This window comes from Anguilla rostrata, chromosome 2 (assembly GCF_018555375.3).
Source record: "Anguilla rostrata isolate EN2019 chromosome 2, ASM1855537v3, whole genome shotgun sequence".
Taxonomy (NCBI): domain Eukaryota; kingdom Metazoa; phylum Chordata; class Actinopteri; order Anguilliformes; family Anguillidae; genus Anguilla; species Anguilla rostrata.
This window is the reverse complement of record NC_057934.1, coordinates 49101511-49155095: the sequence shown is the minus strand read 5'-3', so window position 1 is coordinate 49155095 and position 53585 is coordinate 49101511. Positions and strand designations below refer to the sequence as shown.

The window sequence follows — 53585 nt, the reverse complement described above, 5'->3', positions numbered from 1 at the left end:
CAGTTGAAGACAATATATTTATAAGGTAAGCGCTAATTATGAAACGATTATGTGTATTTATTTGGTCATAATAGCACGATTTCCAATTCAAGCAAAGCAGTGAAAAAGTAAATAATTACCCAATCTGTGCCCAATAAACAGCTGATGTTGTTCAATTAGGAAATTGATAGGTTCTAACTACTGAAACATTCTATTAATAAGAAGATCATTCACAAATCACTCATAAATCTTCAATATAACCCTTGATCAATCTTATTTCTGACTCACTGCAGAACTCCACTTGAAAATATTTTCCACTATGTACCTGCATCTGATCTTGGCCTTCTGGAATGGGACACTAAACCCAACCGACTGTGGCTGATATTCTGGTGAATGGATCTGGCGCCTTCATATGATGGGCCGATAATGGCACTGTGATTGCATTCCTGCAAAAATGACCACATGGGCCTCTCACAAGCTTCAGCATTTATGATTATCTGTACAGAAATGTGAGCCCAGGTGGAAAAATAAATAAATAAATATATATATATATATATATATAAAGACTTGCCTGTGTGTGAGTGTGTGTGTTTCATCAGTATTTAACATGATCTATATCATATTTCCTCCACACAAATTTGAATTGATTTTCATTACAGCAGATGTCTGGTTTATTGAAGAGCAATTACGGGCAGGAGAAGTGTATTACAGTATGGCAGATCAAATGGCAGATCAAAAGGAACAGAATGAATCCTGTGGCCGTGCTGCAGAGACGGATGATATTGATTGATAGGGGTGATGTATAGCACATGGTAAAAAATCTACCCTTTGACTCTTCTCTCATTTATCAGACAGATAATAATAAAATACATGTTTTATTATCAGTGAACTCTTCTGTAAAAAAAAGTGAATACAAATTTGTACTGATGGAAGTCTAAATATTTCTGGGGAATAAACAAATCTATGGGGGGAAACCACAGATGGAAACACACTGAAACAAAGCAAACCAAACAAAAAAAAAAAGATTTGCATCTGCAGCCTGAGAGCTGTGCGAATCATAGAATTTTATTGATATCACATTGCTTATTTAACTTTCTAATATTTACTTAATTTTGAAATGTATAGGCGATGTCTTCAATTGTTAGTAATTTGGCTGGTGGGACTGGGTTGTGGGCCTGAGTAGAAAGGCCAGCAGAGGGCAGTAAAGGACTTGAAGTTTCCATTTCACTTTATCATGCATTTGTATTCAGTTTCCAATGTGATACCTATTCTTAGTCAAGAAATGTGACAGACAACAATTAGGGAAGTGGAAGTAATTTGTCTGAAGACAGTGAATGATTGCATATAAATTGAACTTTTTCAGCAAACTGTGGTTCACTTTGAAACTTTGAGTTGAGAGGTAAATCTACCCCGATGCCATTTAATGAAGCTGTCGTCATCCAGTAATGTGCAAAATCATACACAGGAACAATCACCAGGACCAGCTCAGTTTTCTTCATAAATAAATGATTTTCTGAAATAGAAAATGAATTCAGACATGCCAATTATAGAGGGTTGTGCTGTCAATTTCTCGTGTATGCTATCTAATTCAGGTAACTCAGACTTTGTTCAGATTTTCTGTGAGTTAAGGCTTATGAAAAAGTCTAAGTAAACTTCATATTTTGGATATGTAGCTATTCAGAAGAGTTAGTCAAATAGGCTGTTGCCTAATAGTGGAATCAGCTATAATATATACTGTATGTAATAGGCACATCTGTAACCCTCCTCTCACAATAAATAAATAAATAACATACTTATGTTAAGTGTCATTATATTTATAAGTTATGATCATGCTCCAGTAATTTGTGCCCTTGACACAGTAATCTGTCAAAAAAATGTTTTGTTTTGCTTTTCCTCTTGACCCAAGCTGTAAATCAGTTATTATCGCAAATACTTTTGCTGCCTAACTGAAATGCTCAGCGCTGAAATTATGGGATGCTGTACAGACTATAGTTTTTTGCTGGGTATGAAAACCCTCTCATGCAGTGGAGTAACAGGCCTCTCCTCACGAGCAGGTGTGCCATGCCTCAGTGCGCACAAAATCCGGTTAGCTGGTCTAAAAGGGACAGGAGGAGGAGCTCTATCAGGGAGCTGTGATTGATGGGCTGTTCCCTGCCCCGGAGAGACTGTGAGAGCTCTGAAGGACAGTCTAACACAGAGAGAGGTGAAGAGGCATTCAGGAGAGAGTGCTGCGCCACTCCAGCGTCAAACTTCGGGCAACGGCCAGGCAACCAGGTTGGATGCTTGTAAATATGCATTTTGATTGAGGAGCTTCATTAAAATTCTTTGTTTCGCCAGCCTCTGGTCTAGGGAGCATCTCAGTTGGGGGCTTTAGGAAACAGTAGCAGAAACATTTTAATATTTGGAGAGGTGAAATTCAATGCTGTCTGACACTATTAGCACAAGGCCTAAATATGGCTGGAGCTTTCTACTTGTACAAAGCATGGTTATTGCACGTACTACTGGACATCATTCTGAATAAAGGTATATGCTGAGTGATTACAAATTACAGTTAGAGTAAAAACACAATTTGTGTTCTACTCAATAGACAGAATCAATGTGATAACAAATCTTGAAAAATACAATAATATGAAAAACATTCTAATTAAAGACATTTAGCTCTTAGATTCAATCACATAGATATTCACTAAAGCGCAAAGTTCAGTTTTTACTCTAACTGTAATTTGTACATATAGGAAGTACTAGCCATATTTTTAGTCTTGCTGTAAGGCCAAGTTTACAGTATACACGTACTTTGTGTCTCCTGTTGACACGATTAGTTTCAATTCATCTCACACACCACCATGGTGTACTGCATGTAAAATAAATTAAAGGTTAGAATCAATGGGGCAATCACAGAACCTCTGAATTTCCCTAAACATTTTGGAGTCTATTTTCTGTATGAGGTCATCTTGTTTATTTTTGTGCAGCCGTGACAAGTGATGTGAAGAAGACCGAGAATTTTCAATCTCTGCAGTACATCCCTGTGGAAATCAGCAACAAGAGACAGACTGTGCTGGAAACAGGAACTTTAATTACACTCTCATTCACCATCTACCTTTTTTATGGACGCTGCAGTCCAAAGATATTTTTATGTATGAAACTTGTGAAAGTTTGATTGAAGCCATGAAGACAAATGACATTTAACCTGAATACCCGAACATGAGCCAGACATGGTGAAATATGATTATGGATCTCAAAACTTTGTGAAGTTGGGAAATTAAGGAGGATACATCAGCCAGCAAACAGGGTTTGAGGTTTATGCAAATGGAAAAAACAAAGACAACCATAAGCCACAGAAAAATATCATGTTTTATTCATTTAAGATTGTCATACCAAATTACCAGTTATGGTCAAAGGATCTAAACCCAATTTATTTTGATGCCTCTCACTGACACAATAATAAAATAACATGCAAAAGAGCCACGAACCTCAGACCTCTGTCAATATGATGACATTGTTGCTCAGAACTACTTGGAAGAAACAATAGATTCTTCTTTGCTGTACTCCCTTGCCACTACAACATCATGTGTTTGCAGTTATCAATAATTAGTGAATCAGTAACAGATTATTCCAGTGATTTTTAAGAGCTAGAAGGATACCAGATAAATTCTTACAGGACCAGCTTTGTCATAGGGTATGCATTGGAAACAAGCTACTTCTGACCCTTTCTCTCCACTTCTGTTCATGCACATCTGTCAAAAATATGAACATCTTCAGTAAATAGGATTTTGCAGTCTTTAACCACATGTATCACTATTATATACTATTATTATATTTGTGGACTGCTTTATTTGTGTATTCATTTTCATTTGGTCATTCATACTTTGAATTGTTGCATATTATTTATTGTCCAGACAATATCAGTATTCATATATTTCTGTTAGCCAACAATCCTGAAAATCCAAACTTGAACAACTGGTGGATGAGGTATTATTACACAAGGTTAAAGTTCTATTAATATGCAGTGTCCTAATGCATCCCAAAAAGACACAGCAGCTTCCATACCTAATAATGTTTAAAGACTCACAGATGGCAGTTATTCAGCTGGTATTCAATAACATCCTTCCATCAGCATAATGTCATGCTTGACTTGTGCCTATTAACATTTCTAACCTGTGCTGCCAGTTGTCATGCCAACATTTAGTTCTGAAGGATCTCATTTTGGGAACTGAATCAGTCATTATCCAGTGCAGTGGTTCTCTATGATCAACTTCTGCATATTTTACTCATATCTCTGGAATTTTGGAAGGGGAGGGGGTGCCAAAGATATGGCTACATCTTGTGCAATGTGATTATGCAGATAAAGAGGACAATTTAATGGTTTTACATGAAAAAGAAAAAATGCATACATTAATACTTACAGACCCAGTCGCTGGCATAAACATTCTGTCTGTCTGTCTGCTTGTCTGTATATCCAGTTGGCCAGCATGTTTCCCTGTAGACACATGCAACACCAGAATTAGAGTTTCATCCTGCTGAAGGATGGAAGCAATCACATATTTGTTTTTAGACTGCTATAAGAGAGTTCATTCAGTCAGCTGTTAAGTAGAGGGAGTAATTTATGTTGGAGCACTTTGGGGCCACCACATCATTCCTGTTTAGGGCCACCAAAATATTAGGGCCAGCTCTGAATACTGTTGTTATCCTTCCACAGAAAATCCTACAGCCTGCAATGAACATTTACTTTCTATCCAAATTTAATCTACTTTTCGTGCTTGTAGATATCTCTTTCTCCTTTTGTTTACTGCATTTTGGTTTTATCACGTGCATGAAAAAAAATGTTAAAAATAACATACCTTTCTAGTTTTAACTTTCTGAGGAAAATTATCCATCGTCCGATCTGAAAACTCTGATGTACCGTTCTCCCTCCCCCTGGATGCATTGGGAAAAGAGCATACATTAAGGTAGATCAGTAAATGAGCCCCTTTGAACACCATAGCAAATGACATCTTGGTCATAATTCATCCTTTATTGGTCAGATGACATGTTAAAAATGACATCAGTGAAATTCTACAATATTCACCAGAAGTCTTGATACTACACTACATTTTCAACTTCCCTCTTGATGGAAAACGTTATCATTTCCTCTTCAGCTCTACTATTAAGTCACCATTACTAGAATGAGAAGACAACTTGTCCCATGTAATCTCATTTTAACAATGAATATTTTGATGTTAAATCTATCTAACCATAACTGGATCCTGACACCTAGGGTCTCTGTCCTTGGCAAATGGAGTATACTGCAATATATTAAAAAATTTGGTGGCAGTGTAGTATAATAGGTAAGGAGTTGGTCTTATAGCCTGAAGGTCACAGGTTTGATTCCCAGGTAGGACACTGCTGTTGTGCCCTTGAGCAAGGTACTTAACCTGCAATGCTTCAGTATATATCCAGCTGTATAAATGGATGCAATGTAAATTAGTTAGTTAGTAACCCCTTACGCCCCTCACTAAGTAAGTCTTTCAAATAAATTTAATCCCAAGTGTATTTTGTATGCAATTTCTGATATGGGTGAGCAAAGGTAATTAGTGAACTATAAATAACAGATCTTTAGAGGATAATAATAGTTCCGTACAACCATGTTTGTTTGAAATGTTTCTGTCCGTATGGGCTGACATGATAATGTGACTGCAGGGAATTTCCGACCTGCTATTTTAACTTGTGAAATCAGATAAAGCCAGCAAGCTGCATTTTGTCTTTATTCATGGGCTTTTCCTTTGGGGTTTTAGATACATGTAAATTCAGGTTTTTATTGACATTTACCCACATAAATTAAAACTGCCTAGTTTTAACAGAGCGCAGTACCTGTAAACAAATGCGGTTAAACTGCATTAAATTCAACAAAATTATTATTTAAAAGCCCTGGGTGAGAGAGAGAGAGAGAGAGAGAGAGAGAGAGAGTAAAAACTGCAAAAGTAAGGTATGCATGTGTGTAAAAGCACACAACTTCAGGTCAGCCTTCATAAGATTTTTTTAACTGTAGAGTTACACTAAGTTTCATCTTCTCGTCTGCATTAGATTACATTTGAGGCTGCACCTCGTCTCAGTTGTCTGAGCACAATTATAAAAAAGAAAAAAAAAGAAAACATGTCATGGTGTTAAATGACCTCCAAATTAATAAATAAGGAAAAAGTCTGGGTTTTCTCACACCAGTTTTGAAGCTGAGCAAGCACATATTCAGTGACAGTAGGAAATTGGAAACTTACCTGTAATCAATTAAACGATTGAATTGCCCAAATAATGGGGCAGGAATGATAATTACATGAAAAAGGAACCACTAAGCTTGAGATGAGTTTGGCTGAATGACCTGGAAAAGCACCTCTTCAATATTCATGGAACAGCTATTTCAATTTGTAGAATTGGACCATTACAAATGAATGATTTTAATTAAAGTAACATGGGCATTGGAATGGCCTAAATATTTGTCTCCATGCAATGAAATTGCAGCAGAACATAAATTACATGGAGCACGTACAATGTCACCTTTGTAATCTAGAAATTGCATGACTCAGCTTGTAATGACAAGTCATTTCTGTCCCAAAGGTACCGTTGGACCGAAGATCCGTATTACCGGCAGGCTTCAAGTTGTCTTAAAAAATCCATGTTTATTGTGCCAGTGGTAATTTGTATTCATTCTTGTGAAACAGATATGCCCTGTATTGAGTTCTGTTTGCATAAAATTAGTAACCTTCATGCTGAAATTTATGTAGATAACACTATTTAAATATACATAACCCTGTGCTGCCGTCTGCCTGTTAGTGCAGTTGAGTTCCCTTTCACACAATGTGGGTGCCCTCTGAATTGTATGTCATTTTTTAGGGTAATGGCAACGGTTCATTCGGTGCAAAACCATCATTTACAGATTTACTCCAGAGACAGAAGGTCAGCAGTTGAAACAAAGGGCCATATTTACTAAGCCTGCCACAAATTACCGTCAGTGCTGCAAAATTCTGTGTCACCGCATGTTTTCAATTTAGCTGGGTATTTACTAAGAGCGGTTATGTAAATGTTCACAGCCACACCATGTTCATTTAAATGCACTGCCAGTATTTAAGATGCATCTTACGCATGGCAGGAAAGCAACCATCTCTGGTGAAGTCAGGTTTTGGACAGGTGTCAGGATCCATTGATGCCATGGATAGCCACCTCTAAATGTTAACAGGTCTCATTAGTAAAAACCTTCAGAACACAGTTTTAATATTTCAAGTTGTTTAATTCCGTACCAAATACACAACCATCTCCATTCAGCGTCTCTCAGATTCTCTATGGTTTCTGAGTGTTTTCTAGCGAAAAACTGGATGCTAGGTGACCAAAAAACAGGATGTCCCTGTCTGTATAAATGTTACAGCTGTTACAGTTACACCACCTCTGAGTGGCTATAACAAACTATGTGAGCTATCTAAAGAGAAAATGAGAGGGCAGGTACCCAGTGAGTTCATGGAGAGGGCTTCAGATCTGGAGATTAGGGACATTTATGTATAAAAAGTGATGTAATTTCTACATGGTAAAAACAAAATTGTAGAGAAAAAAAAACATATTTATTTGTACAACACATTATGGAACTCACTGTATATATATATAGTTTATCCCAAAGATTATCTGGCTGGCTAAATTATGCCCTGCTCCTACTTTTGCCACAATGTTGAAGATGACATATCTATGTGTGTTTGTGAATCTGAGCGCCTGTTTAATTTAACTTTGAAGTTAAATGGCGTTATTGGATTGTACAGATTTTCCTTTCCAGCTGCAACACAACACAACACCTTGATTGATTGAGAAACACAAGAAAAACACCATTAGGTAGCTTTGAGTTATTGCTCACAGATGGTGTTTTCGGTTTCCTGCTTGGTGTTCTACACACGCTACATTTCGCTGTCCTGCATTAACCCACTATAGTAGGATGTGTTATCATTCATTTAATCTAATTAATCGAATGTTTCTAGAACATATTTAGATACAGCACTTGCACTTACGAATCAACTGCACATTTTATGCATAGAGGATGCATTTTTGTTTGAAGAGGAAGACATGCAATGAGCAGACTAATGTCCTGAATAGTCCAGTTTGTCAAGCAATTTAGTTGCGGTCCAGTACTCTTCCCCATTTCCTCACATGATATTGTTGCACTATATTTCTTTACTCCAGTTAGCCCATCCTGACTTTATTCTAAAAAATAAAAAAAATTGAAATGATCAACATAAGCGGACAAGCAATGAAAAACTAAAAAAACAAACGGAAAAAAATGCTAAAACTATCCAAATACAGCTTTTAGATCTGAAATCATTCAGTGTGACAAAAATGCAAGAACAGAGGAAATCAGGATCAAATACTTTTTCACGGCACTGTAATGAACCATTTAAAGGGAGAGATAATAGAGTGGTGAGGTCCCTTATATTTGTGCGTGATCCATATGATTGGGAACAGCAAATGTTCGTTCTGTGTGTGTATGTGTATGTGTGTGCTTATGTGTGCATGTGTGTGTGTGAGCATGTGCGTGTGTGTGTCACTGGCTTGTACTCAGTTACAGTATAAATAGAGTTGGGCCCTAAAGAAGGCAAACAAAGTGCAAAATAAGTACTGTACCCCAAAGTTTGACAAAAATAACAAGTGCTCAAGTACTGACGTATAGACCACTTCAATTACATTGACACTTTCGTCTACAGGTATTGTGAAGGAGTCAGGCGGCGGTTGGAGCAACAAAAGAGTGGCAGGAGACAGAAACTTCTGTTCACCCAGGTTTATTTACAGGAGACGTGCTTCAAACCCAGAACCGGTGCAAAATATGTACAGGTGACAACAAGACAAAATATATATACAACAAATACCACAAACAAAACAAAAATGAGTAAACAAAACACAGTAGGCTATGCCTAGTAGGCCCTACTTGTTGAAATAAGCTGCCTGTCTAGCATAACCATTCAGCACACACAGAAAATAAAAATTCCAGGCCAGGAGGACTTTTCCTATGGCTTAAATAGCCCAAGCCCCTCCCCCGGCAGTCCTATTACAAAAAAAAAAAAAGTTTCTTCCCTTTATCATTATGTCTTATTTTACATTTACATTTCAAGAACCAACAATAAATAATTACTATGCATAAACAAATGAATGTGAATAATGAATTGTCCATTACGGAAAACAAAAGCAAATGCATACATCCTCCCCCCTTGGGATTTCACACATGACGTGTCCCAAACACCCCCATGAAAAAGAACTATGGTATGGCCCGGGGGGGCCAAGATGGCGGCAGTTTAGGAGGGAGTGTTTTTTACGCTCCGTCAGGTAGCTTAAGAGGTTATGTGAATTAACAACGCAATTTGACCTTATGATCGTAGCCTATTAATAATTGGATATTTGTGAGGGTGAAATATTATCTTAACTTGAAATTACGAAAGTGGTTGAGGAAAGAAAATCTCGAGCAGTTTACATCTGAAACCACGATAAAGAACCAAATGGAGGGCGCCATGGCGAACGAAACGGTAAACATCGTTAGCAACAACCCCATGACGGCACTTGAAATAAATACAAACTTGGAAGATCCGTTGCTGAAAGATCTTAATTGGTATAAGTCAAAGTCAGAGTTAGCAACGGACGTCTCAACACATCAAATCACCGACACTCCTGTGAAACCCCCGTCCAAGAAATCAAAGCGGGAAAGCCGAGAAAACTCAGGTGAGGTGCTGGCAGCCATTCGTGCACTTTCCGAAAAGCAAGATGAGACCTACCGGAAAATTTCAGCTATTGAGAAAATGACTGAATCAACTTCTAAACAAATTGAGTTGCTAGCCATTACCGTTCAACAACTCTCCGTGGATGTTAGCCAACACAAAGACGCATTATGTCACATGGAACGTGAGATCAAAGATTTGAAAGCGGAAAATAAAATTTTGAAATCCACTGTTGCTGACTGTCAACGCTACAGTAGAAAATGGTCGCTGAAAATACATGGAGTGAGAGAAGAGGACGGAGAAAATATCAAACAAGTGGTGACCGAAATCTTTGGAAATGTAGCACCCAAACTCCGCGACTCCTTGAAAGGAGGCGTTGACATCGTTCACAGACTCGGACAGCGGCGACAAGACGGATCTCATAGAGCTATCATAGCTTTATTTGCACTGCGTTGGTTGCGAGATGCTGTGTGGAAAGAAGCGAAGGGGTCGAAGTTTCTTCACGATAACAAACTTCGTATTGCGGAGGCCCTGTCACCGGAGGACAAAGCCGCGAGGGAGAGACTTTGGCCCATGGTAAAAAAAGCGAGGGAAGAAGGAAAAAAAGCATCTTTCCGCGGTCCTTTTGCTTTCATTAACGGAAAAAAGGTGGACTTTTCTGAATCACCCTAGTGTTGCCTAATTGATGTCACTGACAGGTCAATCATTCAATTGCAATTTAACTCTCTAGATCGTTTCTTCCAGAGCGTCATGCGTTTGCCTTATTTTTTTATAAACCATCTAAGTTCTGATTTAATTCGTTTTCCTAAATGGAAAATGTAGCCTATGTTCTGTTGAAGAGGCTATACTCAATAGGTTTGGGCTGAACTGGTCCCACCCTCAAAGTGTTCTTTTTTTGGCTCATTTATGTTGTTAATCACTACCTCATTTTAGGAGATTTCAGTCAGCAAATCTCTCTAGCGTTCACGACTGTACAGTATTAGTTTTTCTTTCTCTCTTTTTGTTTTTTTTTTCCTTAAATTGTTATGGAGATTGAGTTTCATTCTTTAAGTATTATGTCCTTAAATGTCAGGGGTATTCGTGATGCAACTAAGAGGAAAGCTTTTTTTTTATTTTGTAAAAGAAGTGAAGTGGATTTAATTTTTTTTCAAGAAACACATTCTAGTGAGGCAGATGCTAATTATTGGAAAACGCAATGGGGTAACTTGACCTATTTTAATCATGGTACAAACCATTCAGCAGGAGTCTCTATTTTTTTGCATAAGTTTAAAGGGGACATTTTAGAAAAAGTAGCCTCTACTGATGGAAGGTGGATATCATTGGTGATTAAACAGGAGAACAGTATTTTTATTATTTGTAATTTATATGGCTATAATTCTCATGCTCCCAATAGAATTTTATTTAGTCAAATAGCTGATAAGCTGAAAGATCTTCAAGATAAATACCCAGGTTCATATATAATATGTTGTGGGGACTTTAATGTATCCCCTGATGATTTATTAGACCGATTTCCCCCTAGAATAGCTCAGAGCAGTCTAAACAGAAATTTGGTGCAACTATTATGTACAGATCTATCCTTGACTGATTCATGGCGTTTTTTAAACCCTGATAAACAGGAGTTCACCTGGTGTAATAGAAACTTGTCTTCAAAATCTAGAATTGATCTATGCTTAATTTCAACTTCAGCCCTACATGTTATTAATGAGGTGTCCCACTTAGCTGCTCCCCTAACTGACCATAAACAAATAATTGTGAAACTAGGTTGTGCACAGAACTCAAGTAATCTACGTGGTTACTGGAAAATTAATAACTCCCTTTTGATAGACAAGAACTTTAATAGCGAGGTTGCATACTTGATAAAAACCATTTTTAGAGATACAGTAGACGAAGAAAACAAGAATAAATGGGAATTCTTCAAATTTAAAGTTAGATGCAGTGCAATCAGAAGAAGTAAAGAACTCAAACACATAAATTCTATGAAAGAAGCAAAATTAATGGAAAAACTTAACTTTTTATTGAATAAAAAAGATATCTCTAATGAAGAACAAGTTGTATTAAAAGATATTCAACTTAAACTGGACCAAGCATATCTGGATTTGGCTAAAGGTGCTTATGTTAGATCTCGGGCTAAATGGTTAGAGAAAGGGGAAAAAAATACCAATTATTTTTTTGCCCTTGAGAAAAGAAATCGTAAAAAAAATTCCCTTACTGCTCTTAATATTGACGGTGCCTTATGTAAAGACCCAAAAAGAATTTCTACCTTTGTTTACAAATTTTATGAAGATTTGTATAGTTCTAAATTTAACTCTGTTGCTTGTGAGGCATTTCTTGGAAATATTCAAAGCAAAATCCGTACTATTGATGATCAGTTTAAACAATTATGCGAGGCTGACCTTACTATTGAGGAAATTAAAATTGCTTTATTTTCTATGAAAAAAAACAAATCCCCAGGAATTGATGGGTTATCCATTGAGTTTTACATTCAATTTTGGGAACTTATTAAAGAACCTTTATTTAAAATGTATAAACAGTGTATCAGTCAAGGAGAGATGGTTCCCACAATGAGACAGGGCATTATATCTCTCATTCCTAAGCCTGACAAGGATTCATTACTAATTGATAATTGGCGTCCCATCACACTCCTATCAACAGATTACAAAATTTTGGCTTTGGTCTATGCCAACAGATTAAGAAAAGGATTGGACTGTTTAATTGCGGAGACTCAAACTGGCTTTATGAAAAACCGTCATATTAGTAGTAATATTAGACTTATTTTAGACTTATTAGACTATAAAGAGGAGATAAATTCCAAAGCAGTTATTTTATTTTTAGACTTTTATAAGGCATTTGACACAATTGAACATAAATTTCTCTTTAATACTTTAAATCTATTTGGTTTTGGGGATAAATTTGTGGGCATTATCAATATGTTATATAAAAACATAAATAGCTCTGTCATACTTGGCTTTAACACTTCCAATAGATTTCAGATTAATAGAGGGGTACGTCAGGGATGCCCAATCTCCCCCTTTTTGTTCATTTTAATCACAGAATTATTATCAATTAATATTATTAACGAAAATACATTAGAAGGGATTTCAATTTTTGGTAGGGAAGTCAAAATTTCTCAGTTGGCAGATGATACCACCCTTTTCTTGAAAAACCAACATTATATACCTATTGCTATTAATTTAATTAAAACTTTTTCAGATGCCTCTGGTCTAAAACTAAACTTAACTAAATGTGAAATTTTATCTTTATATAATTGCAGTGAATCTGTAATGTATGACATTCCAGTTAAGGATTCTGTTAAATATCTTTGGATACATATTACCAAAGATCTTGTGACTAGACAACACTTAAATTTTTTCAGTAGAATAAAAAAAACTAAAAGCATCCTTAATTTTTGGCTTCAAAGAGATCTTTCGATTATTGGGAGAGTCCTCCTGTCCAAGGCTGAAGGCCTATCTCATTTTGTATACCCATCCTTGTCATTATTTGTTCAGGAATCTACAGTTAGTGAAATAAATAAAACATTTTTAGATTTTCTTTGGAAAAATAAATCACACAAACTTAAGAAAACGGTAATATCTAACCCCAGAGAGGAAGGGGGACTTGAATTTATAGACTTTAATGACATAGTAAACACCTTTAAAATTAATTGGTTAAGAAGGTGCCTTCTAAATCCCAGTTCTATTTGGTATTTTATCCCAATCCACATTTTTAATAAAATCGGTGGTCTCTCTTTTCTTTTAAAATGCAATTATTTACCACATAAGCTACCAATCCGCCTATCCAAATTTCACCAGCAAGCCCTCCTTGCTTGGAAACTGGCCTATGTCCACAATTTCTCCCCGCACAAATCCCTCCTATGGAATAATAGTGATATTACTTGTAAAAATAAATCACTATTTCTTCCAAAATGGCACCTTAGAAATATAAATCACACACTTAATCTTTTTGATGATTTTGGCAATGTTTTATCTTATGAAAGGTTTATGGAAACATATAACTTTCCAATCCCCTTTAAGGAATACAATTCTGTTATGCGAGCTATTCCTCCCGGGCTAATTCAGTTAATTAGAAACTACCTTTGCTGTGGTAAGATAGATAATACATTACCAATATTGATGCTGGATGGTTTAGAGCTCACAGACAAAAAATGTATCAACAAACATATTCGCCAAATCTTTCAACAAAGAAACAAAGTGGTGCCAAGAGGTAAATTCTACTGGAGAACGTGTATTGAGAATATTTGCTGGAAAAGGGCTTGGCTTCTACCATATAAATATTGCATTTCTAATAAAACCAAGGAGACTCATATTAAACTTCTACACAAAATATATCCAACTAAAGCATTTATAGCTAAATTTATAGATATTGACAGCCTTTGTACTTTTTGCAATAAAGCTGATGAAACTCCTGTCCATCTGTTTTATAGCTGTGAAATAACAAAGAAATTCTGGGAAGATTTAGCATCTTACTTATTTTCAAATTCTAATATTACATATTCCTTCATGCTAAAAGACATTGTTTGTTATTATGATAACGAAAATAATAAAACATTGGAATATGTAGTTAACTTCTTTATTCTTACTGCAAAATTTTTTATTCATAAACAGAAATTCTCTAACTCCCGTCCTGCCTTGCGTCTCTTTTTGATTGAATTGGATTCACTTCTATCGTCAATTAAAATACTAAAGGACAATAAAAGTCAAAAGTTGATAAAATATTTACAAACATTTTTTGATGAACCCCCTGTTGAAATGTAACTGAAATAACTAGTTGTTCTCGCTCCTTACCTTTGTATATCGTAATGTATATTCATTTTAATTTAATTATTTGTACCATTACTGACTAGGGAATGTCCATATTCACACAATTCTTTTTCTTACCTTACTTTTATAATTTTTTTATTTTTATTTTTTTTTATTTATTATTTTTTTTTTTTTTTTTTTTTTTTTTTTTTTTTATTTATTTATTATTATTTTATTTTATTTTTCCCCTATTATTTTATATATTGTACCATGTCTTCTGTGTTTCACTAAGATACTGTAACATTTGAATTTACATATTGCTGTACTTTCATGCTTCAACCTGTACTTTGTAATTTCTACCAATAAAAAAAAAAAAAAAAAAAAAAAAAAAAAAAAAAAAAAAAAAAAAAAAAAAAAAAACTATGGTATGGCCCGCGCTTCCTTGGAAGGCTTCCAGAAAAACCGGCTGCATGTTTGGTTGGTGTTTGCTAACTTTTAATATAATGCAAAATAAAACAATGTTTAACATGAATTTTACATTTTACCTTCAATAATTCAACTTCCCCCCCCCACAAATTTACGACAAACAACGGTACCGCTACCAATTTCATTTAACAGAAATTGCGGTCGTTTTTTTTTTTTTTAAAGTATTTTAAATTCGCGGTAAAACGAACATTGTTTCTTTTCCGTTTTTGCCATATTTTCTCGTTCTCATTCATTTACAATTCACCTTCAGAATACACACAAACAATGGTAAGTACATTTTCCCCTCCTTCCTTCACGTTACTTTATATGGTTGTTAAGTTGCGCGCAATTAAAAAGAACACGAGCAAGGGTTTAAATGCATTCGACCATGTGTGCATGCTTAAAACTGTAAATGTCCACAAGTCATGGTTTCACTCCATGACAGGTATAATCCACAAGAATTGAATTCATGTCTTTGGGACACACTCGGTGGGAAATGTGAGTGAGGAAGTGGACAAGGAAGAGAGCAGGTAGACTAGCTTTCCTTGTTCCTTCTCTGATCTAGGTGTGACGCTGTCTCCAATAAGAAATTTCTTGGCCCCCAGACTATGATGGACAACTAAGATATCATAGAATTTTAAATGTTATGCTAACATTGATGACCTCCATTCTTGAGGTCATCACGTCTGCTTATGCACAGGCCGCTCTCCTTGCTGGCTTTGATGGTGCTCCCACTGTTGTCATATGAAGGGCACAAGGGCACAAAAACCCAGTTAAATGCAATCCAGAATTCAAAAGGAATGTGCTGCCAGTGTGAGTACACAAGCCTACTTACATTGACAAGCTTGTTAAATAGTACTAAGGAACCTTCAATTGAACCATAACATGCATTAATACCCTCTAGCATGGTAGAAGTGAAAGGTCACACTATGAATAACTGAAAGGAATTCAGACCAACACAGAATTAACAGTCATCTCTTGATAAATAGACTGTCCTTCAGCCATTGAATTATTCTGCTATTTCTGTCTTTTTATTGAATTACAATCAGCTCAATGAAAAACTGCGATTGATGTGTTTTCATTTGTCCAATGGGAGTGCATAATTAATATTGAGTTTAATTAACTAGCCACACTTTATTTTCTTCGGCACAGAGCTGTCCCCTCCTTTGTTCCAGTAAAACATCTGGTAAATTAAAGTGCTCTTCACAGTCAGTGTAGCAGTGAATGAGACACACAACAGCTCGGTGATTTTCAGCATTCATTAAAACACTCCTTAAAAACAAGGAAATGGAAGAGTATTTTCCCCTTAAAAATACAACCCCCACTCGTGCAGTTTAAAAGAAATGAACAAGGAGAACAAATAATGTCCTCTTTAAATTATTACTTTCAGATTCTTCCATTTACAGGGCAGTCTTGTCACTGTCTTCATCAATTTCTGTAAGCAGGATTATAACTTTCTCTTGGTGCACTATTGTGAAATGACTCTGTGTTCCACAATGATCTTGCCTAGGAGCCCCCTGGAAGGAACTCAATGTCCAGTGGGATCATTTTGTCAGCCACAGTGGGATTTGTGGCCATGAAACCACTGATTAGTTGGATGCTGCGTGATCCAAAAACATGGTCCCTAAAAACAGTCCCAAGAGAAAGATTATCAAGTAGAAAGATAGAGACTAAGACGGCCTTCGGATGACCCCCGTCCAAACAACATTACCAGCACCCACCCCCACACACACACCACACACACACACACACACACACACCACACACCCACCCCCACACACACACACACACACACACACACACACACACACACACACCACACACCCACCCCCACACACACACCACACAAATACACATCTACTTTAAATTGCAGTAATTGATTTATTTTGCTGATTTTCCAAGAAAGCACTTCATATCTCCATGGGCACATTGCTATAAGAAACATCCCTGTACTTCTTAGAAAATATTCTTTCACAACAGATAGCAAAGCAAATGCCTTTGAACAGTGAATGTTTTTTCAACACATAAGCTGAATGTAGTAAGTTAATCATTTGTTGCATGCAGTTTAAATTGGAATCCGAATACCTTCTGAGGCACAGAATACCTGCTACTGCTCCTGGTGCCAAAAATCAGGGAAAGAATTGAACAATACACATATATTTCTTCAGAGATCAGCATAACAAAACTAAATTGGTTTCTAGTTGTTCAGTTTTATCTGTTAAAATGAAACATAATGATTTGAATATGTTAATTGAACTCCACGTTCTCCTGGGAACACCATCATGAAAAATAAAAAACCTGAATATATTAAGAACTCAGAGCTGGTTATTATGCAACACATGTGCATCTAATGGATTTTAATTATATCACATTGTCATGTCTCCAGATCACAGCCATTTCAAAGCAATACCATATATTAATAATGTTATTTTAATTGCATTATGTTGTGAGAATGAGAAAAAAGTATTTGTATTTGGAATAGATGTTACTTAATGAACTTGTATATGTAATTATTATTTCTCTCGGTTCATAATTTACAACTGTAAGATGCAAAAGAAAACCATTGAAACCCACCAGATCAATCTAGCATCAAATCTCAGCAAGGACTACTTTTCTGGGGGAAAAAAAGCAAAAAAAGAAAAAGCCAAAAAAAAAAAGAGACATTTTGAAGGGGTAGGGCACCTCGAGCACTGAAATGGTTAAAAATGAGAAAAGAAAATATACAGGAATATTAATATGTTTATAATTTATGTTGTCTTTCTCCTCATATCAAGCTTCTCTTTGTTCGTGGTTGTGGGATGAGAGGAAAGCATCTGTGTGTGTGTGTGTGTGTGTGTGTGTGTGTGTTTGGGGGATAGATTAGGTGAGAGACTGGCTACCAAGGAGAAAAATGGGTCGGGTCTGTATAAAATGGCAAGGGTCTGTATAATAATAATAATAATAATAATATATTCACCATAATCATCATCATTATTAACATGCATGTGAACACATCACTGCATTTTTACAGTCATTCTTTTGTGTGCATATAACCCCTCTTTTGCATGTGTGCATAGAATCCCTGTTTGGCATGCATCCCACACTGTATGAATGTTACTGGGTTTAAATTCCCATTAATTGACCTGTATTTTTTTCTCCCGCATACAACGAAAATAACTAGCTAGCGGAAATCTGCAATTTTATCATTTAATGAAAATCCATATTCTGAGTTTTGTTTTGTCTATAATTCCCTGTCAGCAACCGTAAGACCTTTCCACACCTGATGACTACTGTGGGAGTGCAGTGCACTGGAGAGGGGGAGATAACCAGGCTTGTCAGTAAGACTGGGGAATCACAAAAAGCAGGGCCAGGAGAAGGCATGCTGGAGGAGTAATTCTTCTCTCTTCAACACAGTAGGGAGGAGGACACCACACTGACACCCAGCTCCAATATCCTTTCCCTCACAGATTAAGACTCATATCATCAAACCTCGGCAGTGCTTTGTGATGGAATAAATAAACATGGACAATTGTCCATGTCTACATAATCATAACCAAACAGTAATCTACCATCAACTCTTGCTGTTATTCAATGATCTAAATGTTATTATGCTCTAGGAATCAATAGCTCATTTTCATTATAGAATAACACCTTGCTGAACTTGAATTTTTAGATACTCATCGAACTGCACAAGTCTATTCATTTCCCTTTATACTTATGCGGTCTGCCAAATAATTTCCAGTGTTATTAATGACAACCTGGATAAAGTAATTACCAGAGAAAATGAAAATGGCCACTACATAAAAATACTATAACCTTCACAACACAGTAAGGCTGTATTCCCATTCTGGAAGCAGAATTATAAGTGCAGAGAATTCAAAAGTACAAGAACAGGAATTTCAACAAGCTACTACTGTGTGTCAGCATGTTCCACAGCCGAAGTATAACTAAAATTTCTATTTTGAAATTGAAATATTAAAATATATCTGGGGCACAAGGAAACTTGTCTTGTTAAGACACTTTTCCGGCACATGGATGAATCCCGTGGTCCGGTATTGAAACCAAAGCATGTCAGTGCTGCCTGAGGCTAGTGGTGCCACAGGGTGATGCATAATTGGCCATAGTATCACGCAGGGAAGGAAAGATCCAATTGGCAAAATGACCATGTTTCATCGATCGGGTGTCAATCACTGGCTGTTTCCCTAAACAAGCTGCACATGGAGTGTACTGCCCTAACACAGTGACTGCACAAGCTCAACTGATGTACTGCACAAATAAGGTTGGCTGACTCTGTATAATGAAAAAACCGGACATCCCAAATTGGGAGGAAAAGGAAGAAGAAAAAAAACCCCAAAATTGATTAAACAGGCCAATCAATGAAATCACTGTGAAAATTATTGCCTCATTTAGTATTATCATCTAACATGCTGCAGAACAGCTGCTTTTATACTGAAAGAGCAAAACAAACATGGCTAAAAACCTCATATTCAATTCGCCAAAATTGCAAATTAAGCTTTTTAAATGTCAGAACAATTAATGAAAGGAACCTGAGGGCACAGATTTCACCTGCTCTGTCAGGGAATGCGACGGACAAGCTCTGACTTGATGTATCATGAGCTTTTATAGGACGCCTTGTCAGTTTCCAGCAGGGGGAAACAGAGCTCACAGAATCCTGACACAGCCTCCAAGGAGGCGGAAGGCATGCAGTCACGCTAGAATGAAAAGTGCATGTAGAGCAGAGAGCTGTCTCTAAGAGGGAGGAAAAACACATTGTGTTTTTAAATAGCCGCTCGGAGCATCTTCTAATGGAGCACTTTCTTTTTGTACTCTATGTTGAACCAGCGAAGTTTGAAATTTTAAAGGGTGAATCCAATCTGCTGCAGTTTCACAGGTGTGAAGAAAAGCACAGTGAGAGGAGCTTGTTAACTAGCGTATGGTCTAACAATGTCCTTCAAAGGAAAATTGAGATCAACGACACCAGACTGCAAAAGATTTTCAAGCAGTTCCCTTTCATTTTTTTCCAGGAAAGACTAACTTAGCTTGCTTTCTTCAAAGCCATTAGAAAATGTGTGACCAACTACGATGCAGTTCAGTGAGTGTTGCACAAGAATGACTTTACCTCTGACCAAATGTTTCTTGTTTATCAAGAGAACAACGCCTTTATGTCATTTGTGTCAGAGGCTAAACTGTTATTGGACCAATTTCCCATGTGGCAAAGTTTTAGATAAAAACAGGTGCCCTTTCAATTGTTTCTGTGAGGATCAAATTGATTCTCAGAAGAAATTCATTCCTATAGAGGCAGCGTGAGGACATGCTTTAAAATGCATTTGGGGATACTGTAATGTCAAAATGAGCGTGGTTATCTACTTATGACTGCCATACTCTACTTTCTGTGATCTCAGGGAATTACATGAATCAAGTTGAAAATCCAGGATTGTTTTTCACAGCATATCAGAACTGTCTGCGCAGTAACTCGCTGACAGATCCTCCTAACAAGACATTTTTTTGTCTAATCGCAGGTGTCAATGAATGAGCAAATGTGTGTTTTATTATTTTCAACACGTATAGCAGGGTAAGGATAATAAATGGCACTATATGTATTTTGTTCTAAATGTTGTGTTGTGTGGTAGTTATGAGATGCGATTACATTAAAACCTTAATCAAGGTATTTCATTTAACACCATAGGGCCTGTATTTATTGTTCTGTGAAATGTGCTGCTTCAAGTCATATAAAATGGCAGAAAAATGACCCATGTCCGATATTCTAGATAGCCTCATGGGGTTGGTCATGCCAAAAATGTGAATGATCAACACTCATCATGCATAGTAGATAAATAAATGCAGACAGATAGATATGCATCATGCATATTCATGCATTTAAATGGATTTTTCCACCCATGGAATGCAATTCTATTTTTTACAATGCCATTACATCAGATACAAACACAAAAAATTATTTGGCTTCTCCTCATTTTTTTTCCTCTTTTAGTATGCACTGTACTACAAAATGTTATCAGCGTTCTTGTTTATCTACCAACCTGGGGCATTAAATAACAATGATTTTCACGAATGACTGGCCATCATGTGATTTGTTTTTTATGTGAAAAGTCTTGATTGAACTAACCTAGCATGCACGTACTCAATGTAAGATATTTCCTGTGAAAATACCGTTGATAGTCTTGTTAAATTTTTCCATATGTTATGACAGGCTGGAACAAAAAAATGACTAAATGCTTGAACCAAAATTTTTTATCATATTACAGACACACAGTGTATTCTGGGTTCCAATGGCTGTACATTGACAATGTAAATTGGGTTTGGCATCATGCCATGCATGTTTATCCTATATCGACATTACTTTCACCTCTGATATGACAGGAACCTTCTATCATAATGACACCAATCCAGCTGCCATGGTACTAAAATACATTTTTGCAATGTGTGTTCTAATCCCGTCATCTTTGGACATCAGCACAGTGATGGGCTGTAGGGCTTCACACTAAGACCGTGGGAATGGGGCTGAAATCTTGTGTACTCCACATCTGTAGTTTATACCCTCCTGTGTTTCGTACGGTATGGAGTAGGAAATGGGGAAGCACAGAGAGCCCTTTTGTGACATGCTGCATCTAATTTGTGAATAGCAGTGATGTTCCTATGCTGTGAATGATGTTGCTCACATCCTTGAAGGGAAACATTTTTCTGAGCGTGGTGTCAGGCGCTCCTTTTATGATCTCAATATGAAGGATTGTGTCCTTCTCTCAAGTAATGACCCGGTTGATAAAATTATATCGAAGGATGATGAAACCAATACAGTGCAAAATCTCCAGATTGGTGAACTGTAACAAATCACAAATCACAAGATGAACATACTGAAAAATGGGGACCTGGCAGTACTGATGTCTGCAAGACCTGCCAGTGGCAAAATCCAGTCCTGGAGGGCTGCAGTGTGTGTTTTTTGGTGCGTTTTAGCACCAGTTATACTTTTAAGCTGTTGATTGGCTAAAGAGTGTGTGCACTTAAAAAAAAAAAAAAAAAAAACACACAAAATATGCAGACACTATGACCTTCCAGGACTGGAGTTTGACTCCCCCTTTACCCTTCTCGTCCTTCTTCTAGCAGATAGATACACATTTTTAAATATGCTTGTTTGAGGGAACAGATGTGTGTTACAATATATAGAATACAAAAGGAATAATCACACATCAGAAATCAGGGTTCTGCATTTAGCGCCTGACATGAGCTGGCTTATAGAAACAGGCATGTTGACACTTTTTAAGGCACTATTGTCCGATGTTGAGTTTCCTTTTTGCTGATACCTGTTGATTACAACTTTGCTTAAATGATACTTTGAATGTTTTGTGCAAAAGCCAGTTTCTCTGGTCCAGTGTTCTTCTGGTCCAGTGAATAATCTGTATGGCTTGATCATTCTATCACTTTCCCACATTATTAAGAAAAATTATTGTGGGTGTAGCACCAGAGAATTTTAGTTTGGATACTCACACGCAATATGCACCAAATAATATCTGTTTGGTCCAACTTTCAGGAAGTAGAATATGTTTCATAAGGAACATAGTGAAATAATCCCTGATAACTGCCTTATGCTTCCAGGCACCATTCACCTTACATATAAATTAATCAATGCAAAAAACATGCTGAATACAATTTCAACTCTGCTTCAGAAAAAACCATTGCGTAATTATGCTTCCAGCTTTTTAGTTATTTCATGGCCAGTTCATTAATGTGGATCCACTGGTACAGTTCAAGAGAACAGATATCAATCATAAGCATAAAAAATAAAATAATAATATTGACTATGTTGAATAATGTTTACTCTTTAAAAAGAGTAAATACAGGAGTTCTAAACAATCACTTTCCAAGTGTTTACCACTCACAGGACTCATTCAATGACCACTAATCTATATTTTATATGCATCCCAGTCTCATTTTAAACATCACAACACCAATATATGCCATTTTCGGGAGCAGTCTAATGGCACATTACTGGGCCGTTTGTGCTTTTCTAGAGGAGGGAACAACCAGGACATGGCTAATGGATCAGAATAAAAAGTAAATCAGGCATGACTAAATGCATTCCACTAGTCTTACCACAACCTTTCATGTCAAGGAAAAGTGTCAATCTGTGCATAAGATGTATGTTTGTGACAGAAATGAATATATAATACAATATAAAATTAAAATGAAAAATTAAATATAGTAACACTGAACATTTTGAACAGAACACGTTAAACTGAAAAGAGTTAAACATTGAACATGTTAAACTGCTCCTTACTAATAAAGTAATGTAAATTTTAAGCCAAGAGCAATGCTGAGGTCTCACCAAACAAGGCCATGCACTGGTAGAGTGGGGACGCCTCCTGGGCAGTATTGATTTTTATGAAGACAAACGAGACTGATTCCCCGGGCCGAGGTGGAATTAGAGTAAATGAGAAGCACTGTAGAGAGCTGAAGGAGCTGTGATAGCGAACCTCCAGTTAGACCACAGAGAATCTTATTCCATGGCTGCTGTATTGCCACAAATCCTTTAGGACCTTAAAGCCTGCTTCTCATTCTGGCCTAAGGTTACACGTGGAGGAACGTGCCTTCATTGATCCTATGGATATTTACTGAACATAATGAAACCCCTGCTAATAATTTGGAAGTGGTAAAGTTGTGGAGCTACTTTAAATTGGTCCAGTCCACTCATCATACACAGAAGGATTATTCATTACATGTTCCCTAGTTTAGGGCACTTTGTGGAAAAGCAGGTGCACTTCATCACTGTGGCCCACTTAGCCCCTCACCCCTTAGATCCGCACCAAAAAAGAAAGTACTCAATCAAAATGCAAACTGTTAAAATGAAAGGTTTATTTTTTAAATTGGCTGAAGCATTCTGACATCATTCCCACCAGAGGTCAGAAGACTCACAACAGGCAACTTTCACCATGATAATTACATTACCAAATAATTTGCTAAATCCCGTAAAATTAGGCAAGACTGAGCCTGAACCCCCCAAAAAACAGCAAGTGAGGGATTGCAGGATTTAAAAATCTGCCTGTCTTGGGGGTGCCAAAGAAAAGAGATTAGTGGATGCCAGGGGGAGGGGGAATTTATGACAGCAGATAGCAATAAAAACAATGATTCTTGACTTACCCAGGCACTAGTGTGCTGCTGAATTCAGTGTCCATTTCCCTGGCATACTCCCCCAGTACTTTGCATGGAGGCTACTGATTTCAAACAAATGTTTGCTGTCTTACTGATCATTTTGGTTTTGTAGTTTTAGGATAACGTTGGTATTTCTTACAAAGAATTTTAACGATTAGCCAGATCCAAAAAACAATGTAAATCAGTGAATAATGATGCAAGAATGGCTACTATGAATAAGAATGATGCCCTTATTGCTCTGTCATTCTGAAGGCTTCATGTTGCAATGCAAATGTAATTCTCTCTAAACTTTGCCAAACAAATATTAGGTTATTGTTGCTCTTGATTTGTAGTTAAAACTATTATTTCTCTGCAGATACCCAATCGTTAATTTTATGCAGAGGAAACAGGTGCTGATCAAGTCCGCCACATTGTGATAGTCTACCAAGGTGATACATTTTTCCCCAAGGGTTGCAGGTGCATCCTCTTTGCTTTACAAACATGAAGTGGGCAAATTGTTTGCAATATGCTTTGTGCCCACTAAGCGGCCCAATGCATTAATATTTCAATTCATGGCTACTGCACTGCCCCAAGCATAGCACTGAACATCAAATCAGGACGTTCACATGCATGATCGAGCCACAGCACCATCAGCTTTGCTCACCTGACCGCTCTGTATTCCTGACCCACCTTTAACAATAGGATTGAATAGAGTGTTTTGAGCCTACACTTCAATACAGTCTGAAGCTCAAACATGCAAAGGGAGATTAGTCCATAAGACAGGAGCTCTGTAGGGAAAGGTTCTGACTCTCATTATAATTTTAGTTATTCCTGAAATAACTAAAGAGCAGAACAGAGCAATCCTTGTGAAAAGCTCCCCAATCCTGTTTCTGTAGATCTACCTTCAACCCTGATTTCGAGACCTGATTCTACTAATTAGCACGTTAAAAAGATCTCTAGCTGTTAAATGAGACCTGCTTTGTTATGGTTGGAGTTAAAACCTCAGGAAGGTAGATCGCCAGGATCTGCTTTGGCAGCCTTGATTTAAAGCCTTATAAATTGGGGGAACCTTGTAGCCAGACAGCCAACAAAGAGATGTGAGCACCAGACTGATATTTTCATATTTATTCATTCTTACAAATATCCTAGCAGCACATTCTAGGCCAATCGGATGCTTCTCAAGGTTGAATTAGTGTAGCCAGATAGTAAAGTATGACAGAAATCTAGCTGAGAGATGAAAGCATGAATACTTTTTTTGGCATTATGAATGGACTATCTCTCATTCAATTTAGCTGTATTCTGTAACTTTTCCAGTAGCCATTGCATCAAGAATAAGTAAGCAGTAATCATTTCAATATATGAAAATACATGTAAAAAAAGGTAATAAAACTTTTAATTTCCAGCCATGAGATAAGGAACCTGTCCATGTTGGGCCATGATATTATATTTGCCTTTTCTATGTACTGTTAGAGGCTATGAACTATGGTATCATATCTATATATACATTGTATTATGTATTATATCAATTATATCCTGTTATGTGCTAGCAGTCATTGTCCTAGACTGAGATGAATGCAAAAAGTGGAGGAGAATGTCAGCATGAAATGGAAAAATCTAAATGCCTACCTGTACATTTAAAAGTGCTAATGGCTAATTCAGAGTACTTAACATGGGAATCAATTCCAATAAGGATTACGTATCTGCATTTTATTTCATTTTTAATTGATTGGCCCTAATCTGATAGCATTACATTGGTGTTATGTCTTAACTGCATTGTATAATTCTCTGTTATGTATGACATACAAGCAGTGGACAATTTCAGTGCTATCTGGTACATTGTTAAATCATAGTGATTTCATTAGCTTTGTTTAACAAGCGGGACAAACAACCCCCAATTGAACCACTCATTTTCTCTACTGCCTTTTATGACTCTACCAAAAGTCAGTTCAGTGCTCTACAAAGAACCATACAATCAATAAGAAATTTAAGCAGTGTTTTGCTTAAGAAAAAATCAAAGCAATAGGACTCTCAGAGTGCCATCTATTAAAAGTAATTTTGGAGAAAATGTCCAAGTATATTAATATATCTATTTCTACTGTTACTGCATGACTTACCTCTACCGACATTTTAACTGTGGTCAAACTGTGGTTTTGCAGAAAGTTTGCTTTTGGACTGCTTTATAAAATGAACATACTATTTTTAGTGGTGTGGCAGAGCCAAATATCTTGGCTGACTTACCAATAAAGTATTTTCTCCCACCCATTAAATAAGACATTTCAGTGGCCAATGCTTAACGGACACATTTCTGTCACAGTTCCACGAGTCATTTGCTGTAGGAACTCATTACATTTGTTTTATGTTGTTTATTATGAAAGATGCATGCATCCATTTTATCTTTGAAATTGCTAAATATCAATATCATGAAAGCCACTTTGTAGTTTCCTTATTATGACTAATATTGAAATTAATCTGTGCTACAAATGCATGTTTTCCACACCCCTATTTCAATAGCAAAGCCAAGCAGTGTGTGTTTATTTAGACAGGTAAGATTGCTTTACTGTTCCCTGTCCTGCCTGCCTCTGCTCAGTCAAGGCATAATTAGCTTCCCTTAGAGAGAGATAATAGAGTAGATGGAATGGAGGAGTCTGAGGTAATTAACAGACAGTCAGGAATATGACAGGGGAATCTCCTAACACTCCTCTTTCACCCTGAACAGTAGGACACATTATCAATGGTTGTTATCTACTGCTATGCAGGCCACCTGCCTGCCACTGATGAGACTGAGACACACGGGGACATTCTGTACCTTGATTTCAAATAATGACAAGGGAGATGACGTATGTATGCATGCAGAACGAACTAACTGACTGACTAATTAAACCCAGGCTGCTGTAGCTTGTCTTTGGCAATTCAGGGATCTCTGAGTAAAAGTATTTGGTACCTGACACACCTGAAACCTTAAAAAAAAAAAAAACATGTCCCTTAACAACATATTAATTATCCCTAATGTATTTGAATAATAATATAGCAAATAGGTGGGCTGTAAAAATTCGTTAAAATGAAAGCAATTCAAGTTAAATCCCTCATTGATGCATACACCAGCCTCATCTCTTGCAGTTGAATCGGCAACATCTAAATTACAATTCCAGTTCCCTATACTTAATATGAAATTGAAAGCCACTAAACAGTGACATTACACATTGAGTGAAAACAATCACAGTAATCACAAATAAAGTATGTATTTGCTTCCATCACCGTGCACACTGTATAGACCAGTAATTCTGAATTGTATTAGGAGTGGGATTTAACCATTGGTCTAAGAATTTGGGCACAAGGTTATAGTATTGGCTCTTTTTTTCCTACAGAGCTACTCAGTCTTCTGACATGATGAAAATGCAATATTGATCACATTTAATAGCATAATCTATACTAATTTCACAGATTTACCAGTAAAACTATTATGTATCAAGGAGCCCATGATCTGATGGTCTTGTGAGTGATGCAGGCCATGATATAGTTCACAATGTGGCTTCAAATTATATTTTGTAACTATGACCATAATGCAGAACATTGAGCAGATGGTAAGGAGCACAGGCACACCTACCAGGTAGATTTATGTCAGTTTAAACTCCACCAGTTTTTTTTCAATTTTTTTTTTTGGCCCTTGAATTGCAGCTATTTTTCTGTTTAGATGCCTGGGTGTTAACATTCAATGTGGCTGATCTTTTAATCCAAACAGCCTTAACCAGAGTACAGGCAATTCAGTTCAGGCGCTCCACACAGTTTTTTCCCCATTCACTTTATAGACCTCATCTCTTAAGCTTTTCTTAAATCTCCAGGGCTGCTGTCATATTATCAATAATAACATAAAAGGATTAGAATGTGTGGAATCTCAAATATGAAAAAAAAAAAAACTATCCTAGGCCAGGACTGAAATCTGTGTAATGCCTTCCTGCCGAAGCATGGGGAAAGTTATTCATTATTGATGATGAGTCATTTATAGTTCCTCTTGATGATTTGACACATTTTGCAAACAGAACTTTTGTAACAACATGGTACAAGCCAATTTTTTCCCTCATGATCATAATATTTTGTTAAATTATTCCGTGTTTAAATGCTGTACATTTCCAATGGAATAGTTGTAATTGAAGGTAATCATAATTCACTTTCATGTCCACATAGGTAAAAGTCAAGCAATAAATTAAACAAAAGGAACATAATACTGCTACTAACTTCATCAATATGAAATGCAAGTAATAGCTCAGACTTTAATTACTTGGAGAAACAACAACACAGTGAATTCTATCATTGTACATGGAAATCTGATTACACGATAAATGAAAAAGAGTCATTTGAATTTCGTGAATGATTGCAACTTAGGAAAATTGTCTGATATTTTCACATTTTACCATTATTTTAGTTTTAATTCATGTGCTTACCAAACTGTCACCAATCAGAAAATGCTGTTTTAAAAAAAATGAATAAATATTAACGGTTTACAAGTGAAATGACGCTAGCCTTGAATACCTGCAGGAAAAAAAATAGATCTGTACTTTTATTCAGGGGGAAAGCATTTGGCTACACCCATATTTTTTTCAATTACACCACAAGGATTCAGGACAGAGAGCAGGAGACACATTGCATAAGCATATTGTCTCTCGAGCAGCCGCCATGGGGATTAATACAATAAAATGGAGAAAGGAAAGAGATTAAGGGGGTTTCTTTTTAAATCTCAACTTTCTCTGTGTTACATTGACCCAGTGGAAAGCCTATACCATGCATTCATTATTGAATAAATAAAAAACCTCAGAGGGGCTAGTATGTCATTGTGTTCCACTGCAGAGACCATTACAAATGTTGCTTTACTTAAAAGGGAAGACAGAATCAATTCCCTCAACTGGAGCACTCACAGTCCCACTTCTGTCAAAATGGAGATCACAGAGGAGATCTTGCATGAGAACAGGCATACAAATTTGGTAATGGTGCGATTGTTTTCATCTTGTGTAATATCTTATTTTGTGGAGGTATGACATAGTTTGACTGTTTAACCTAATGTGTCAGTTTAATTAATCACTCATTAACCAAACTGAAATAATGTATATTGTGTAATGGCTGTGTTGCATTCTGTAATGATAACCACCATGACACGCTGCTTCTTACATACCAATAAGTCATGTAATGCTATCCTCCTGTGCATTTTCATGTAAGACTGCCATCAACCTCAACCAATTTGTGCTTTGTTTTTTATTGAAAGTGGTAAACCACAAAGATTTGAAATCCAGGAAAAAAGCTTCAAGATTTGTTACCATACACTAACACCTCTGCATGAACTGTAGTAAATGTCAGCATACAATAAATAAACCAAAGTATAACCAGAAAAGAACACCTGAAGGTTGCATTTTATCAGAGGGCAATGGACACAATGTAAATCAACTCTTACCTGTGATGGTGATAAAGCTCTGGAGTTTATGACATTCTGTCCATGGCTGTAAGAGGGACTATACTAAAGACAACAGAAACGTCCCTTTTCTCTTCTGCTGACCATAGCTATCCAGCTTTACATCACATAACTGTAATAAAGAACTTCTAAATTCTTATTTATAAGCTGCAGTACAATCACCATATAAAAAGGTACCTTTATCTTTTGAGCTTTGGTGACTATTCATGGCACTTTATGAATAACTTTCCAGAATTCAAAAAATGCAGTCAGTTGATACATTGCACATCAAACACTGAACAGCTACAGCCCATTTACTGATCTCAAACTTCCATTGAGGCATTTTGAGAATTCTACTTTAGAAAACAACCGTATCAAAGAACCCATAGATTCCAGGACATGATGTGTTGTCAGATAATACTTAGTTTATGAGATTATTGCAGAGCACAAAAGCAGGTGCCTAGCAAGAGAAGGGGTTGGCCCTATTGAACCCAACAGTACCCATTCGACACTTTGGATTTTCTCACAGTCCCTGCATTCCACATGGTAGTTGAGAGCAAGTGACTGAGAAGTGGAGCCCAAAGCTGTGACTACTACAGTGCTGCACATCTGCAGCAGTGTACACACAGCAGCCGATGCTAATACTAACGTTTAACCACTATAGTATCCTGCAAAGATGTTGACTTCGCCAGAAAATACCCAGGCTGGAACAATAAAAAAAAGCTCATTTGGGGTCTGCCTCACCTGGTTGGCAGGGGCAGGGAGAATTCTATTCCCTGTGCTACTTATCAGGCTTGTCAGGGAGACTACCTTCCCCAGAGCTGTCTCGGGGACTGTCATTCCACTGCAACACAACGCTATCTCCAGCTTGATGAAAACCAAACCATGCGTGCCATGAACAGTCTTAATAGCCCATCGCATAAATAAACATTTCACCAGTGGAGCAACTCTGAATTTAGAGAACAGAAAAAAATACCAACAAAACAAATCAAAAGACATTTCCTGAGTAATAGTCAATATTTTAATTGATAGTGTGATAAAGAAAGAAAGAGGTGATGTGACAGTAAAATGCTAGAAGTCTGAAAAGATGTGATTCATTTAGATCTCTGAGTCATGAAACAATGAGCACCAATGAGCAAGTCAAATATATTTCTGCTGTATGATATTTGCCACATATTTAATTTTGCAATAATTACAGGGCCACATCCAAAATACATTTGCCAATATATCAAACAAAATCAATGGTTTGAAAATAAACAAGGAATTAAATCTGTCTACTAATGGAGGAGGTTTGGTCATCCTGTTGAACAAGTATTTCAACTAGAGGTGGACAGGGAACTAACAGGAAACCATGGATGCTCAGAAGGAAATTTTACAACGTGTCAGGGGTCAAGCTACTGATACAGAGAACAACAGATGGCAGGAAATGAGTAAACTGGCATAAGAGTGGTATCATTTTTTAATGTTTCCCAAGTGTTCACAAAAGAAGACCAGGTCAAAACCTAATATATGGCTGGACCTAACACACCAATGGTGTAACTTCATAACTCGGCCGACCAATGGTGTAACTTCATCACTCAGTCACTCAGACACATACATTCACGTTTGTAGGGCTGGCCCCGCTGTTGCATTTTCGCTTAGCTGATGCATCGACACAAACTGCAGTCTGGTTCAGGTGTTCTCTAAGGATTTATGATTGCAGAATGCAAAATGCACAAATTCCACATGCTATTATCCACATAAGCTCTGTGAAAATATGCCCTGAGCGAGTAAAGGGGTGTACATCTATCCATAGTTGCACCATGTAAAGGCCACATGGTATAAAATGAGACCTATTTCTGTATTTCTTTGTGAAAGGTACTTAAGACTAGGACTGTCAATTGTCCGTTTTGAATATTCTCTCCTTAAATATGTTCAACCATTAAACCACTGAAGAAAATAGTTGAATACATTCAACAATATTGCATTATATTTGCATATAATTAACTGCCAACACCATCCACCTCCATGCATATGTTTACCAGGATTGTTATAGCGATGGCCTCCTGGTGCTCAGCAGTTAATGTGCATATGGATGAGGGGGATAAACAAGTGGTCATGCTTGGCTGTTTAGATAACAGGGTCTTATCTTTGCAAACGCTACTGGATACACAGTTAGCAAACTGGCCCCAAGATTGCTAGTTGTCCTATTATATTGAATTTAGGAAATTCTCTAAACTACTGTGTCCTTCTGTTGAATCTTCCCTTGAGCTAGACAGTAACAACACTTCTCAAACAGTATTTGATATTCGGGACAGAATCTCCTCATTGACAGTTAAGTTTTAGGCCATGATGCAACTTCAGTGCATTTGAATACAAAATAACTATTGGAAGAAATTTATTGCAGTAATGAGACTACACAAGAGGAGCAGAGCATGTTCAGGAAGCCACAATGTTTGAAACCACACAAATTAAAGTATGTCACTGTTAAATGCAAATTTTTGCACTTTTGAATGCTAATCTTTCTATTTTTATTTTATAAAAGAACTTTTTTGACATCAAATTATGTTAAAATTTGTAATGACAGCCCTTTTCATCACTAATAAAGACAAATAGAAAAAAATAATAATGGAATAATTAAATAATGGATCCATGGAATTCCCATTGAAAAAATTTGGTCATAAACACAAGCAAAATTAATATGACCTACTCTGTTTATTTGCAAATGAATTTGTTGATGTTACAAACTTCTTATCAGACATTTTAGTAATAACGTGTCTGCTACAAACAATGCACATTTGCTTATAGCTAACTTCAATAAAATGAGTGACTCTGTGTCTCACATCAGAACTTGTCTATCCCCATTAAAATTGATGACAGGCAAATATTCGAGTCATCCTCCACATTATGTTAAGCCTATATTTTGACTTCTTCAGCTACAGTAAGTACGTGGACATAGATAGCTAGGCAGGTGGAATTAGCCAATGTGAGGTCACTAATCCAGCTAGCTAATGCTAGCTTGGTAAGACTCAGCTAGTATTCACACTTGCTTGATTGGGTAATTAATGCTAGCTGGCATTAGCTAAACCATTTTTTAGCTTTCCTGTGATTGCTATTTTAGTTGTGTGAAGATGGTTAAGACCGAATGTGGATTGTAAAATTGGCAACAATTGAATGTAACTTATATTTTAAACCTGAAATCAGAAACTGTCTATTAATAGAAAGTATTAGTATAGAAAACCATATATGCAAATGATTAAAAGGGAAAAAACTCAGTGATCAACAATCATAGTCAAATAGTGAAGAAAACAAATGTTGATTACACAACATTTATCTCTTGTCAATCACATACCTCAATGTCTGCTGTAAACATGAGAAGCAGCAAGCTGTTTAATACAACATAGGGATGATTTCTGAAAATAATGAATACCAAGGCCTGACGAATATGCTGTTAGCGCTGTTTGTACAGGTTGAATGGCAGCACCTGACAATACACCAGTTGTTATTATTGAGGAACATGATTATGGTGTAATTTAGAATCTAATGTAGAATATAAAGCCATCATACTATATAACAGACATTATTTTAACTGGTGACCTACAGCAGTGATTCTCTAGGCCCTAGACACAGTTGACAAACAAGTGTGAGTTTTAGTGAAGGTCAGAAAAGGCATGTTTAAATCACATAATATTTTAATAGTGTAAATGAAATTCTTATGGGTCCCATGCCTGCACGGAGCATATAATATTATACAATGTTATATGTACATACCTTTTGTGCAACAGTATGTAGTGTATGCCCTTAGTGTAATAGGTAAATTTATTAGCATAGATACTATTACAGATACAGTAGATATAAATTATTGTATTTACTTAATTTACTTAATGTGGTTAATTACCAAAATAGCCTACTAAACTTTACATATGATTGGTAATTTATTAATTGTAAACTGTATTGTCATTGAATGTTGTATATCATGAAACACTAAGCTTTTCAAATGTTCTCTTAATAGTCCCTAGCACCAGAGAAATTTGGTGTCTCTAAGTTGTGAATAAAAAATGTGGCATCATCCACACGTATACAAAAAATCCATTGCCAGAATAAAGGAGTTATGAGCAAACCAAGTTAACATATTGGCAAACACGCGAGTTATGCAACATTTTAAATTGCTGTACCTCTAAATATTGATAGAATGGATGGCTCACATGAGACCTTTGTCATCCTCATTCAGACATGTAAAAAAAGACAACAAGGTAAATGAGTTTCACAGTCAGCCAGATGGGACACAGTTCAGAAGCCACTTGTCAAGGGAATATATAAGCTTGTTCAATGTATATAGATCCAGGGCCGTAGATGTTGTCTCTGATGTCTTTGGTTCATTACAGCCAGTGGGTATTCCATGGAGTGAAGGGTTATAAAGATAACAACATTGTTTCTCCTTATGTCAGCATATACATGCAGCATCTATGAGCTTTATTTGAACTGGGTGAGCTCATCTGCAAAATTTTGACACTGCTAATAACCAGTTGCTCTGTACATATATGTACATTGAGCTCCATGATGTTTGGGACAAACACTTGGCTCTGTACTCCACAATTTTAGATTTGTAATCAAACAATCCCTTTGTGGTTAATACTTGCTCAGCTTTTATTAAAGGTTTTTATTTGTTTATACATTTTGGTTTCACCATGTAGAATTTTAAAAACTTTTTATACATATAATCTCTATCTCAGGGCACCATAATTTTTGAGACAGATTTCAGACTTTAGAGTTTTCAGTATCTAGTCTTGATCTAGTCTAGTATAGGCTTTAGATTGCCTTTGGAGTCTGTTATTGGTGTTTGTCAACACGAGGGCCACTGTTGACCACTGAAAGTCGAGGAAGCCATTATGAGGTTGAAAAATAATAATAATAAAATAAAAAACCCTCACCCAATAAGGTTTTATATGCTATGGAAAGACATAACGTAAAATGTTGTGTAAATGAAAGTAGTCATGTTTAGTACTTTGTTGCATGCAATGACTGCTTGAGGTCTGGGACCTATAGACACCCCCAGGTGCTGAATATTCTCTGTCAGGCCTGTACTGCAGCCATCTTCTGCTCCTGCTTGTTTCAGGGGCTAGTTGCTTTCAATTTTCACTTCAGCACATGAAACACATGTTTAATTGGATTCAGATGAGATGGATGCCTTAGCCAGTCAAAACTTTTGCAGTATTTGGCTTTTAAAAACTCCTTTGTTACTTTAGCAGCATGTTGGGGATCATTGTCTTGCTGGAGGATGAAGCACTATCCATTGAGTTTGGAGGCATTTCCTTGAACTTAGGCAGATAATATGCTTCTGCATACTTCAGAATTCATTCTGCTGCTATCAGCAGTTGCATCATCAATGAAGAAAAGCGAGCCAGTGCCTGTGGCAGCCATACAAGCCCAAACCAGAACACCCCCACCACTATGTTTTAGAGATGAAGGGGGTGTTCTGGATCTTGGGTAGCTCCTTCAGGCCTCCACACTTTGCTTTTGCAAGATGAATCTTTGTCTCATCTGTCCACAACAAATTTTTTCAGAACTCTGCAGGCTCTTTTAGGTACTTCTTAACGAACTATAGCTTGGCCATCCTGTTTTTGCCTCTGTTGTTTTTGTATGCAAAGCGTGCAGACAGTAGTCACTGGCACATCCATGCTTTACCTCCTGAAGAGCGTTTCTGATCTATCAGACACATGTCTGCAGGTTTTTCTTCATTATAGTATGGTGAGAATGCTCAGGTCATCAACTGCAGAGGTTTTCCTTGGCCTACCAGACACTTTTGTAATTACTGAGCTCACCAGTGCTCTCTTTCTTCTTAATCAGGTTCCAAATAATTGATTCCGATAAACCTAAGGTTTGTGACCTATGTCTCTGAGTGTTTTTTCTTTCTTCTTATTTCTCAGCCTCATAATGGCTTCCTTGACTTTCATTGGTGCAACTCATGATGCTGGTGCTCATGACAACAAATAGAAATAACAGACTCCAAAGACAATCAAAAGTCTAGAATCAAGATTAAGTACTGAAAGCTCTTATCTGCACGGAGTAAACAATTAAACACACCTGACTTACCAAGAAAACACGTGCAGCCATTTGTCTCAAATATTATGGTGCCCTGAAATGGGGGGACTATGTATAGAAGTGCTATCATTTCTATATGATAAAACCAAAATGTGCAAAAATACCCATTAATAAAAGCTGGAAATCTCAAATTGGGGAATACGGAGCTAAATCAAGAAAAAATATGTCTTTGTCCCAAGAGGCATTCACCTCCTGGTCTCTTTTATCCCTTCATGTTGTTTCCCCAAAGTGGCAACAGCTGCAGGTCTTTATTGGGATCTGGTATGACGTGTACTTCCACTGTGATGTGCTGGAGAATTCCCTCAGCAGTGCTCTTCAGGGTGCTCTAGCTGGAGGGAAGTGGGTGTCGCTGTGCTGGGTCTTGATGTGGCGATCTGGTGACTGAGAATAATAAGAATTTAAAAGGTTGGGAGGGTCACAGTACAGACATGTCCCTTCCCATGGCACATCTCCCCCACCTCTCCCTCTTTAGTGAGCCCTCACCAGGGAAAAATCGGTTTACTCACTTGAGCAAAATTTAGAAGCCCCAGTACGGTGTACCAGGCCATTCTGGAATTTTTCCAATTTTTAAGTCAAGCTAATGTTGAAGAGACAGGTTCCGTTGCAGCTGCCTAAATTTACTATTTTTCTATGACATGTTGATACAGTAGATGAAACTGTCACTGTAGTGATATCTGTATTGGTAAATCTTTGTTTTTATCATACATTTTGTGGATCCGGTCAGAGTAAGTACAATGGCACCAGCAGAATGGACAGTTTTTGGCACCAAATACTACCCTTGGATTTGTTGCCATCTGAGGTCTACAGATGTGCATCAGATTATTTTGTGAATGTAGACCATACCTAGTCTGGTTGAAACTAAATAAATAAATGAATACACAGTATCCTTTTAAAGTAACAATTCAACCAGTTTGGAAATTCCTTCCCAAAATGATTTAGTGTCTCTTTCGTGAAATTCAGTGTTTGGTGCCTGTCTCATGAACCCAAATCAAATTCCTCTAGTTGATTAGACATTTGTAGTTTATCTGTACCAGCACTGCATGGAATGCACTCCTCCATTACAATGACTGCTTGGCACAGCTGCCGGATCACAGAGTACAAAGAAGTAGTGGCTGATAGCACATGCTTTGCATAAAAATATCACATTCATTGCTGGGTCGGTCTGTGCTGCCTTGAATTGATAGATTGCACAGGTAAGAAACGTATATGACAGGGCAGACCACATTTGGAGACAACTGAAGGCACAATACAAATAATGTTAACTAAACAAAACAAATAAAGGTTCTGCAAGGATATTAGTCAAAATCAGGATCCAGCTACAGGTGAGCAGTCTGTATTTAATCTTGTGTTCAGTTTGGGTGAAATTGACCTATTTAGAATACTTTTAGAAAAATAGTCTATTTTTAAAGTCTGTCCATTTACATTTTAATTGCTTCCATTTCTGTACATATACATATATACACACAGTAAGCGAGTAAATGAGTAAATATCTGATATGATTCTGCAGTATACTTGAATAAAGATAATTATGTAATCAGTACAAAATCGGGAATTACAGTATATGTACCAATTTCTTAATGAAAGCTTTTGACCTCTAACCTCAGTAATCCAATAATCTTTTTGTCCTTTTTCCCCACAGAAATTGTTAGCTTGACTGACACTTGATGGTATTAAACTTTTGCCTCATCAATGTTATTGTGAATTGGTTTTCAATACCCTGTCACACTTGTCTGTTTTCATTATTCAGTGAGTTTCTCTTGGGACACCCTTCCCGTTTGATGACTTCTATGCTTAAGTTCACCATATGATTTCATCCACCCACTGATTATTGCTGGGGGACATGTTGGTTCCTTTGCATTCTGCCATTCTCAGCTTCATGCTCTTCTCTTCATGAATATTTGAATTTACATGCCATCCACACAGTATCATATGTTTTGTTTGATTGCTATCCTTTTGTCACCCCTATTTGGGGTCATAAAGGCAGTTTCACAGGCTATGTTTAATAATATATGTCATACATTGTGTATGGCAATATTTACAGTAGATGCTCCATTGCCCTCTCCCCAAACATACACACAAACACACGCACGCACGCACACACACTGTCAGAACATTGTAGCACCTCAGATAGATATTTAAAATGATTAAAACAGTTATGTTGAATAGATGCTGTATGGGGTCAATCAGTACTAACTGATGAGTCTTAAATATTTCCAGAAATACTCGATTCAGCATGTACACTTTAAATAAATTGCAGTCTCACTTGTAATACACAATGCTCTAAATCATTCTCCTATAACATACTCTACTGTACGTGTACTAGAGCAGTTAGAAACACAGCATACCGCAGAGACCAGGAGTAATGATCACCATTTTATGTGAGAGAAGAAAAATCTCTCTATGCGGCTGTGCCTGAATAAACAATTTAAAGGGAAACCATATTGAAAACGGGTCCATTCCCAAGAAGGCAAGTTTGAATTCATCTGCAAAAGATGTTTAACTGGAGCTGAAGTGAGATAATGTGACCCAATGACTTAACATGTAAAGGCCAAACAGGTTTTTGAAAGGTTGTAAAAATATTGTCAAACACAGTTGTGGGTTTAAATGTGAGTTCAATCATGATTTATAAATATGCAAATAGTTCTAGCAAAAATAAAATCCTTCACACAAGTAATACATTTTTAATAGTCTCTAAATCAATATTTTATTTATCGTGTCAGCTGTTTTAAATTCTAGACTTTCCAGAGCATGCTGGCAGCCCTCATCTCAAAGCTCTTCAAAGGCAGAATTCTCAGACAAACAAAACACCTAATTGAGCGTAGTAAAAAAGGAAGACTGAAATAAAATACTTTTGCAATTCAGTGGGAAACCTGTAAGATTCGTTTCTCTTCTGTACATGTAAACCAAACCGCCACGTACAAACCAAAATGCAAATACTGCCAAAAACAAATGCGCAAACCAACAAATTCCCTCCTAGACAATGCATACCAGAGGCTTTTTGAAGTCCTATGGTGGTGGGGGAAGCCACATATAATATTTTTGCTTAAATTGTACCTTTTGTTTCAGTCTTTTGAGTTAACAAACAGCCTTTGCTAATTTAATCTAGCTGAAGGACACCAAGCTGTCAGAGTGACAGTCACTCCTGTCAACACTCGTGCAACAAAACAGACCTGCCAAGCAACAGGACTGGAGCACCCCGGGCAGATTTAATATTCATAATCTACTCAGAGAAATATAGCTGGTGTCATATCCTTGGCACTAATAGCCTCTGGTCGAGGATTTGATGTGCCCCTGGGCTGTGGTATGATTTCACACCTCACTCATTTGCATGCAGTCTTTTCATGAAAAACAGAGACCCAATTACACCATGAAGCGGATGTTAAAGGAGGGCACTGTAGAAGCTGAAGTCACTGTGAGCTTCTAGAGTGAACAGAGTAGAAACATAGAGGTACTGTACCTGGCTCCAGGGTTCAGCACTGTACCAGGGACCCAAACACATTGCCCTAAATAAATAAACATAAATAAGGACTTGATCATTAACTGCTTGATAAGGTCAAATTCCCTGAAAGTGCCATATTGTTCCGTACCTTCCCAAAATTTACTTAAATATGAGCAATGAAGACCATAAAATAAACAATACAGGTAATGAGCTACATTAAATGCTAAAAAAATGTGAAAATCATTATTTTATACAGACATTATTACACAAAAATTTAGTTTTATTTATTAGTTTCAAAACACGTCAGAACTATTCATGTCTTTTATAATTATTGTTGATAAAATCCAACAAGTATATATCTGCATTTACCATTTTTATTATATTCAACTCAATCTCAGTGATCTGTATTGTGACCTCCTTTGATTTCCTATATCACTGGGATATAAAAATGGTAATGGTAATGGTAACAGAAATGTAAAACGCATGAAGGGATGAGAACTACACAGTAGAATGTCTAGTATTAATTCAACTTTAACAGTGTTCATTAAACTCTTAACAGATAACATTTGGTCCGACTCAGGAATGTGGGACCCAGCGTTATCTACTGAGTGTTGAATTAACATTTTACTGTGTATACATACCATTTTCCACTATTAGGTTAGTAATTAAGAAGTGTGCAACCACTGGAACCGTGGCAAACTAATGTAACACACAGTGAGGCAGATGGTTTGGGAGGCAAAGGAAAACTCAAGGGTCACAGTTGGAGATCTACAAAACTTAGCAGCATCTTGGGGACACAAAGCCCATAAATCTACCACCAGATGCCACTGCCATGTCAATAGGCTTTTGTTACGGTTGCCAGAAAAGAAGTCTCTAATAATGGAAATCAGCAAAAAAAAAAAAAAAAACATCTTGAGTTTGCTAAGTGGCATTGGAACTTTGACTGGAACAAGCTCTTATAATCACTGATTGCTGGTGTGGCCATGCACACCAGCAATCAGTTTGGTGCTGGAAAACAGATACTAGCATATATAAAAACATGCCGTACGAAATACAGGGGTGGATCTTTGATGTTAAGGAGTTTTGTGTTATGTCCCTGCTTAGGACATACAGGTTTAAAATTAAAAGGGAGCACGGACAGGCAAACAGCTAGAACATGGAATAGTAAAAATAAACTCACAGTCACGAAAAGCAAAACCATTCAGTGGTGGATGTTTTATTTCTTTAACAGCCTAACACATGAACCGTGTGCTGTGCCACACTCTCTGCATAGACACTTTTCTATGGAGAGATGTTGATGTCGTTTTCATCTATTTATATGCTAGTCTCCTTACCGATCACAATGAGCTGTTTACCAGAGACCATAGTCTAGCAGGAGAAATAGGTTCCCATGTACCCGCATGGCATTTTTTTGTAACCTGTTTTTTTTAGGACCCTAATGGTGTCTAGTTAAGAATTTTTCATGTTGCCAAGATCAACTAATTGCCCATGGTTTACCATTTTAAAATATGACCATTACTAACATGGGGTTAGTTCACCACATTATGCATGCACTAGTTACAAGGCTCTTGTTAAGGTGAATGAATCTTGGGTTATACCAAGACATTTTGGCCAAGAACCTGATTCACTCTGCCAAAAAAAGCTCAAATCTGGCAGCAATTAGATCTTTTGGCAAGACTGATCCCAAACACACCTAAAATAAGCGAAGAAATGTTTAACTGAACGCAATTACTGTTTTCCAGTGGCAATCTCTGCTTCCAGACTTGAACACATTTAGAAATGTGTGGTTTGATTTGGCAGTCCACAAGCACATACTAAAAGATCTGAAGGATCTTAGAAGATTCTGTATGTAGGAATGCTAAAAGATCAGCAGGTCCCCCCCCCAACCCCCAATATGTTCCCCAACCACATAAAACACTACAGAAGAGAACCTAGCAGAGTTATCTTTGTGAAGTGAGAGTTCACAAAGTACTGAAAACAGAGCTGTGAATATTTTTAACACTTTTTTGGAGAAATAAATGTATAATTTGAGAGAGGTTTTATTTAGGTTGATTCAACTAAGTCATTATTAAAGTAGAACATTTAACATAATATATGACGATATAACGAGCAGTGGATGTACATGCAAATTCACTCAATGACATCAATCTTATGCAAATTAACATACTGTATGATGTCATCTAGTGACTTGTTGAGACAAATCTTTTTCTGAGATACGGTTTGTAACACTGACTGTTACTTCCCTCTTTAGTCATGCCTGGTTATAAACCACTAACATGCTCAAGCAGAGAAGTGAAAAAATCCCAGACACCAAAAATGGAAACCGGGGCCTTTGTCTGCTAAAGCTCTCCTCGATTTAAGGCCAACAAAATGCAGTGGTGATGGATCTCAAGAACATCTGGACTATCTGTCAGGAGTTCCTGAAAGTGCTTCTCTCTAACCTGAGGCATGCTGTATATTATACATCTCAGCCAATATGCCTTTGGTTTCATTGAAATGGTTGGTTGATTAAATATTGACAGCAAGAACGAACAACAGATTTTTTTTTTTTTTGTCAGTTGTGTACCCCCACCTCAGAACACAATGTAGTGCTGTAGGGTCCCCACGGAACAGCAGATTACCCTCACATCTCCCAGAAGGTAATTGGATCAGGCACCCTTCAGCTGTAGGAAGCATTATTGGGTTCATAAGAGCACTAATGTATTGCCATTTTAAATCATCAGTCGGATTCAATCAGGTGGCCACCACATGGTGGATATAATGAAAGGAAACCCCATTCCCCAAGGACTCCAGTCAGAGACTGCCCAGCGAGAGGAAACGCATGGAACCAGACATTTCAAATCAAGGGACCAAGCAGGGAAGCATCAGGCTGGAGAAAGTTTAAGTTGGGAGGCATGAGTGCACTGCATGCTAAACGGGAAAAAGTAGGTTATATCCTACAAAGGAAGCAAAGCGGAGGGATCGCCGGCGTCTCTGCAAGGTGCTCTGAGCGTTTCATTAACTCTTAATTCAGTTCAGGTTTCATTGGTGCCACTATGGATTCCAATCTGTTCCCAGTTCCACGTAATCCAGTTTGGCATTCAAAATGCATCCATTATGCAGCACCTCACAGGGTTGCCAACTAAAGTGGTGAAGTTTAAGTGGCTTGAGTTCTCCACAGCCTACATAATAATTAGCCTGCAATAATAAAAAAAAATAAAAAAAATCAACTCCAGCATCCATCTTCATGAATGTGAATGCTTTTTAAAAATTTTATTTTAAGATGTCAGTTTGGAAATGTGCAATCTTTACATCTCAGATGTCAACAGCCCCGCACTGAACAATACTAAAACACTAAAATAGACAGTAGTGGAAAGAGGTTTGTGTAATTACATATTTATGCACATGTTTTATGAAGGGATTCTCCATCTTCCATGAAGATGAATTTGGCTAATAAACCCCATCTTAACTTTAAAGTATATTTCAGGGGGCAGAAGTGCTTTTCTCTTAACGATAAGTACAAATAAGTTATCAACAATTCACGTCAATGGCTGAATGTTTTTCTTTCACTTTGCATTGTTTCTGCTTTGTATAAAAAGGTACGCAGCAACATCGATTGGCTGCATATTTTGTTGATACTGCAGAACATTTCCAGGGCAATCTAAATTTTTGTGAGTTTCATCATTTTTGATTGATCACAGGTAGCCTGAATACAATACAAGCACATATATTGTATAATAAGCATGGTAATTTCTGCATGGTGAAATCAAAATGTCAAAAAAAATAAATAAATAACTGAAAAAGTGCATATGGACCACATGGGCAGACACAGTGACACAGTGGCACAGTGGTTAGCACTGTCACCTCACAGCAAGCAGGTCGTGGGTTCAAATCTCGGCTTGGGTCCTTTCTGTGCGGAGTTTGCATGTTCTCCCCATGTTTGCGTGAGTTTCCTCCCACACTCAAAGACGTGCATGTTAGGTGCAGTTGCACTTGACCAAGGCACTGGCCTCAGAACTGGAGTTGGTCCCCGGGCGCTGCACTGTGGCTAACCACTGCTCCTAAGTAACTAGGATGGGTCAAAATGCAGAGGACAAATTACCCCACGGGGTTCAATAAAATATATCTTTATCTTTAATTTACAAATTTAAAATTGTGGAGTACTATCAAATCAAGAAAAAAAAGGTTTTTAGAAGACAACCAAATATTGCATGTAATTAACATGCAGAGTATTGACATAATGGCCTCTACTTTCAAATTTGACAGATATATCTCTTTTTTAAAGTTACATTTTATATACTACATATGTTAAATTAAGGCTAAATACATTTGACTGAATTGTGCCCAATTTGTGAACAATATATGTGGTGATATCAAAATAATGATCTTTGATAATTTATTTTAAGTGGAAATCTTAAAATAAAATTTCTGTCAGAACTTCTCACATGGAAATAGAGCCAGAATACAAAGGATGGACAATCGGCACAAATTACAATGAAAGTAAAACCTCGCAGAAATGACAGACTATCTATTGCTATGTAATGAGGAGAAAATTAAAATGGTTTTATAAAGATTGAGGGTGACAGGAAGTAAGTACTGAAATGAGCCATTTGTAATAATTCCAAATGTCAATCTCACATTTTAATGAAGATGAAAATGATGGTGTCACCCAATTCTGCTGCAAAGTCTAAATACATAATAAGGGAGTTTGGGGGGTCTTGACCATCAGATTTGGACCATTGCATCTCCTTACCTCAGGACATTTCATGATTTGCATGACTGCTCTTCATGATGCAAGCAGCAAAAAAGATTTCCAAAAGAAAAGTGAATATGCTAGCACTGATATTCTTACAGTATGTGAAAACATTTTGGCTGGAAATGAGACTCAAACTGAAGAACACATCGGTGTGAACTTTACTGTCGAAGTCTTATCCACATCTTAAACTCCACCAACAAAATCTGTCCATTTTCCTGTAATAGATGCTAATTATTATTTATCATTTGCAATGCATTTAAATTCCAATGAATTTACCACATATTATCAGGTTATTTTTTTCATATTTAGTTTAGCATATTTATTGTGTATGTTCTTTTAATATGAATTGTCATTTTGAAACATGCTACAGAGGATGTTAACAAATGATTATTTGAGAGCATAAAATGTGACAGTCATTGGAAACAGCTCCTCTTCACCTTGGCTGGGATGGGCATCGCCGGGACTGCCCTGTCTTGGTTCGCTTCCTATCTTGCAGATAGGTCCTACCAGGTCACCTGGAAGGGGTGTGCCTCTGCTTCTCATCCGCTTGTTACGGGAGTGCCGCAGGGATCTGTACTGGGTCCTCTGCTGTTCTCCTTATACACCAGATCTCTTGGTTCAGTTATTAATTCACATGGCTTCTCCTATCATTGTTATGCAGATGACACACAACTCTTCTTTTCTTTTCCCCCCTCGGCCACACAGGTCAATGATAAGATATCTTCCTGCCTGGCTGACATCTCCACCTGGATGGCCAGCCACCATCTGAAGCTGAACCTCAACAAAACTGAGCTGCTCTTCTTCCCGTGCATGACCTCCTTACTTTGTGAGCTCTCAATCACGGTTGATGGCACCACAGTGACTGCCTCTCACTCTGCCAAGAGCTTGGGGGTGGTCCTGGATGACCAACTGGACCTCAAGGAGCACATCAAGGCAACATCACGGTCCTGCAGATTCCTTCTGTACAACATCAGAAGGATTCGACCATACCTGACGACGCACTCCACCCAGCTGCTCGTCCAGGCTACAGTGATCTCTCACCTTGATTACTGCAACTCTCTCCTTGCAAGCCTGCCAGCTTGTGCCATACAGCCACTACAGATAATTCAGAATGCCGCTGCCCGACTCATGTACAACCTTCCCAAATTCTCCCACTTTACTCCTCTGCTACGATCACTCCACTGGCTACCGGTCGCTGCCAGGATCCGGTTCAAAGCCCTGACCCTTGCCTACACTGCTGCCAACAGGACTCCCCCGTCCCTCTCCGAACCTCTCCCTCACTACCCATCTTCCGCCGTGGCCTGAAGACTCATCTCTTCAGACTATACCTAGACTAACCACCACCATGCTGTGTATTTCACTCTAAATCTCCCCCCTCCCCTTTTTCATGACACTTGTTACATGTTGCCCCATCCCAGCACTTTTGGTAATTTGTATTTGTCCTAATACTGTAGCTTATTCTTCTACCTAGTTGGCTTTGCAGAGGTTAGGTCTGAATAGTGTTCACTGTGTGAACTAAACTGTGTTCTTGGCTAGAAATAGCTGTACAAAATAAGTATTGTACCTTACTGAACCTGTGTTTAGCAGTTGTCTATGACCATGAAATACACTTTTTGTACGTCGCTTTGGATAAAAGCGTCTGCCAAATTAATGTAATGTAATGTAATCCTTAAAGCAGCTATTAGCACACACACAGAGGTTCTCTCAACGTGACAACCAGACATCACGTCACGATGGTCCCAATGTCAGTGTGATACGAGGTGGGGGGGATCTATGGTGCTTCTGACAGTGACTCCTTGCTGCTTTCTCAATATGAATTGCAAATTTTCACCTGATCAACAAAGCACATGCATGCCCCCACTGTTCTGATCCCAGATCAGCCCTCGGGCATGAACACATCACAGTATGCATTGTGTGATATTGAACCAGTTCTAATAAATCACAAGCCAGGTGGCTTTAGTGACAGTCTGTTAACATAAACTTTTAATCAAATGTAAAAACTAACCAAACTTGTAACAGCACACACACACACACACACACACACACACACACACACACACACATTAATCAGTCTGTAATGAGATTACCGTTAGTGTGCATTTTGAAATGATATTTTGAATTTACAGCTACGAAGAAGATGTCTAACTTCTCATGAGAAAAAACAATTATGGCACCAGGGGGAAAATGGTTGTGACTGATAATATCTGCTGTCATGCACATAAGAATTTATGGCCAAAGTGGTGAAACTACAAAAGAAACAAGGATTTCTCTTCCAGCTGTGAATGTGGCATCAGAAATAAGATGCTGATGTTCAAAAGAACATGACATCCTTTGAATTTTTTTAGGGAAAAAAATATTATGCGGTCAATTTCTTCTCTGAAGAATTGTATTAGTATAAAAATATTGCTTTCCAATATTTTGAGTATGCAATATACTGTACATGTGTGCTTATTTCATACAGCCTGCTTTGCTCATCTTTTCAAGAGTGTGAATATTTTGGAGAGTACTGTTCATTCATGCCATGTTAACTGAGATTTCCTCAGTAGCCTATTTTACCTGTTCATATTACATAAACTACACTGCATTAAAATCACTTAGTAGCCAGTGGAAAACATCAGTGTTACTCTCAGGAACACAAAAGTGCAATATCACCATGAAGGCACAGAAGGCATTACAAAATGAACACATGCAGAGATACGGTACCTCATGCTACATTACACTACATTCTTTTAAAATGAATGGCTTATTATTTACTATATTTGAGGCGTTGCAGATATCAGTCCTTTAAGTATCAGAAATGCTTTTCTGCTTTAAAAGCATGGTTGACCTTCACCAGTACTCATCACATGTCACATAGTTTTGAAGCCTCAGAGGAGGCTGTGGCTGATCTGTGGTACCTGTCACACTCTTTCACAAACAGTCAGCAGTGAGGAGAGAGAAAGCCTTTCTGTGCAGTGAGAGCTCTGAACTGGCTTGTCAGACAGACTGTGCTGACCCTTATTAAGATCGCCTCATGCGATGGAACTGCTCTGAGCTGAGAGGAAATGTGGTAGACCCTCGATAAGATGGAGCACAAAATTCAATTCTGTAGAGATCTTCCTCACGCTGTTAGGGTGCCAGTCTAAAATGCCAAGCTCCCTCTCTTCCCTGCTGGCAGCTGTGTTGCTACCCTGCCCATCTCAGTCATTCACGTTACCACTCAACCCCAGTCTACTTTGGGCCTGGGGAGGTCACAATTATATTATAGTCTGATAGTATTACTCAGAGAATGGCACTCTTTTATCTCTCTTAGGTAATGCAGACAGAGAAGACTGCGGGCCATATTGTTCATGCATAAAGTGATACACAGATCTTTTAAAGTTTTTTTCTATGAAATTTAACTTCAATAATATACTATGTCTCAAAATAAAATATACTGTTCTATGTATATGTAAAAAAAAAGAAATTAGAAATTCTATATATAGTGAAGTCGAGTTAATTTCAGCATTTCTGAACATGATATTCCAAAAGAAATATAATCATAACCTAAAACCTCTGATTATTCAAGGACTTGGTCTGTTTACAAATGGGGAAAACAATTCAGATCAGTAACTCCTTTGCTTGCATTTACATTGCTTGTATTTCATTGTTTATGTTTTTTATAACTGACTTGTAATGAGTTACAACTGTGATGAAATAGATAAGAGAGTCTTAATAAACTTCTGAGAACAAATGCATGCTTACAATTTTGAATATTAAGTATTCATGAAATTGCTTTTTAATTAAAGGATTTTCAAATTTATTTTAAAATAAATCTATTTATTCATCCTCCACCTGAGATATAAACATGGACACTGTTCAAGATTTAATTTTAGCATGATTTTGTGGTGGTTGCTGCACTGGTTCTTCATCATTACTTATTCATATAATAAATCTTAGTGAAATACATGCATATTATCATTTTTCAATATGTGTGATATGAGTTGAGCTGTCTAATGCCACACTGCAAAAAATAGATTCTCTGTTAATACTTTTACAAATTACTTTGAGTATTTGATATTTAACCACTTAATTGAAATCAATAGCATTACAAAGATGCATAGAAATGTGGAACCACTCCAGAGAACAGTTCAGCTTGCCAAGAGTCTATCAGGACAGCTTATTTGAGAAAACCAATGCTAGCAAAGCGTGGCCATAATCATTGTGACTGTTGCTAACAGTTCAAACTATTATGAATATGTTCGAAATGTCCCCCTCAAGGACATGTGTGCCCTTTGACTGATCAAAATCTTTGTGTTGACCAAATAAAAAACAAACAGCATAAAACATCTTGAAGAAAAATAGATGATGCCATTGTTAAAATTTCACTTCAGCTATTTCTAAATGCATTATGCTAGACAGACAATTTTTTTGTTCAAATAAGGATTTTTAAAAGCATGTACCAAAACAGGAATTTGTACGGTTACATCTTTTTACAGTTAAGCTGAATTCACCGAAATGACTGAAACGAAAATTAAAATGCTAATTTTAACAGATCATTTCTTGTCCGTTAGATTCTACAAAATATTGCAGGTATAACACTTGAATGGAATCCTAGAGGCTCTCTATAGACAATGCACCAACTAAGGTTTATAAAAACAATCATCATCACAAAAGAAAACACTTTTCACTTTATATTATTTGGCAGACAGGTACTGTATGTCAAATTTCATCCACTCTTACTTAGATAGTTAGGCCCATTTCATAGTTTCAGGCAAATCTAAAACTTCTTTCTTGGACAGTGGGAGACAATTCAATTAAGAAGCAGTTGCAGCTGCAAACACCCTGCCTATGCATGTGAAGTGAGCTTGCTGTCTATAAAATTGTTACAAGGTAATTATACAATCAAAAGGAAAATTGATTCAGCATAGAAGACAACCATACATTAAATCTGAGCATAATACAATTATGAATAGAAGACATGCGGAAAAGATTGAGAGGCATTTGATTTTTAAAAAATTCAATTCAATGTTGATGGCCCACACAAACATTACAGCCAATACCAGAGTTGCAGGTCATTGGTCTCTGTGGGGCAGAACAGGTGATGAGAGAAAATGGAACAGAAATAGCAGAGCATGTAATCATTTGCCTTTAAGTCAGCTGGAAAAGTGAAATTCTGGTCATATTTCCGATGATGGCTGTGTGCTGTGGTAATTATAGCTGCTATTGTCACAGCCATGTCTAGTCTACATACATTGCATAAGCTTCTTGCAGTAGGCTGAAAGTGCAGGATAAAATTGGGCTCAAATATTGGATGAGGGGTGTTCCACGGAAGGATTTTGCTTGAAAGTCCTCTTGTAATTGCTTATCTTACTTCTGTACGTGTATAGCACCAACCTTTCAACCTTTTTTAGTCTGAAAAAGATGCGTTACACAATCATTGGCAACCCTGCTTTTAGTGCTTTATACAGCCTCCCTGTGCGAAGATAACATGACTGAGCCTTCTCCTGTGATGTTTGATGAGGTAGGAGGACACACAGCAAGGGATCTGGGACCATTCCTCACTGCAGAATCTCTCCAGACCAATAAGAATCCATGTTGTGAACTCTCCTCTTCATCTCACCCCACAGGTTTTCAACGGGTTTTTGGCCAGGTGACTGGGATGCTTTGGATCATTGTCTTGTTGAAAGATCCAACCACCACCCAGTTGTAGCCTCCTGGAAGAAGGAGCCAGATTTTGGTCTAAAATATCCTGGTACTTGATGGACTGTACGATGTTATGCATCCTAACCAGGTTTCCATGGCCTTTGAAAGAAAAATGCCCCCACTTGAGCACTGTAGGGATTAGGTTACTTTGTAAATGGCCATCACTTTTTTATGCCAAATCCATATCTGGTGTTTGTTGCTAGAAATGGTGATTTTTGTCTCTGACTATAGAATGTGGTTCAAATCAAAGTTTATCAAACTCCAGGCGCTTTGTGATTTAATGGCAGTAGAAACTTTCTTCTGACAAGCCTTTCCAATTATATATTTTTTGCAAGCCTTCCAATTATCTTTTTTAGCCAAACTTCCAATTATCTCTTTAGCAAGAAAAAGTCCCTTGGATAGAAATAGAACAGGCCAAATGTAATGGTATCTTAATCACTGACACCCTTTCTCTGTACCATCACCACAACTGTTTCAAGACTACTGCAATATCAACAACTCTGAATGTCTGGTGGAAAGCAATCAAAACCACAGAATGCACAATGTAACACCTTGTAAATACACCCCAATATGGCTTAACCCTGATTTTCAGCTCAACAAAATGCCACTTTCCTTCAGCACATGAACACAAAAAGGAGCACACATCTTCATCTTCATAGAACGGTGATGGAAGGCAACACTATCCCTAGTACCTTCAAATAAGCAGTTATTCAATTTAAAATCAGTATTATTACTAGTACCACTACCACCCCCTTATTTGAGGAAATTAGTAAAATATTATCTCCAAAAATACCTCTCCAAACTGCTCTAAAAATCTTCACTAGTCACAAAATGGGAAAGACGGTCTGTCATTCTCCCCCAACATCAAATTCTGGACCAGAAGCTGCAAAGACATTTTCACTTTGAATAACAATACTAACATGCAGTTTATTCAATATAAAATCTTTCACGGAACACACATCACTCAATATAAATTGTTTAGGATGGGATTAATAAACTCAGATACATTTCTTATCGCACTCAGGACACCCCAGACAACTACTTTCATGCCACTTGTCTCTGTCTCTGCCTACCTATACAACTTTTCTGGGAATTGGTCTCCAGCAGAATTTTCCTCATCTTGGGCTGAAGTGTTATCCCCATCTCTCTGCCTACTTGTAGACCTCTCTAAAATGAACACTCCATCCAAACACGCAAAATCCATATTGGTCTCCACCTTTACATCCATAAAGGTGTCAACCTGGAAGATACACTGTATTTAATTTTCTTATTTGTGTTTGTGTGTCTTTGGCACCTGTGGTTTACACTACCAGATGTTCAAACAGTTTTTTGGTACCATACCTTATCATACCATAAAATGCCATATCTTGCCATACCAAAATGACAGCCTTGCTTATGTCTAAAATTCATCTCTTCTTCTTTTCTCACATAGTCTACAGTCCTCAGTCCTACAGTCTGCCAACAAATGACTGACAATCTTTTTATCAAGCCATATGTAAAACATTTATCCCAAATGCAAAACCGCAATCATCTATGTAATTAAAGCAATTACCAAAATTGAACACAGATGATGATTGACAGCAATGTTTACAATCGACACTCATTCTGTCCAATTATTAAGGACAGCACATATGCAGCAGTGTTTTGAAATGTATAGGCGATGATAGTTTTTATATATATATATATAATTGTGATAAATTTGATCATGGTCAGTTATTATGCTGTCATAAATCAATGATGCTTGGTGGAAATATGTTTATATGAAGAGATACATCTTTCTATATTGACAGAGTTTTGTTAGATCAGACAAGTATCGTTTTTCCTTCAGAGCAAGACTTTATAATATTTTCTTCAGCTGTATCCCATAATCCAGCCATGATAGTATTGTTTTCGTATGCAAATAATTTGTAATTGCCCAGTTTGAAACCTGTAATTTTGTTGAAACCTGGAGTCTAGGGGGAGGCTTGTTGGGAGGGGGTCTGCACACATGTAAGGAATGAAAAATCAAGAAATTCATAAGCCAATTGACAAAAGTATGGCTAATGTCTGAGTTGATCTGGGATGTTATTCATTACAGGTAATGAATCAAATTATCATTAGTGTGACTAACATCTCAACTAAAACTTTTTTTTAACATACAAACTTTACAAAAAGTTACTTGCAAATACAAAGTACTGTCAAAGTACAAGTCGTTTATTACAACTTGCAAAATCCAGGCTTGCCATTAAAAGCATTGTATTCAATAAGGTCAAGTTGCACCCAAACAATATTGGCTATCTTAGCTCACTCAGATGAAACAATCACTATTCCAAATCAATGCTAAACAAGGTTTAATGCAACTAGTTTTTCATCTTACCATTTGTGGTCATTTAAACTTTGTGTCACATCAAAGTGTCAAATGCCAATCATTCATATTGGAAATAATAAAAAATTCAGCTATGTTAAGCTTAAAAATATCCAAAATGACTACACTATATGTCTGAACAATTGTCTGCATCCAGTTATTTTCAGATGGTTAGTTGAAAAAACACAGGGCCAAGTTATGCAGGTCATGCAGATATATTTATACAGATCTATCGCTCACACTGATTTATGTGCTTTGTACAGAACACTAACATTTCAGTTACAGCAATAGCAGGAAATGTGAATTCCCACTCTGTACTTTTTACCAAGGGACAAATGTCCATAACACCCCAAAAATAAGCATCTCTGGGCTTCAAGGACTATGGTTACTTAAGAAAAATAGCTTCCTTCTTTTCAACATTAATAACACTGATTATTTCAATAAGCTACTATTCTTGCTGGAACGGGCATGTAAGATGCAAACACTTAACACATACCATATGGATATGCATAATTCGCTTTCATGCCTGAAACAAGTTCCCATTAACAAGATTATCTTCTATATAATGGGCAGAGCATAGCAAAATGGGTTTCAGTAGTCTACATCTTAAATCACATGAACTACTTCCAGTAACAATCACAGCTTAATCACCCTTACTGCGCCAGGAACGCTCTTGCCAGGCCGTCATTGTAAATAAGATTCCGATTGGCCTGTCTGGAAAAATGAGGGTTAAATAATAATAATTAAGACCAATAAAAAGTAACTAGGTTTCCATTGGCCCCCAGCCAACATTTTACACTTTGTTTAGATATATAACATGTAGAATACCACAGTGCCTTGTGACTGAGTGGGGAACAAGCACCGGCCCAAACATAGGTATAGGATTGCTCTAGCATGAGGTAGCATTTGTTGCATCTTGCCATCATTTTTAAATGAATAATTCTATAGACAATTGTAGAAAGAGCACGTTTGTAGACATGCAGCAAAGGAATGACTTGCATTTCAGTAACCTGGCTTTTAAAAGTTGAAAACATTGCGATAAAAATGTCATCAAGCATGTTAAGGCGCAATGCTTGTGAAGGTTTTGATACAGGTCTGCAACATGAAATGCATCCTATCAATAGGACACAGCTGAGCTGCACGGATGTGTGTCTTTCATAAGTTGTATAAAATTACTGACAGGATGTGTAATGAAGCTTTTTTCATATTATTTCTGCCATGTATATTGGTGCAATAATGTATGGGAAATTGATTTGCTAAGGTAATATTTATTTCAGGGAGTGTAATCAGGATCCATTTCTCCTACTGTAGGTCATGTAATTAATTTCATATCTACAGTAAATATAAAACTATGCAGTAACTTGTCTGCTGTTTAAAAGCACGATAGCAGTTAATACAGACCAAAGGTCTAAAAGAAAGCAGCATAATGAGCTATTTCCCAGCTTTAAAAAAGAATAATTAGAGAAGAGTATCTGCCAATTAAACATCCTTTAGATGTTTTCAAGGAAGGTCTTTTTGTATCTACTGAATATGTGATTTTTTCCCCACCCGAGTAGGTTGCTGACATCTGTTAGCTGTTTTAAGGTAGTGGCACAGCTTGTGATTCAATGCAGTGTAAAAGAGTGCTGTCATTTCCTCATTCATCACAGTAATAAGTGACCTGCGACAGTTGTGTGCAGCGTTATGCAATGTTTAACTGGAAAAAACTTTCACTGAAAACATTAACAGAGTTAGTTGTGTCATGACTATTTTGCAAAACCTGTCTCCTCTATTTCACTCAAATAAAAGAAATCAAAGTATAAAATATAACTAAATATTGCATATATTTTATAGAGTCGAGTAAATTCACTTTTTATT

General features: G+C 37.1%; 1 long non-coding RNA gene across 2 annotated transcripts; it reads right to left on the bottom strand.

Moving 5' to 3' along the window:
- Nucleotides 1-562: 562 nt before the first annotated feature.
- LOC135249505 (uncharacterized) lies at nucleotides 563-29675 on the bottom strand. 2 transcript variants are annotated; one of them, XR_010328716.1, is made up of 4 exons: nucleotides 29469-29675; nucleotides 4818-4893; nucleotides 4383-4456; nucleotides 563-2347 (listed from the first exon to the last, which is right to left on the bottom strand). It is a non-coding gene; the product is annotated as an uncharacterized LOC135249505 (long non-coding RNA). The 2 variants fall into 2 exon arrangements; XR_010328717.1 differs by lacking the exon at nucleotides 563-2347 and adding an exon at nucleotides 2952-3713.
- Nucleotides 29676-53585: the final 23910 nt, after the last annotated feature.